General features: G+C 44.6%; 1 long non-coding RNA gene and 1 pseudogene across 1 annotated transcript; both read left to right on the top strand.

Annotated features, from left to right (window-relative positions):
• Nucleotides 1-34,888: 34,888 nt before the first annotated feature.
• LOC136523736 (ABC transporter G family member 1-like) lies at nucleotides 34,889-57,419 on the top strand (annotated as a pseudogene).
• Nucleotides 39,058-41,316, top strand: LOC136523001 (uncharacterized). Its single transcript, XR_010776052.1, has 3 exons — nucleotides 39,058-39,199; nucleotides 39,279-39,504; nucleotides 41,002-41,316. It is a non-coding gene; the product is annotated as an uncharacterized lncRNA (long non-coding RNA).
• Nucleotides 57,420-72,089: the final 14,670 nt, after the last annotated feature.

Here is a 72,089-nt window from a genome sequence, read left to right as displayed (position 1 = left end):
AAAAAACATCACCGACAAAGGGCTCTGAATCAGTTTGGAGGTTTCCTCCTAAAATAATCGTATCCCACATCAGATTAATAGAACTGCACATAAAAATGACAAGCTGACAAGCATTTTATCTAGGATTAATAGAACTGCACATAAAAGTTTGTGGAACAGCATGATACATATTTTTCTCAGATAGAACTCATCAAGAGAAAGCTAATAAAATTGAGTTCATAGCTTTTGGATACTTCTAACACCAGTTATGCATTTTGGAAAATAAACAAGCACTTAACTTAGATAAAAGATAATAAAATTGAGTTCACATCTTGGCAGCAGTACAGGGTGTGAATTTTAGTTGGCAAGCTTATGAAGTTGGCCCAAAAGCATCTGTACAGGGTGTGAATTTTCCAACAAAAACACTGCTTTAAGCATCCATGTTCTCAAACAACCATCTTTTGCAACTTAGTTTACAAACAAAAGGCTAACCAAACACCACAATTTTCAAAAATAGTATACAGCTAATCATAATCCCTCCTCAATAACAATTGGATCCATACAATTTTCTTTCTGTTTTTTTTGGCCTATAATGGAGTTATATAGTTTTGAAAGCTAGAACACATATAGTCAAATCTGCTGGGGTGGTAGCTTCTCCTAAGGTAGGATTTGGATAATGCATTTGAGAAGGTTGGAAGAGATGGAAAATGAGGTAGTTAAAATACTGGAATATAAGATTTTGGTACCCTTGCCAAATTTAGAAAAGTTGGCCTTGGGACAGTGGTTAAGTTGCCATGACCAAAATTGCAGGTAAGCACCCATCCTATTTTTAGATAAAGACCCCACAGAACGAATAAACAGCAAGGCCAATAGCAATTAAGCCAATCACTTGCAAAGGTGCAGCAAATGTCTCAATGGGACAGCAGGACAGCCATGGCCGCTGGCTTGAGAGAAGCCATGGGATCAGGCTCAAGGACAATTTCCGAAGGGGCTCCGATCTGGATGAGGACAAAAGGGGTACCAGTGGTAAAGGATGGCAAGGGCACTGGCTCACTAGTAGAGAGAACCAGTCCCATCAATAATAATTAGTTAGGGGGCTCACAAAACTTCAATGACCATGAAACAATGGTAAGAAGGGAAAATGTCCTCATCCTAACACATGGGAATCGACCATGCCCATTTATCAAATTTTGGATTATCTTGTCCCATTTTATATTCAAAAAACTTAGTCTATCAGAGAGCTTTTATCTCTGTATTGGCTTTGTCAGAAACAACACATCAGAATTCAGAATAGCTAGATGCTGCTAGCATCTTGAATAATCACATTTTCACATGCAACATAAGTTATTGAACCATAGGTACATCTACAGTCCACTTTGAAAAATTATTTTTATATGTTATAAACACTACATGTGAGCTAGCTCTGTTCCATAAAAATCTGAGCTAGGTCTGTTCCATGATTTTTATCTGTGAAGGATATAAAAAAGACTATAAAGGCGTCATATAAAACAAGACTCCATCAAGGCATGTGACACCATATAGCAAGTGTCCAACTAGCTAAGAAAGTACTCTAATAATGTATGTCAGCTAATGAAGCCTAGGATTACAAATACCTCCAGAAAGAGAGGATGCAGAATTTCAAGAATTTAGTAGCAAGGCAGTTGCATCTCGATGACCATCACAAGTTAAATTAACAAGCAGTAGCAGTACATAGATTAATTTAACAGCACTCTAGCAGTACAGTAAAGATATGTCTCTAATCAGCCACCCATCGCCCCATGCATGATGAACACATGTAATTAGATCAGATCCGGATGCAAATGACCAAATAGCCTAGGTTAGGCCATTTGGGTACGGGTGCTCGCCGCAACAGCAAGGGAAGAGAAGGGGCGCACATACCTGGTGGGTGCTCATTGTTGATAAAGGACACGACCAGGAACTAGGGACCTGGCGTAGGGGGAGGGCGGGGACACGGGGGCCCGTGCCTCGTCTCCTCGGGCGCTGACGACGACGAAGGGGGAGAGGACGCCAGGGACCACACCTCGTTTCTTCGATGCTGATGTCGATGGCGAGATAGGGGACGCGGAGGACGCCGTACTCGAAGCGGTGGAGCACGCCGCCGCGAAGGAAGTAGTCGAAGTAGGTCCCAGCGGTTAGGGTTCCATGGAGGAACGGCGTCGCCCACGGCTCGGGTTTCGCAACGGGTCCTAGTGACGAACGGAGCGGAGGTGAGAGGAAGCGCGTGGCCGGGCACGCACGGGGTGGCGGAGGTGAGAGGAAGCGCGCACGGTGGCGGCAGCGGCGGGTTCGGTAGCCTGACGGCGTCTGAAAAGAAGAATCGTGCCCTGACTTAGAATTTCTGCGGCCTCCCGCGGGCTCTGGCTTATATACTGGAGGGCATTTGTAGGGGTGGCTCTTGAGTTAGCCGCCCCTACAAATCGATTTTTAGGGGCGGTTACTGAGTTAGCCGCCCCTACACATATTTTTTTAATTTATTTTAATTACTAATTCTATAATTCATTCATATATAAAGAACACAATGTAAATTTATATATTAGTTTTTTTATTATTCTATATATATAAATATATGTATATATAAACAATTTTATTATATATATAGATATAATTTTATATTTTCTTCTTTACAAAAATAATATTTTAAAATTTTAAAATTTGAATTTCAAAACAACTAAAAGAATTTTAGGACACTAAATGACCTCAAATGAAAATTTTATAAACATCAAAGTTGTAGAACTCATCAAGATGTACAACTTATATTTTGATCATCTTTTCATTTGACAAAATTTAAAAAGTTCAAATTTTGAATGTCAATAAATGACAACTTCAAACAAGATTTTGAAACCTTAAATAATTTCAAATAAGAAAGTCATGAACATAAACGCTGTTGAACACATTACTATCTACAACTTTTATTTTGATCATCTTTTCATTTGACTAAATTTGAACAGTTCAAATTTTGAATTTTAATAAATAACAACTTCAAATAAGATTTTGAAACCTTAAATGATTTCAACTAGAAAAGTCATGAACATAAAAGTTGTTGGACTCATCACAATCTACAACTTTTATTTTTATCATTTTTTCATTTAACAAAGGGTTAGTAAACATTGTTCACAAATCCACATATCACTCATAGTTTTATAAACTATACGAGAGATGTTGATTTGTGAACAATATTTACTATCACTTTATCGGATGAAGAAATGGCCAAAATAAAAGTTTTAGATCTTGATAAGTTATATAACTTTGGTATTCATCACTTTTTTCAACTGAAATCATTTGGTGTTTCAAAATCTTGTTAGAACTTCTTATTTTTTTTAAATTTGAAAATTTAAATTGCTCAAACTTTGTCAAATGAAAAGAATGACCAAATCAACATAGTAAGTTGATAGGGCATGATTTTAGAAACTTTTAGGAAAAAAATCATCACATTTGAAGTTAGTATGAGGGAGAAAGACTAGTTATAAATTTTACCCAGAGATTAAAAAAAAATCACAACTGTTTATGATGATCAATGATGAACAAGTGTGATTTCTATTTTTAATCTATGGCTGAAACTTGTAACTAGTTTTTCTCCCTCATACTAACTCCAAATGTGATGGGTGTTTCCTAAAATTTTCTAAAATCATGCTCTATCATTTTTGTCTGGTCATCTATCTTTGTCACTAATTTTGGATAATTCAAATTTTGAATTTCAGAAAATGACAACTTCAAACCTTATTTTCAACCACTAAATGATTTCAGCTATAAAGGTGATGAATATAAAAGTTGTATAACTCGTCAAGATCTCCAACTTTTATTTTGGTTATTTCTTTATTTCATAAAGTGTTAAGTGATTTCATAAAGTTTTAGTAGTAATAGGGTGGATGTCGAAATAGATTCATCTGGATGTTGCAAAGGGTAGTCTCACACACATACATAAATATAGTCTCACACACATACATAAATATATAGTCTCACACACATACATAAATATATAGTCTCACACACATGCATAAATGAAGTCTTACAAACACACATACTTACATAAATACTCCACGTTCAACAACTAGCTAGCCCGCTGTAATGACTTTTCCCTTGACACCTTTTCGTTCCCATGGTAATATGTCTTTAGGCAAGTTCTTTTGTACAACACTGATCTTCTTAGGAAAGTCTGAGAATAACGGCATCTCATCGTAGTTATTGTAAGCTTCAACATTGTCCACGCCATCAACTCCGATAATGTGCTGTTTCCCAGAGGCAACCACGTGCATTGTCTTCTTCTTCGGGGGGAGGTTACTTTGTGGGTCAGGCATATAGAAAACTTGTGTGACACATGAAGCAAGCACCCAAGGGTCATCTTGGTAGCCTAGATTCTCGAGGTCTAGGACTCTCAATCCGATCTCGTTCAGTTGGTGTTGTTTGATCCAGCGGCATCGAAATAGGGCCACCGTTATATCCCTTCCATAGTCAAGTTTCCATATCTCTTCAATGATGCCAAAGTATTGGATCTTTCGCCCCACTCCATCGAGAGCTTCTATTCGAACGCTGTTGTTTTGGTTCACATATTTACTATCCTTCGCGTGGGTATAGTACGTATACCCATTGATGTCATAAGCTTGCCAAGATCTCACTTGTCTTGATGGCCCCTCCGCCAACCTACTGATGGTAATAGAGTCTATGGTTTCTCTAGGCGGTATGTTTTGGTCCTTCAACCATATAGTTAGTCATTGCTTGTGCTGTTTCATGACCCAATCATCTGAACGACCATTTCTCTCTACCATAATGATAGCCAAGTGTTCATCAATGTACGGTTGCATTAGTTGTGTACTCTGCAAGACACTGTAATGTGCCCGACTCACCTCTTTGTAATCATGGTCGATGAACACTTTCCTACCACTAGTGCCCTTCCTAGCCAGCCTACCCTTGTGACGATAATCGGGTTTACCAATCCCTTTCTATACTTTTAGGTACTCTTGACAGCACTCGACGACTTCTTCAGTACTGTAACCCTCTATCATGGAGCCCTCTGGGTATGCTCCATTATGCACGTATCGACTTAGAACCGACATGAACCGCTCGTAGGACCACATTTCATGCAAGTAGCAAGGGCCCAGCGCCTGTATCAGATGAACCATATGAATCATGAGATGTGGCATTATATCAAAAAAGCAGGAGGTAAACACATCTCTAGTTGGTTTTGTGTCTCCACCACAAATTCATGTAGGTCACTCAGCTCTTGCTTGTCAATCATCTTCTGTGAGATCTTCGAAAAGAAGTAGCACATGCGGGTGATGCCCATTTTCAAGAACTTTGGCTTTATAGCCCTGATTGCAATAGGTAGAAACACTGTCAACATCACATGACAATCGTGAGCCTTGCAGTGTGTTATTAACAAGTCCTTCATCGACACTAGCTTCTTCACATTCGCTGAAAACCCAGTTGGGACTTTGACCTCCCTCAGGAAAGTGCATATAGCTCTCTTCTCTTCTAGTGTTAGGTTGAAGCATGCCACGGGCAGAGTGTATTTTCCATTAGCCTCAAGTACCGGGTGAAGCTGTGGCATCACGTTTAGCTGCACCATGTCTTTTCATGATTTCAGACCATCCTTTGACTTGCCTATGTCCATCAATGTAGCAATGAGACTCTCAAAGATATTCTTCTGCACGTGCATAGCATCAATGGCATGGGGGACCTCCAAGTCTGACCAATAAGATAGATACTAAAAGAAGATCGATTGTTCCTTGAAAGGTACGCCTTCGACAGGAGGTGTGCTTCTATCTCTGTTCGTCCCATCCGGATTCTTCTTTCCATAGATGACGCGTATGTCTTTCACCATTCTGTACACGTGTTCTCCGTTATGACGTCTCTCCGGAGGGGGTTCAATCTCTGGGGTGTTGTCATAAAATCTTAAGAACAATTTGCTATGGTACTTGTGACTTGTCTTTAAGAAGCACCGGTTCCTTAGGTAAACTATCTTCTTGGATGCATCTAGGAACACCCATGTAGTACCATCCAAGCAAACCAAGCATCCCGTCTTCCCTTTGATCTGTCTAGACAAAGCAAATAGCGTGGGGTAATCATTGGTAGTAACAAATATTATTACTCTACATATGAAGTCCTCCTTTTGGAACGCATCGTACATCGGCTCCCCATACCTCCATAGCCTCTCCATTTCTTGTATTAAGGGCTCGAGGAACACGTCTATATCAATGCCTAGTTGTTTAGGGCAAAAAATAAGAATAGTGAGGAGAATGTACTTTCTCTTCTGACACAACCACGTTGGGATATTGTACATGGTCAAGATCACTGGCCAAGTGCTATGGTCGCTCATCCTATCATTGAAGGGATTCATTCCATCGGTGCACAAGCCAAACCGTATATTCCTTGGGTCATCGCTGAATTCTTTGTGCTTCTCATCTATCCTTTGCCACTGACTACAATTAGTCGGGTGTGCAATCTTATCATCATCCACCTTGCGCTCATCATCCCACCATGTCATGAGTGCGGCTTCTTTAGGGTTTAGGAAGATACGTCTCAAGCGGTCGATCACTGGCAGGTACCACATTACCAAGGCAGGAATTCTTCTCTGCTTTGCATCGTTGTCTAATGGAGTGTCCTCTAGGGACTGAGATTCTTGTACCACCATTTTTGTACCCTTCTTATTCCTCTTTTTCTCTGTGGAGGCTTCGTCCCCACCGTAAAGGTCATTGTTCTTGTACCGGCTGGCCCCACACCGAGGACATTTATCCATTGACTTGAACGTTTCACCACGAAAAATGATACAGTGGTTGGGCATGCATGGATTTTTTCAACCCCCATTGTCAATGGACTTATGACCTTCTTCGCTTGGTATGTGTTGGCGGGAACTGAGTTTGGTTGTGGCAGCACCCATGACAGGAGACACAATAGATCATTGAAACTACAGTCTGACCAGCCGTACTTAGCCTTCTGGATGAGTAGCTCAAGCACAAAACGTAGCAATGTCCAATATGTCAGACAACCCTTTTCAACACCATACACAATCTCTTTTGATGCTTTTGTCACCCTTTTCAAATTTTCTAGACCTTTCGGGCTCTTTAGTAAAATCTCTGGTCCAAGGGCTCGAATCATGTCCTCCAAAGTATCTTCGTCCCCGACACGTGCTCCACCATCATTATTAACACCACCTTCGTCGTTACCATCCCAACCACCAGCATCACCACCTTGTTCATTGCCAAACTTGGGATCCATTCGTGCATCAAGCTCTGCTGAATATTGGGACAGGGATTCTAGGGTTTTGTCGTCGTATTCCTCCTCATCCTCGTCGTTAACAATAACCGTTTCACCATGATGAATCCACACTGTGTTGTCCTCAACAAATCCTCGCATAATCAAATGTGATCTAATAATAGTCACATCTGTACATGCCATACGGTTCTTGCAATCTTTACAGGGACAAGTAATTCTATCCTTATTCTCTGTCAACGTCGTTGCATGCTTTTTTACGGCTTCAATAAATTTATCCACCTCTTCACGAAAACCTGCCTTGAACCTTAACGAATCATACATCCAAGAGTTCATGTACTCCATCTTTTACAACAACAACAAAACAGTAGGACTAGAATTCAGATGCAAAATGCCAGGGACAAGAAAAAGGTCACTTAATAGCTACCAAGAGAGGCAAGGAATCATTTCACTTAATAGCTGGGGATTTGCATTCTGAAGACAACTTGAAGTCAGAAGCTATGTCCACTGGACAGAATACTAGAAAGGGGAAACGGGTTGGTAAGGCTGGTAGACAAGGTCAACTTTCCATGGGAATTGAGCATGAGCAACCACATATACTGCAAGGCAGTACTGCTCAGGTGCCACTGATACATGGTGGTCCAGTTCCACAACAGGCAAAATCTGAGATATACAACATTTCCACAACAGGCAAAATCCTAATTGCATTCTGCTGCAACTAAATTACAGCAAATTCTACCCTTAACAGATAGCTTTGCCTAGTTCAAACAGTTCTTAGTCAGAATCAAGGCAACCAAGGGCCTAACCGAACCATGCACAGTGATGCCACCAGTGTCACTACTTATCAGACTTACACCAGGTTAAATGGGACAACAGGAACTAAAATAGAGCGCTTTGGGACAAAACAAAGTAGCTACTGCTAGGCATCCCTAAGGTTCATGAAACCCTTAGTCTTTCATGAAAATAAGGTATTCATGCATCATCCAGGTCCATGCATAATAATAATTTAAAAATCATAAATTGGGGTCTGTCTGACAAAGTTAAGCTCGTGCATAAAGACAACATGATCATCTTAATGGAATCTATATCATATTATTGGCATGTTGAAAACAGTACTGAATTTCACACTGCAAATAATTCCAAAAACTTTCAAACCAAAGACCTAAACCAAATCTTCACAAAACCAATCAAATCCGAAATGGAGACCAAAGACATCATTGCACGAAAGCCCTTTGCCTCAGTTTTGAAGTCACATTATTCATCTCATGAACAGATAGGAGAAATAAAGAAAGACAGATATGAGCGAGAGGGAGGAAGGTTTTAGAAAAAAATTCTTAGTTGGCCCCAGGACTACTAGGTCCTGCCTCCAAACTAAAACAAATTAAAAGACAACTCATTTGCCGAACTAGAAGTAGTAGTAGAAGCAATTTTTGGGAGGTGCTCTCAAATTAGTAAAAAAAACATCACCGACAAAGGGCTTGTGCTCAGTATAAGTAGTAGTAGTATAAAAAACATCACCGACAAAGGGCTCTGAATCAGTTTGGAGGTTTCCTCCTAAAATAATCGTATCCCACATCAGATTAATAGAACTGCACATAAAAAATGACAAGCTGACAAGCATTTTATCTAGGATTAATAGAACTGCACATAAAAGTTTGTGGAACAGCATGATACATATTTTTCTCAGATAGAACTCATCAAGAGAAAGCTAATAAAATTGAGTTCATAGCTTTTGGATACTTCTAACACCAGTTATGCATTTTGGAAAATAAACAAGCACTTAACTTAGATAAAAGATAATAAAATTGAGTTCACATCTTGGCAGCAGTACAGGGTGTGAATTTTAGTTGGCAAGCTTATGAAGTTGGCCCAAAAGCATCTGTACAGGGTGTGAATTTTCCAACAAAAACACTGCTTTAAGCATCCATGTTCTCAAACAACCATCTTTTGCAACTTAGTTTACAAACAAAAGGCTAACCAAACACCACAATTTTCAAAAATAGTATACAGCTAATCATAATCCCTCCTCAATAACAATTGGATCCATACAATTTTCTTTCTGTTTTTTTTGGCCTATAATGGAGTTATATAGTTTTGAAAGCTAGAACACATATAGTCAAATCTGCTGGGGTGGTAGCTTCTCCTAAGGTAGGATTTGGATAATGCATTTGAGAAGGTTGGAAGAGATGGAAAATGAGGTAGTTAAAATACTGGAATATAAGATTTTGGTACCCTTGCCAAATTTAGAAAAGTTGGCCTTGGGACAGTGGTTAAGTTGCCATGACCAAAATTGCAGGTAAGCACCCATCCTATTTTTAGATAAAGACCCCACAGAACGAATAAACAGCAAGGCCAATAGCAATTAAGCCAATCACTTGCAAAGGTGCAGCAAATGTCTCAATGGGACAGCAGGACAGCCATGGCCGCTGGCTTGAGAGAAGCCATGGGATCAGGCTCAAGGACAATTTCCGAAGGGGCTCCGATCTGGATGAGGACAAAAGGGGTACCAGTGGTAAAGGATGGCAAGGGCACTGGCTCACTAGTAGAGAGAACCAGTCCCATCAATAATAATTAGTTAGGGGGCTCACAAAACTTCAATGACCATGAAACAATGGTAAGAAGGGAAAATGTCCTCATCCTAACACATGGGAATCGACCATGCCCATTTATCAAATTTTGGATTATCTTGTCCCATTTTATATTCAAAAAACTTAGTCTGTCAGAGAGCTTTTATCTCTGTATTGGCTTTGTCAGAAACAACACATCAGAATTCAGAATAGCTAGATGCTGCTAGCATCTTGAATAATCACATTTTCACATGCAACATAAGTTATTGAACCATAGGTACATCTACAGTCCACTTTGAAAAATTATTTTTATATGTTATAAACACTACATGTGAGCTAGCTCTGTTCCATAAAAATCTGAGCTAGGTCTGTTCCATGATTTTTATCTGTGAAGGATATAAAAAAGACTATAAAGGCGTCATATAAAACAAGACTCCATCAAGGCATGTGACACCATATAGCAAGTGTCCAACTAGCTAAGAAAGTACTCTAATAATGTATGTCAGCTAATGAAGCCTAGGATTACAAATACCTCCAGAAAGAGAGGATGCAGAATTTCAAGAATTTAGTAGCAAGGCAGTTGCATCTCGATGACCATCACAAGTTAAATTAACAAGCAGTAGCAGTACATAGATTAATTTAACAGCACTCTAGCAGTACAGTAAAGATATGTCTCTAATCAGCCACCCATCGCCCCATGCATGATGAACACATGTAATTAGATCAGATCCGGATGCAAATGACCAAATAGCCTAGGTTAGGCCATTTGGGTACGGGTGCTCGCCGCAACAGCAAGGGAAGAGAAGGGGCGCACATACCTGGTGGGTGCTCATTGTTGATAAAGGACACGACCAGGAACTAGGGACCTGGCGTAGGGGGAGGGCGGGGACACGGGGGCCCGTGCCTCGTCTCCTCGGGCGCTGACGACGACGAAGGGGGAGAGGACGCCAGGGACCACACCTCGTTTCTTCGATGCTGATGTCGATGGCGAGATAGGGGACGCGGAGGACGCCGTACTCGAAGCGGTGGAGCACGCCGCCGCGAAGGAAGTAGTCGAAGTAGGTCCCAGCGGTTAGGGTTCCATGGAGGAACGGCGTCGCCCATGGCTCGGGTTTCGCAACGGGTCCTAGTGACGAACGGAGCGGAGGTGAGAGGAAGCGCGTGGCCGGGCACGCACGGGGTGGCGGAGGTGAGAGGAAGCGCGCACGGTGGCGGCAGCGGCGGGTTCGGTAGCCTGACGGCGTCTGAAAAGAAGAATCGTGCCCTGACTTAGAATTTTTGCGGCCTCCCGCGGGCTCTGGCTTATATACTGGAGGGCATTTGTAGGGGTGGCTCTTGAGTTAGCCGCCCCTACAAATCGATTTTTAGGGGCGGTTACTGAGTTAGCCGCCCCTACACATATTTTTTTAATTTATTTTAATTACTAATTCTATAATTCATTCATATATAAAGAACACAATGTAAATTTATATATTAGTTTTTTTATTATTCTATATATATAAATATATGTATATATAAACAATTTTATTATATATATAGATATAATTTTATATTTTCTTCTTTACAAAAATAATATTTTAAAATTTTAAAATTTGAATTTCAAAACAACTAAAAGAATTTTAGGACACTAAATGACCTCAAATGAAAATTTTATAAACATCAAAGTTGTAGAACTCATCAAGATGTACAACTTATATTTTGATCATCTTTTCATTTGACAAAATTTAAAAAGTTCAAATTTTGAATGTCAATAAATGACAACTTCAAACAAGATTTTGAAACCTTAAATAATTTCAAATAAGAAAGTCATGAACATAAACGCTGTTGAACACATTACTATCTACAACTTTTATTTTGATCATCTTTTCATTTGACTAAATTTGAACAGTTCAAATTTTGAATTTTAATAAATAACAACTTCAAATAAGATTTTGAAACCTTAAATGATTTCAACTAGAAAAGTCATGAACATAAAAGTTGTTGGACTCATCACAATCTACAACTTTTATTTTTATCATTTTTTCATTTAACAAAGGGTTAGTAAACATTGTTCACAAATCCACATATCACTCATAGTTTTATAAACTATACGAGAGATGTTGATTTGTGAACAATATTTACTATCACTTTATCGGATGAAGAAATGGCCAAAATAAAAGTTTTAGATCTTGATAAGTTATATAACTTTGGTATTCATCACTTTTTTCAACTGAAATCATTTGGTGTTTCAAAATCTTGTTAGAACTTCTTATTTTTTTTAAATTTGAAAATTTAAATTGCTCAAACTTTGTCAAATGAAAAGAATGACCAAATCAACATAGTAAGTTGATAGGGCATGATTTTAGAAACTTTTAGGAAAAAAATCATCACATTTGAAGTTAGTATGAGGGAGAAAGACTAGTTATAAATTTTACCCAGAGATTAAAAAAAATCACAACTGTTTATGATGATCAATGATGAACAAGTGTGATTTCTATTTTTAATCTATGGCTGAAACTTGTAACTAGTTTTTCTCCCTCATACTAACTCCAAATGTGATGGGTGTTTCCTAAAATTTTCTAAAATCATGCTCTATCATTTTTGTCTGGTCATCTATCTTTGTCACTAATTTTGGATAATTCAAATTTTGAATTTCAGAAAATGACAACTTCAAACCTTATTTTCAACCACTAAATGATTTCAACTATAAAGGTGATGAATATAAAAGTTGTATAACTCGTCAAGATCTCCAACTTTTATTTTGGTTATTTCTTTATTTCATAAAGTGTTAAGTGATTTCATAAAGTTTTAGTAGTAATAGGGTGGATGTCGAAATAGATTCATCTGGATGTTGCAAAGGGTAGTCTCACACACATACATAAATATAGTCTCACACACATACATAAATATATAGTCTCACACACATACAAAAATATATAGTCTCACACACATGCATAAATGAAGTCTTACAAACACACATACTTACATAAATACTCCACGTTCAACAACTAGCTAGCCCGCTGTAATGACTTTTCCCTTGACACCTTTTCGTTCCCATGGTAATATGTCTTTAGGCAAGTTCTTTTCTACAACACTGATCTTCTTAGGAAAGTCTGAGAATAACGGCATCTCATCGTAGTTATTGTAAGCTTCAACATTGTCCACGCCATCAACTCCGATAATGTGCTGTTTCCCAGAGGCAACCACGTGCATTGTCTTCTTCTTCGGGGGGAGGTTACTTTGTGGGTCAGGCATATAGAAAACTTGTGTGACACGTGAAGCAAGCACCCAAGGGTCATCTTGGTAGCCTAGATTCTCGAGGTCTAGGACTCTCAATCCGATCTCGTTCAGTTGGTGTTGTTTGATCCAGCGGCATCGAAATAGGGCCACCGTTATATCCCTTCCATAGTCAAGTTTCCATATCTCTTCAATGATGCCAAAGTATTGGATCTTTCGCCCCACTCCATCGAGAGCTTCTATTCGAACGCTGTTGTTTTGGTTCACATATTTACTATCCTTCGCGTGGGTATAGTACGTATACCCATTGATGTCATAAGCTTGCCAAGATCTCACTTGTCTTGATGGCCCCTCCGCCAACCTACTGATGGTAATAGAGTCTATGGTTTCTCTAGGTGGTATGTTTTGGTCCTTCAACCATATAGTTAGTCATTGCTTGTGCTGTTTCATGACCCAATCATCTGAACGACCATTTCTCTCTACCATAATGATAGCCAAGTGTTCATCAATGTACGGTTGCATTAGTTGTGTACTCTGCAAGACACTGTAATGTGCCCGACTCACCTCTTTGTAATCATGGTCGATGAACACTTTCCTACCACTAGTGCCCTTCCTAGCCAGCCTACCCTTGTGACGATAATCGGGTTTACCAATCCCTTTCTATACTTTTAGGTACTCTTGACAGCACTCGACGACTTCTTCAGTACTGTAACCCTCTATCATGGAGCCCTCTGGGTATGCTCAATTATGCACGTATCGACTTAGAACCGACATGAACCGCTCGTAGGACCACATTTCATGCAAGTAGCAAGGGCCCAGCGCCTGTATCAGATGAACCATATGAATCATGAGATGTGGCATTATATCAAAAAAGCAGGAGGTAAACACATCTCTAGTTGGTTTTGTGTCTCCACCACAAATTCATGTAGGTCACTCAGCTCTTGCTTGTCAATCATCTTCTGTGAGATCTTCGAAAAGAAGTAGCACATGCGGGTGATGCCCATTTTCAAGAACTTTGGCTTTATAGCCCTGATTGCAATAGGTAGAAACACTGTCAACATCACATGACAATCGTGAGCCTTGCAGTGTGTTATTGACAAGTCCTTCATCGACACTAGCTTCTTCACATTCGCTGAAAACCCAGTTGGGACTTTGACCTCCCTCAGGAAAGTGCATATAGCTCTCTTCTCTTCTAGTGTTAGGTTGAAGCATGCCACGGGCAGAGTGTATTTTCCATTAGCCTCAAGTACCGGGTGAAGCTGTGGCATCACGTTTAGCTGCACCATGTCTTTTCATGATTTCAGACCATCCTTTGACTTGCCTATGTCCATCAATGTAGCAATGAGACTCTCAAAGATATTCTTCTGCACGTGCATAGCATCAATGGCATGGGGGACCTCTAAGTCTGACCAATAAGATAGATACTAAAAGAAGATCGATTGTTCCTTGAAAGGTACGCCTTCGACAGGAGGTGTGCTTCTATCTCTGTTCGTCCCATCCGGATTCTTCTTTCCATAGATGACGCGTATGTCTTTCACCATTCTGTACACGTGTTCTCCATTATGACGTCTCTCCGGAGGGGGTTCAATCTCTGGGGTGTTGTCATAAAATCTTAAGAACAATTTGCTACGGTACTTGTGACTTGTCTTTAAGAAGCACCGGTTCCTTAGGTAAACTATCTTCTTGGATGCATCCAGGAACACCCATGTAGTACCATCCAAGCAAACCAAGCATCCCGTCTTCCCTTTGATCTGTCTAGACAAAGCAAATAGCGTGGGGTAATCATTGGTAGTAACAAATATTATTACTCTACATATGAAGTCCTCCTTTTGGAACGCATCGTACATCGGCTCCCCATACCTCCATAGCCTCTCCATTTCTTGTATTAAGGGCTCGAGGAACACGTCTATATCAATGCCTAGTTGTTTAGGGCAAAAAATAAGAATAGTGAGGAGAATGTACTTTCTCTTCTGACACAACCACGTTGGGATATTGTACATGGTCAAGATCACTGGCCAAGTGCTATGGTCGCTCATCCTATCATTGAAGGGATTCATTCCATCGGTGCACAAGCCAAACCGTATATTCCTTGGGTCATCGCTGAATTCTTTGTGCTTCTCATCTATCCTTTGCCACTGACTACAATTAGTCGGGTGTGCAATCTTATCATCATCCACCTTGCGCTCATCATCCCACCATGTCATGAGTGCGGCTTCTTTAGGGTTTAGGAAGATACGTCTCAAGCGGTCGATCACTGGCAGGTACCACATTACCAAGGCAGGAATTCTTCTCTGCTTTGCATCGTTGTCTAATGGAGTGTCCTCTAGGGACTGAGATTCTTGTACCACCATTTTTGTACCCTTCTTATTCCTCTTTTTCTCCGTGGAGGCTTCGTCCCCACCGTAAAGGTCATTGTTCTTGTACCGGCTGGCCCCACACCGAGGACATTTATCCATTGACTTGAACGTTTCACCACGAAAAATGATACAGTGGTTGGGCATGCATGGATTTTTTCAACCCCCATTGTCAATGGACTTATGACCTTCTTCGCTTGGTATGTGTTGGCGGGAACTGAGTTTGGTTGTGGCAGCACCCATGACAGGAGACACAATAGATCATTGAAACTACAGTCTGACCAGCCGTACTTAGCCTTTAGGATGAGTAGCTCAAGCACAAAACGTAGCAATGTCCAATATGTCAGACAACCCTTTTCAACACCATACACAATCTCTTTTGATGCTTTTGTCACCCTTTTCAAATTTTCTAGACCTTTCGGGCTCTTTAGTAAAATCTCTGGTCCAAGGGCTCGAATCATGTCCTCCAAAGTATCTTCATCCCCGACACGTGCTCCACCATCATTATTAACACCACCTTCGTCGTTACCATCCCAACCACCAGCATCACCACCTTGTTCATTGCCAAACTTGGGATCCATTCGTGCATCAAGCTCTGCTGAATATTGGGACAGGGATTCTAGGGTTTTGTCGTCGTATTCCTCCTCATCCTCGTCGTTAACAATAACCGTTTCACCATGATGAATCCACACTGTGTTGTCCTCAACAAATCCTCGCATAATCAAATGTGATCTAATAATAGTCACATCTGTACATGCCATACGGTTCTTGCAATCTTTACAGGGACAAGTAATTCTATCCTTATTCTCTGTCAACGTCGTTGCATGCTTTTTTACGGCTTCAATAAATTTATCCACCTCTTCACGAAAACCTGCCTTGAACCTTAACGAATCATACATCCAAGAGTTCATGTACTCCATCTTTTACAACAACAACAAAACAAACATTAAAGGACTACTTATTCAGATATATATATAAAAATGAATCAAATTAATAATTACTTGAGAATAATTGTATATACTTAAGATATATATGAATATAAATCAAATATAATAACATGAAGCATACAAACACACCATGGTAGAGGAAAATTAATTAATGGCCCATTTATCTATAAATAATTAAAATACATATTTGTTGATTACAATAAATAATTTCAAAGATAACAATTAGCAACAATTATATTTTACCCAATATCTTTGATGCAAACCCTAGTTCAATTTCATCAAACATAAATTTACAAAAACATAATAAAAAAACCTTAAATCTAGATCTACATGCACATGAAACATCCATAAAACTAACTAATTGTTCACTAAAATCAAGAAACATGGACCAAATAAGGGTATGATCTTGTTCCCCTACCTAATTTTCCCTAGTACATTCAAAACTTGGGTCTAATTTGCTTCATAAGTAGCTCAAGCACCATATAAGAGAGAAAAAGCAAAACTCTAATTACTCACTAACCAACCATTAAAACTTCAAAAAAAAGTGTGGAATAACATTTTCTTACCTTATACGACCTCTCCACCAAAGGATTTGAGAACAAAACCTTCCCCCCTTAGTAGAGCAATTTTTGGGAGGTGCCCAAGGTCTCCCCCACTTTTTTCACGGGTTGAAGTGAGTGACCCGAGGAGGAAGAAGGGGCTGTAGTTTTTTATACGTGGGTCATTTATAGGTGCTGGTGATTGAGCCGCCCCCTAGAAATCACGGGTATTTATACGTGGGGCATTGGTAGGGGCAGCTCAATCACCAGCCGCCCCTAGAAATAGCAACACCGGGGGCGGCTGGTGAGTGAGCCGCCCCTACAAATCCGACCCATTTGTAGGGGCGGCTCGTATCACCAGCCGCCCCTACTGTTCCATTTGTAGGGGCGGCTGGTCTCATAGTTTCCGAGCACACCACTGTAGGGGCGGCTCCATCACCAGCCGCCCCTATAAAAAAAATTATCCCGTTGCTACAAACGTTTTTTTTAGCAGTGAGGGACTCAACTGCTGCCATACCTCCTGAAGCTGATTTGATTGCTAGCTAATCAGCCTGCATTTCACACAATAGTGACAGCAAGAGATAAACATCTTGCACAGGGCATTTCTAGCAAATATACATTATGCAATGCCCTCAGATAACTACTAATCCTAATCTCTTGTTAATATTCACGTGGCAACTGGCAAGCAAATGGCCAGCATCACAGCCTTTCTCTTGAGCATGGGCTGCATCACCAATGGCTCCTATCTGCATATCTCTACCTCCGTCGGACTACTACTTGAAGGTGATGAATGGCTGGTACTTGCCTCTGTTTACCAGCTTGTCAACAGGGTTTGCTCGCCACCTGAGCTCTTCCCTTAAATCTCTGAAAATCCGATACAGAACCTTTCACTGACAATCTGAATTTGCTGCCACCATATGCATCTTGGAGCTACTAATAAGCTAATCAGCCGGCACTGTAGTTTTACTCAACAAACACGAACTGCAACAGAATATTCTAATATTACCCACAACTGTATTTGCAACATGCTGATCAACACCACCACACCTGTTAACAACCTTTGTGTTTCACTTGCAGGTGCCTTCTATTTCGTGGCTGCCATCACGACTGGGCGTGCTTGCTTGTTTTGTACACATCACAATGATAACATCTACGCTGGACAGGGCTTTTGAGAAGCTTGCTTTGCATATAAACATCGGCTAATGAAGTAATATAATCAACCAGCATATTGACATATATTCAAGTGAACTAGTGTGGATGGCAGCTACCATTTGCTCATCTTTGCTTCTATAAAACTGCACATGCTGAACGAGTTGGGTTGCTAGTTTACACAGGGATTAACTCACTACTACCTATACATCTCAAATAATTATGACAAAGTGCTCGTGATCAAGAAAGCCCCTGCTCCTGCCTTGTAGTGGCCTCCTCTTTCTTTGTGTATCTGTGGTGGATGGGATCGGCTGGTGGTGGAAGCATGGCGGCGGACTCTGGAGATCGGATCACCAGGAGAGAACATGTCCTCTTTATAAGTCAGAACGGTGGCCAAGGAATCCATGGCGAGCGCTGCTGCTCCACCTCGCGTAGTGGCCAGGACGACCAAGCAACTCTAGACGTGAACGAGTTCAACGGACCTTCGAACGTGGCTTCGATCCGAAGGTCAATATATATTGCGATGTTTATATGGCCGCGTATCCTTATATGTACCATGTATATTGGGCTACAATTATAAATGGGCCGCTGGAAATCTTTGGGCTGCTATGCACAAGTGAATAGTTAATGTGATCGTGAACACCTTTGACTAACGAGTGGACCGACTTTATTAACATCAATCATCGTACCACCCAATATCGATCATTGCCAAGTCAACTCGACCTAGGAACAAATTCAAGTGCAAGTTATACTGGCGGGCATTAATATTATAGCCGTGCGCAAAATGTTACAAAATCTCGTACTACAAATGCCCCCCACCAAGTGGAGTTTGTGCGAGGAATGAGCACAGACTCGACTGGGTGAAACTTTTCGCTGATCAACCATTACTAGCTAAGACAAGTGCCATCAGAGTAGTGTTGTAGTAAACTGCTATAAATTGGAGCTGAATCTCTTTGGTCTAGGCTTGAAATGGGCATTTGATTGCGAGAAGTAATAGGTAACTCCTCCCTCTCCTCCCATCGTCAGCTTTTATAGTTTGGGGGCGGCGGACGCCCCACACCCCACAAACTCACGCATGCTTGTGCGGCGTGGATGCAAGCCATAAGGCGGGGCCGTCCCATGCGACCCCCGGCGTGTGGGATCCCCAAACGAACCCACTTCTAGGTAGGCGGACCGGCAGACGACTAGCATGGGCGAGCATTTTGACTCCGCCCCATCCCATCCAAGTGATGAGCCAAGACGTGCCAATGACTCCATGCACGTGCACGCCCCGGCATGGGATTGGAGGAGCCATACTCCCCTTGAACCCTCCGTGTGGGGCAGACGGCCCAGATCCAAGCATCCGAAATGCTACGGCCTCTTGGCCCTTGGATTATCGCCGTGTGGCGCAGCGGTTCGCCCCTCACGGAGCACGCCGTGCACGTGTTAACTCCACCTACCATCGCTGCGATCGAAATTTTTACTATTTGGCCATTTTTCGAAAGTTTCTCACAAATAGACCCCTGGCGGAAAGAATTCCGAAAATGGACCCTTGGCTCGGCGCCAGAGTGAATGGCGCCGAGCCACCTGCATTTAACCCAGCCCACCCTTCTTCCCCGAGCGTTCTTCCTCTTCTTTCTCCTCCCTCTCGGGTTTTTCTCTCCCCACTTCACCCTACCTCACGAATCGACATATTGGACCTTGAAAACCTTGATTTGATCCGTAGATCTTCGAGAGCAAGGTATACTCGCTCACCTCCTTGTTTTTTTCGAATCGATTCGGTACATATTAGTCGGATTTTTGAACCTAAGAATCGTCATCACTTAGGGTTTCATTGTATCCCTCAATATATGTATTATTCAACCGTAGGTTGATTTCAAGGCGTGGAAAAAGCTAGCAAACCAAGCCGCATGTAGTTATGTTATGGGTTCATTGTTGTGGATGAAATGAGAACCTCTCCTAAAGAGCTTCCTCAAAGAAATCGGGACCAAGAGGACCCTCCCACCCCCAGATAGTTTTCTTCCCATTTCCTCTCCCTCTGGACGACCCTCCAGACATTGGTACTACAACGAAAGCAAATGCTGAGGAGTGTTCTTCTTCCTTGTTATTTGTGTGAATGAGAGGGAGTGAGTGGTTATTTATAGGTTGAGAGGAGGAATGGAGGCCTGTCAATGTGCCATGTCAGTGATCCGTGTACTTCTTCACCTCAGCCCTTAGATCAAACAGTTATAAGATGGATGGTGGAGATAGAGTTGAGTTGTGCTTCCTTGCATGTTGTCCGTGTATCTGAAAAGTCTATATCAGTGATGTGATAATTCGATGTTGTCCGTGTATCTAAAAAGTCTATGTTTGTCTGAAAAGCATAGATTCGTTCACTGTTGCTTGGTAATCCTAAATTCTTCTACACAGCGTATGTACAAATATTCCTGGATTATACACGTAATAAATTTATAGTTAATCTGTCTACTACATTTGTGCCTTTGTACAAGTGTAGTATGATTAAAGGTTCACGCAAAAAATTCGCAAGATACGGTCTTGTATTAGGAGCATCCACAGTTACAAACAGAGACATCAATATATATTCCAAACATTTAATCATCCAACGAGCACAATGCAACCACAACGAATATCACAACCAACATAATATGTCATGCAAAGTCTAAATAGTCCACAATGTCCATACAGTCCTGAATAGTTATAGAAAAGTAAATACAAATTCACAATAGTTCATAGTAACACCTACCACGTCCCTCACTATCTCCTACTCTTGACCCTACCCTTGTGACCTAGAGCGCTGGTGCTTAGAGTGTAAGGGTCACGCGGACGACGTCGCCTAGTGCCTAGAGGCGGTGTAGGATGAGTTGATGGAGCGTCATGGAGCTGAGAGGGCCCAAGCTCATCATGCCTCTTGTCCATGTCATCGTCGTCGTCATCCTCCTCATCCTCGTCCATGTCCCCTACAGCTGCTTGACTAGAGGAACCCAAGGCTCCTCTTCCTGCGGAAGGATCGTACACGTCATGCGTTGTGTTTGTCCTGCAACCACAATGACCAGCCGCATGGCGTAGACGACGTGACAGCCTCTATTGTACAAAACTATGTTAACTGAAAGAATATAACGTATTAATGATTTGTTTGAAAGAATATTTTAAATCTTACGTCTAGGAAGCCAAGTATGTAGTCGTCATTGACTCTCGGTCGAACACGCTCGATCTCTTCAACTAAGCTTCTCAGTGTATTGCCCTGCAATAAAGTTTTCAATAATAAGACTTCTGAACAGATAGCATTTAGTTTTGTTTTCTTTTGTACAAGAATGTAACTTATTATAAGGGTTATACGGCTCGAAGGTTGCAATAACTACAATAGATAACTCCTAATATCGGTCCAAGAACGCCTAATGTATTGTTATGTAACTCAACGTAATAAAATAAGGCGATTGGCTTACCACTCTGTCCAAGATCGGTCCTGCCTCCACCTGCCTTCCTGCATGAGTGGACTGGTCATACGTCATGTCTTCATCGTCGGAGGACTCGATGTCGGCGTAGTCAGTTTCGGTCCACTGTAGCCTGCAGCGCAAAAAAATCCGGCAGCCTAATGGCGTCCAAACAGAGAATAGCGCCCAGGACTTAGCCAATTTTCTAGCTCGTGCACCCATTTCCTTATATAAGAGGACCGATTTGTAGGGTTGTTGAAGTTATAAGCCGCCTCTACAAATCCATTTGTAGGGGCGGTTCCTGATCCAGCCGCCCCTAAAATTATTCTATAATTTTTCAATTGTTAATTCTATATATTATATATATTATAAAAATACAAAGTAAATTAATATAATATTTTTATTATTCTATATATGTATAAATATATATATTAACAATTTGTTGATATACATATAATTCCATATTTTCTTGTTTACAAAGTTAAAAACATATTTTAAAAATTGAAAATTTGAAATTTGAAACTTCGAATAGAATTTTAGGACACTAAATGACCTCAAATAAAAATATTGTAAGCATCAAAGTTCTATAACTCATCAAGATGTACAACTTTTATTTTGGTCATCTTTTCATGTGACAAATTTTGAACAATTCAAATTTTGAATTTCAAATAACTATAACTTCAAACTAGATTTTGAAACACTAAATGATCTCAGCTGAAAAAGTCATGAATATAAAAGTTGTTCAACTCATCAAGATCTACAACTTTTATTTTGGTTATTTCTTCATTTGACAAAGTGTTAGCAAATATTGTTCATAAATTGATATATCTCTCATTTAGTTTCATAAACTATGTGTGAGATTCATGAATTTGTGACCAATGTTTGCTAACACTTTATCAAATGAATTGACCAAAATAAAAGTTGTAGATCTTGATGAGTTCTTCAACTTTTATATTGACAACTTTTTTAGATAAGATCATTTAGTATTTCAAAACCTGGTTTCAAGTTGTAGTTTTTTGAAATTCAAAATTTGAATTGTTCAAACAGAGTGAAACAAAAAGATGAGCAAACTAATAGCAGTAAGAACACAACAAATGGTTAGAGCATAATTTTAGAAAAGTTTAGGAAAAAAAACCATCCCACTTGGAGTTAGTATGAGGGAGAAAGAACAAGTGTGATTTCTCTTTTTAATCCCTGGCTAAAACTTGTGACCAGTCTTTCTCCCTAATACTAACTCCAAATACGATAGTTTTTTTTCTAAAACCAATGCTCTTTCATTTTAGTTTGGTCATCTTTATCATGTGATAAAGTTTGGAGAATTTAAATTTTCAATTTCAAAAATTGATAACTTTAAACTATATTTTGATACCCTAAATGATTTCAGCTGAAAAAGTCATGAATATAAAAGTTGTAGAACTTATCAAGATATACAACTTTTATTTTGGTCATTTCTTCATTTGACAAAGTGGTAGTTACACACATACATAAATGTAGTCTCACACATACATAAATATAGTCTCACACACATACATAAATATAGTCTCACACACATACATAAATCACTACTACACTCGCACCTTTCATAGCCGCATCGTAACCCACATCATAGTCCAATTTTGGTCTCGACAGTAAGTGTCGACAGTGAAGGTCATAGCCTTCACCGTCGCCATGTGGGACCGACTGCGGTGTACACTAACACCGCCGATTGACTTATAATCCGTCCGTGATTAGGTCCTTACTCCAGTCGCATTGGAGTACGACTCGGCTGTGAATGTACACCAACACCGCCGCATTGGCAAATGATCTGACTGTGTCGAGGCTATCAAAACCATCGTGTGGGCACATGAACCGCTTGTGTACTGATCACCAGCACCGTCGCCTTGTACTTCGACCCAACTGTCAGCGGTGTGTGTTCACTGTCGGTTCGATGGCCGAGACGCCTGTGTAGAGGTGAACACCACCATCGCTTCAGCATATGATCCGCCAATGCAAAGTCATGGTCACCGTTGCCTTGCACCACGATCCGCCTTTGATGATCGTTTAGTCGGTGTTGGGTTACTAAATGATTCGGCGGTGATACACTTTGATCCCTGCCGCATAATACGTATAGCGACGGTGTTGGACATTTGCGCCACCAACGGCGGTGGTGATAACAAAACAATAAATGACCCTTAATAGCTTATTGAACACAAAGCATATAGATATAATCATTGCATCCATAAACCATGTTCTTACAATAGCAATGGACGCTTACCATAATATCTTTCTCAACTGATGTCCTGACACAAGCGGTACATAGATTGCAAACTAAAGGTACTAATCTCTATAGGCTTACATAACGAAACGACATAGCTGTGCTCCTCCTATGTGGCACTCCTGCTTGGTAAGCAAAAATGAATATAATTAGTGCATCTTTTGAATTCGTAGGCAATGCACCATGGAACACCTCTTCTTCCACCTAGCCAATGCAGGAAAATTATTCAAAAGCACTCAGACTCCACCTGCACAACGTAGCACAATTAGTAATATTCAACACACTATTCCTTTAGTTATGAAGCCCAAATTGGCCTATATATAGAATCAAAACAACTATCTACCTGAACAAAGGCATGACGTAATTACAACAAAATACAGCATATGCATCTTTACTACTCTGCTAATGACTACATGAACAAGGGAACATAAGGAAGATAGTGAGGTTCGCCGCTCATACATAATAGTTTCTAGGTACTTCTAGGATAGCCGATGGCCCGGGCAGGGAGGACATGAACTTTACTGTGGTTCATGTCTTATGCAAGCAGTGATTTGTCCTCCCCAACAAGGAAAATTAAATTCCATTCTGGATGAACTGTAATCACTCTGTAGGCTGCATCACAAACCTCAGTACCAATTTCAATATTCTTCTTTCCAAATTGCTCCAGCGTGGTCACCTTATGCTTCAATGTCCATTTACTAGTACCATAGTCTTCAAGGATCCAGATTAAAAGCTCATACCTATTCAAAGTATCAGCAGTACATAAACACAACTAACCCTAAGCTTCATGGATGGAGATTGCATCACCAGTTGGCCTATGAATTTTCCTCCATGTCTTTCCCTCCATATCAACAGCAACTATTTGGGTGAACTCTAGCATGTGCATAAAACCATTAACAAACACACCTTTCCCATATGTGGATACTACAATACCCTCGCCCCATTCAGATTCTTTAAAGATCCATACTCTAGTTTTAGATGAGTAGATGTTGACACCTAAGGAGTCATCATCGTTGATCCCATATTCAAACACATGAAAGTGCGAGGAGACTGTCGAATCGAACCCCAAGTGAGCTGAAACACAAGAATGGTTGCTACCCGGCAGTAGTAACCATTTCTTTGTCACCGGATTGCAGAAAATATAGTAAAACCCAGAGTACCAGAAGAGGATGAGGCCCCAAGAGCAATCTGAGATCATGACATCCTAAATGCGGAAGGGCAAGAAGGATAAGGAGGGGAATTCACCGTTGACGCTGGTGAAGTTGTGTTTGCATTTTCAGCTGTGGTCGAAGAATCTGACGAGAATCTAGGGCAGCTCCTTATGATACTTGGATCCCGAGATGAGGCTATTCCAGGAGCGACAGACACACTTGCAGCTACACAAGGAGTGGGCGGTGAGGTGGCTGAGGATGAGGACCAAGATATGGTCTAAGAGGATGGCCACTTCATTCCTCTAGTTTGGGGCCTCCTCCATCTTGATGAGGATCTGGTGGAGCGGGGGCGGCGATGGAAGCAGCGGCGCTGTCGCCTGAATCAGAGAAGGAGCAACTACGGAGATGTGTTCGTGAGCTCGTTAATAATTAGACAGAAGCTTCATTCGTACTCAGATGAGTGAAGAAGGGAATAAAAATCTATGAACAATGCATAAGGGAAGTGTGAAAACATTACCATTGTCTTTGGATCTTGTGGCATTAAGCTTGAGCAGTGATGGCGGTGGTGAGTACCACCCTAGTCACTAGTGGATTTGTGTTGTCTACCTACCGGTGAGGTGTACTGACATGGAGCACTGGCTTGTCGGCGTTGACTGGCGGCTTACACGCCGCTGAGTAGGGGCGGTCGTGCAGTTTGGCACTAGGGAGCAGGGGCGGTGATGAGGAACAATAGCACTGAGGAGGAGAAAGATATGGCAAGGAGCGTCCTTTGTTAGCAACTATATCAGATGTGGGAATGCAAATTTCTGAAAACATTGTAAATACGCGCGGCAGTGACGAGTAGACTCACGCGCGAGCTTGAAAATTGATGAATGCGGTGGTGAAGGCTACCGGCAGTGATGATTGGGAGATGTTAGCACCTACTAACAACGGACGTGTCATATGGTTTGCAAACTCTAAGGTGCACAAATGGAACGTTCAAGTCACAACAAACAAAGATGAACTCAAAGTAATAACTACTAATATTATGAACATTTTTATTTAGAATGCAGAGGCATGTTACAATCGAACTACTCATGGAGAGCGTTATGAATGATGTCCTCTACATCCATCGTGGCTAGGACACCATCGCCCACGGTAGAGAACTCGCCGATCAGGTTCTAGAGCTGTCGATAGCTCTTCTCTCTCGGGAACCCCGACTCCACCACGGTCAGGTCCTCACCTAGTCGAAGCTGGGCAACAGCCATGGCCGATGTGGCCCCTAAGTGAATGTAGTACGTGGCCACCTCCATGACCCATGGTGGCACGGTGCGGAGGCAGTCCGCCAGGGTCGTCCCCACAGGCGCAAGAAGCAAAAGCATGTGGATGGTGTTGCCTGCTGCCGCGTGGAGGTCTTGGTAGCGCCTATTGCTCTCAACCACCAGTCGGGAGGAGACACGGGTGTTGTCCTCAGCTACCTAGTGAAGACGGGTCGCCTCTGCCACCTCACCGTGCACGGTGATCAGCTGCTCCTGGATGGCTAAAAAGGAGACAAGAAAATGCTACAACTGAAGACTCATAGTGAAAGAGCAAGATCATATCGTGTCGAATGACTTACCAGCGAGGCGCGCCTGGGCCTCGACGGCAGCAAGCTCCACCACAGCAGTTTCCTGCTTCGCAGTGGCAATAGAGAGGCGTAGCCGGTCCACCTCCTGGCTCTCCTCATGGAGGGTGGAGGTGGCCACGTCTAGCTGCTCCACCAACATGAGGACATCATCTACCTCCTCATCATCATCGTCGGAGATAGCCAGAAGCGGGGATCGACTCTCCGGTGGCGGCGCCGCCGAGCTGCCTCCTTGTCCCGTCGTAGCATCGCATGAAAGTGGGGACGAGCAGGGACAACCTCTGGCGATTCTTCCATTGGGCGCTTCGTTACCCGATCCTCCATTGGCTAAGATGTGAAAGATGGGGTGTCAAGGCAGAGCGCTAGATAAAGAAGATAGAAGTTTGAGAGAAAAGGAATCGTGTACTTGCTTCCCCGCCTTAGCCTCTGCTTTTATAGAAGGATGGGCGAGATAGGCGCCTATTGGAGTTCCCTTTGATTGCACTGAGCGAGAGCACGAGTTAAGGCGAGGCCACATCCCGCACGATCTTAGTGGAGCACGCTTCTCCCGGTGGAAGTAATGGTGATGGAACGGTATTTGGAAGTTGGACGGAGAAAATTGACTCATCCACATGACTCGGCCCCTCTAGCGCTAACCACGATCTTAGGGGAGACGAAGTGACGAACCGCTAGCCTATTTTATTCTTATCGACTGCTTTGAATTATCTTTTGTAATGGCAGAGGTGGGTAATTTACATGCAAAATTAGGGGGTTCACACGTTTACATACACGGTTTATGCGGTTCACATTGTTTACACCATTGGGTTGGGCCTCTAATTAATAATCGTAAGATAGTAAGATAAAAGATATTTTCATTCTGAATTTTTTTTGCATTTTCATACACAGTTTACGTGATTCACACGGAGGATGACGATTGACTTCCCCGAGACGTTCGACATCCCCACGCTGTGGAACCTTCAAGAATGGAGCGATCATAAAATCCCAAGAGGGTTTTTTGGAACTCACCTTGCTCCGCTCCTATCCCCCTCCCTAGTGCTCCGCTCTGCCATGACGTCGCTCCCCGACCCGAGGATCCATCTTTTGTAGCCGCCGCGTGTGTCCTTGTTCCATGGAGAAGCTCCCAAAGGATATGGCTGTTGAGATTGCTAGCCGCGTCGCTGCGGCTGTAGCAGATCCCATGGAAGATCTTGCTAGTCTGTGGGCAACCTATTCGTAGATGCGTAGGGTGTGCGGCAACGCCATAGTGGGTCAGAGCATACCACTATGGCGGATGCTGTTGCATGGGATCCAACATGGGACCTGGAACCGATTCTATGACCATGAGTACCGCGCCAACCTCATCGCTAGGCTTGCTAGCGTCGGCAACCCGGAGGCCTGCTTTTACACTAGGATGCGTGCCATCTTTGTGGAAGACCGTACTGCGCTCATGCCATGGCTCGACATGCTTGAGCGCTCCGCCATGGCAGGCCATGATGTTGTTGCATTTGTTCTCTACCTTATGCTCCATAGGTCCAATAGTGCTGCTGGCAACGACAACATTGCCCGGTGGTGGTTGAGGAAGGTCGAAGGTGATGAAGTGGGTCCAGCAGTGAATGTGATGTGGAAGAACAAGATATGTACACGGCGCCTCCTACAGGCCATGTTCGTGTTGGAGGACTTTGCTGGGTGGCCGGCGTTGGGTCAGTCTAGTCCTCTGCCTCCTTTGGCCATGCCGGTGCGTCGCCAGGATGGACATCAGTGTGGAGGCAGAGGCTGCATCATCCACGCAGGATGGGAAGGTTGGGAGGAGTGGGCTATGTTCTACAGCGAGGAGTGTAGGATCCGCTATGATTGTGATAGGTTCTTCAGATCAATGTGGTAGATTCTGTGCAGATCAATGTTGATATGTATATATCTGGATGACGGGGATTTGTATGATAAACTCTTTTTTTTGTATGACAAACTCTTCATTCTCCTTAACACAATGATACGCCAAGTACGATTATTCCTTTCTAAACTCGTTACAGTTACCTTCCTTCTCATATGATGCGGTTCAGATTCCCTTGCACATGTTTCCAATTTCTTAATACAAGTTAAGTCATCTCCACTAATAAACACAATTAATATCAATATAAGAAATATAGAAGTATGGTCGCCAACATGGCGGATACGGTGGAGCGCCAACCGGAGGGCATCCAAGTACCACTGATCTAATTGCGCACATGTACATGTTTCTAATTTATTAATACAAGTTCAGTCATCTCCACTAATAAACACAATTAAATTAATGAGGACAAGAAAACGCTACAACTGAAAAGGCGAACATTACACAATAATAAAGTGATGCAAGGAACTCTTTAGGCCTTTGCCTCTCTGTCTCCTGAACCGAGGAAGTTCCTTCAGGACCAATGACTTCCATATGAATAGCCCGACGACGACTAGAGCGTCGTATGCCATCGGTTTGAGTCACTACGGGCTGCTGCTCATTCTCTACCATTGCCAGCAAATCAAAAAAACTCAATGCCTCTATCTCCCTCGCGCTCCCGATGTTTGGCCGCTTGTGCTACTCTTAGTGTCGTTCTTGTTGTCCTTAACTATTGGGACTTCTTGCACTTTTTAACCACTATGGCCTTTCCTTTGAGTTTCTTGTCCATTCGAGGGGGTCCTCCTTTTCATTTTGATTGATCGCAGCTGCAAACATTTACAAAGAGAGACATAGTTATAAATAAGCTAGTGGTGAAACCTGGGCAGCAAAAATGATGTCTATCGTAGTGACCATAAATAACAACTAAAGTATATGAAATTATGAAACATACCAAAAATAAAAACACAATCTAAAATATATAATGAATTACAAACAACAGTTTCATATTTACCTCAACTTGCGCTTTGGAAGCATGTAACTTCTTTGGAGGGCATTCTGCTTCTGTTTGTATAGAACTTGAATTTCTGGAACTAGAATCAGCTTCTGCACCATCAACAACCCTGGAGCGCTTATTTTTCTTACATGAGTATTGAAGAAGAGGTGATGATCGAGTCACTTTAAACCCATTTAGAGCATCAGTTGCAGACTTCAATTGCTAATCCTTGGTAGTCGTCACTAAACAGTGAAGAGCTAACTACTATATGGGTGGGTTGAGAGAAGGCTACAAAGATCCTTACAGCCGGTCTCTAAGTGAACCCCCTTAATCGCAAAACTTCCACTAGCACCTAGATCGAGCAGCCCCCGCTGCGCCTTGATACTGGTAGTACCCAATCTTGAAGGCCTTCTCCCAATGCTGCCGCTGCCACAGGAGGAGATGGAGAAGGAGTGCCACAGCAATGAAGAAAATATAGATGGTTGGCTCAAGAGCTTTGTCTGTATTTATATGTATCTAAGGAGGAAGGAGTGTGTAGATTACCAAGAAGCGCATCTAGACCTAGCTTAAATAGCCAACCTTGAAGATGGAGAAGCCGAGAGGAGTAGTTAATACAAGCATTAAGGAAGACGAGGCATACTTCATAGGACAGTAGTAATAGTGATGCAAATGTGTTGTGGGTAGTTGGGAAATGGGGAAATAACTCACGCTGAATTTACTACCGCCGGTACACCAAATGGTCGTGTAGGGCCGGTGACCATAACGCCTATCCCAGTTGGCTCGGCATTCCAAACGATGGTGGAATTCAACCCCTCTACCACTGCCGCATTAATGGATTTCAACTGCCGGTTTCATTCCTCAGGAGGCCTCCCTATCGGTCCAACCGACGGTGGAAGTATCACACCGACGCTTTTATTGCTATGGTAGTGAAAGTGGCGATAGTGATAAGTCAATCTATAGTAGTGAATATAGTCTCACACACATACATAAATGAAGTCTCATCGATACACACACACTTACACAAATACTCCATGTTGAACAACTAGCTAGCCCGTAACAACTTTCCCCTTGACACCTTTTTGTTCCCATGGCAATGTCTTTGGGCAGGTTCTTTTCCACAGCACTGATCTTCTTAGGAAAGTCTATGAATAGCTACATTTTAGCGTAGTTATTGTACTCATCAACATCGTCCATGCCATCAACTCTGATAATGTGCTGTTTCCCGAAGGCAACCACGTGCTTTGTCTTCTTCTTTGGGAGGAGGTTACTTTGTGGGTCGGGTAAATAGAAAACTTGTGCGACACGTGAAGCCTAGATTCTCGAGGTCCACGACTATCAACCTGATCTCGTTCACTTAGTGTTATTTGATCCAGCGGCATCGAAACAGGGCCACCGTTATATTCATTCCATAGTCAAGTTCCCATATATCTTCAATGATGCCAAAGAATTGGATCTTTCACCCCACTCTGTCGAGAGCTTCTATTCGAACGTAGTTGTTTTGGTTCACACATGTACTATTCTTTGTGTGGGTATAGTATGTGTACCCATTGACCTCGTAAGCTTTTCAAGACGTCACTTGTCTCAATGGCCCCATCGCCAACCTACTGATGGTAATATCATCTGTGGTTTCTCCAATCGGTATGTTTTGGTCCTTCAACCATATAGTTAATCGTTGCTTGTGCTGTTTCATAACCCACTCATCTATACGACCATTTCTCTCCTCATTAATGATAGCTAAGCATTCATCAATGTATGGTTACATCAGTTCTGTACTCTACAAGACACTATGATGCGCCTGACTCACTTCTTTGTAATCATTGTCGATGGACACTTTTCTCCCATTGGTGCCCTTCCCAGCCAGCCTACCCTTGTGACGAGAATTAGGTTTACCAATTCCTCTCTATACTTTTAGGTACTCTTGACAGCACTTGATGACTTCTTTAGTACTATAACCCTCTATCATGGAGCCCTCTAGGTATGCTCCATTATGCACGTATCAGCTTAGAACCGACATGAACCGCTCGTAGGACCACATTTCATGCAAGTAGCAAGGACCCAGGGCCTCTATCTGATGAACCATGTGAATCATGAGATGTGGCATTATATCAAAAAAAGCAGGAGGTAAACACATCTCTAGTTGGTTTTGGGTCTCCACCATGAAATCATGTAGGTCACTCAGCTCTTTCTTGCCAATCGTCTTTTATGAGATCTTCGTAAAGAAGTAGCACATGCGGGTGATGGCCATTTTTAAGAACTCTGGCTTTATAGCCCTGATTGCAATGGGTAGGAACACTGTCGGCATCACATGACAATCATGAGCCTTGAAGTTTTTTATTGACAGGTCCTTCATCGACACTAGCCTCTTCATGTTCGATGAAAACCTAGTCGGAACTTTGATCCCCCTAAGGAAAGTGCATATCGCCCTCCTCTCTTCTAGGGTTAGGTTGAAGCTAGCCGCGGACAGAGTGTATTTTTCATTACCCTGGTGAAGCTCTGCCTTCACATTTAGCTGCACCATGTCTTTTTGTGATTTCAGACCATTTTTTGTCTTGCCTGTGTCCACCAAGATAGCAATGAGACTCTCAAAAACATTCTTCTTCACGTGCATAGCATCAATGGCATGAGGGACCTCCAAGTTCGGCCAATAAGGTAGATACAAAAAGAAAATCGACTGTTTCTTGACAGGTACGACGGTGACAGGAGGTGTGCTTCTATCTTTCTTTGTCCCATCTAGATTCTTCTTTTCGAGGACGACACGTATGTTTTTCACAATTTCAAACACATGTTGCCCATTTTTACGTGTCTCTAGAGGGGGTTCATTCTTCGGCTTGTTGTCATAATATCTGAAGTATATCTTGTTGCAGTACTTGTGATTTTTCTTTAAGAAGCGTTGGTACCTTAGGTAAATTATCTTCTTGGATGCATCCAGATACACCCATGTAGTACCATCCTAGTAGACTAAGCATCCCATCTTCCCTTTGATCTGTCCAGACAAAGCAAATAGTGCGAGATAATCATTGGTAGTAACAAAGATCATAACTCCACAGATGAAGTCCTCCTTTTGGAACACATCATACATCGGCTCCCCATGCCTCCATAGCCTCTCCATTTTTTGCATAAAAGGCTCGAGGAACACATCTATATCAATGCCTGCTTATTTTGGACCCGAAATGAGAATAGTGAGGAGAAGGTACTTTCTCTTCTGACATAGCCACGTTGGGATGTTGTACATGGTCAAGATCACTGGCCATGTGCTGTGGTCGTTGGTCCTCTCATTGAAGGGATTTATTCCATCGGTGCTCAAGCAAAACCATACATTCCTTGGGTCAACACTGAAATCTTTGTGCTTATCATCGAAGCGTTGCCACTGAGTACCATCGGCCGGGTGTGCAATCACATCATCAACCACCTTGCGCTCATCATCCCACCATGTCATGAGTTTGGCTTCCTTAGGGTTTAGGAACATATGCCTCAAGTAGTCGACCACTGGCAGGTACCACATTACCAAGGCAGGAATTATTCTCTGCTTTGCATCGTTGTCTAATGGAGTATCCTCTGGGGGTTGAGAATCTTGTACCACCTTTTTCCCACCCTTCTTCCTCTTGTTCCCCGTGGAGGCTTCATCCCTGTCGTAAAGGTCGTTGTTCTTGTACTGACTAGCCCCACACCTGGGACATTTATCCAGTGACTTGAACATGTCGCCACGAATTGAAAAGGATACAATGGTTGGGGCATGCATAGATTTTTTTAACCCCCATTGTCAATGGACTTATAACCTTCTTCGCTTGGTATGTGTTGGTGAGAGCTGAGTTTGGCTTGGGCAGCAACCATGACAGGAGACGTAATAGATCATTGAAACTACAGTCTGACCAGACGTACTTAGCCTTCAGGATGAGTAGCTCAAGCACAAAATGTAGCACTGTCCAGTGTGTCAGACAACCCTTGCCAACACCATACACAATTTTCTTCGATGCTTTTTTCACCCTTTCCAAATTTTCTAGACCTTTTGGGCTCTTTAGTAAAATCTCTTGTCCAAGGGCCCGAATCATGTTCTCCAAATCATCAAAATTATCTTCATCCCCGACACGTGCTCCGCCATCATTATTGGCACCACCTTCGTCGTTACCATCCCAACCACCAGCATCACCACCTTGTTCATTGCCAAACTCGGGATCCATTCGTGCATCAAGCTCTACTGAATATTGAGACAGGGATTCTAGGGTTTTATCGTCGTATTCCTCATCATCGTCGTTAACAACAACCGTTTCGCCATTATGAATCCACACTGTGTAGTCTTAAATAAATCCTCGCATAATCAAATGTGATCTAATGATAGTCACACATGTCCATGCCATACGGTTCTTGCAATCTTTATATGGACAAATAATTATATCCTTATTCTCTATCAATGTCGTTGCATACTTCTCTGCGGCTTTAATAAATTTACCTACCTCTTCATGAAAACTTGCATTAAATCTTAACGAACCATACATCCAAGAGTTCATGTACTCCATCTTTTACAACAACAACCAAAGAAAATACATTAAAGGACTACTTATTCAGATATATATAAAAATGAATCAAATTAATAATTACTTGAGAATAATTGTATATACTTCAGATATATATAAATATAAATCAAATATAATTACATGAAGCATATCAAACACACCATGGTAGAGATAATTAATTAATGGCCTATTTATCTATAAATAATTAAAAATACATATTTGTTGATTACAATAAATAATTTCAAAGACAACAATTAGCAACAATTAATATTTTACCCAATATCTTTCATGCAAACCCTAGTATAATTTCATCAAACATAAATTTATAAAAATAAAATTAATAAAAAAACCAAACCCTAAATCTAGATCTAAATGCACATGAAACATTCATCAAACTAACTAATTGTTCACTAAAATTAAGAAACATCGACCAAATAAGGGTATGATCTTATTCTCCTACCTAATTTACCCTAGTACATTCAAAACTTGGGTCTAATTTGTTTCATAAGTAGCTCAAGCACCATAGAAGAGAGAGAAAAACAAAACTCTAATTACTCACTAACCAACCATTAAAACTTAAAAAAAAGTTTGGAATAGCATTTCCTTACCTTCAACAATCTCTCAATCAAAAGATTTGATACCAAAACCTCCCCTTAGTAGAGTAATTTTTGGGAGGTGTCCAAGGCCTCACAAGCCTTTTTTCTCGAGTAAGAGTGAGTGACCTGAGGAGGAAGAAGAGGGTTGCAGCCTTTTATACGTTGAGCATTTATAGGGGCGGCTGGTGATTGAGCCGCCCCTAAAAATCACAACAGTGGGAGCGGCTGTTGAGTAAGTTGCCCCTACAAATCGACCTATTTGTAGGGGCGGCTCGTATTAAAAACCACCCTTACTGTACCATTTGTAAGGGCGGCTGGTCTTATGGGTCCCGAGCACGTTCACTGTAGGAGCGGCTTCATCACTAGCCGCCTCTAAAAAAAAAAGATGTCCCATTGCTACAAACATTTTCTGTAGTAGTGCTTTTTTGTTTCATGTCATGTCATGAGTTTAAGTTTGTAGTCTTTTACTCTTGTTTCAGTAAAATTACCAGTAGGAGCTTTAACCCAACCTGTTTCGTAAAAAAAAAAAATAGGTCGAGTAATACCAAATGAATGATTCAATTCAGGCGTACGTGACGCAAGAGAATGTGCTGATGGCCACGCTCAGGGTGCGTGAGGCTATCTACTACTCATCTCAAATCCAACTGCCGGACACCCATGCCACTTGCCAAGAAGCTCGCCCTCGCCGACGAGACTATCCAGGAGATGGGGCTCACCAGCGCACTGGACACACGCATAGGCGGACGCGAAACCAAGGGCATCAGCGGCGGGCAGCGGAAGCGGCTGAGCATCTGCCTGGAGATCCTCACGCGGCCGCGGCTGCTATTCCTCGACGAGCCCAGTAGCGGGCTCGACAGCGCCGCCTCGTTCCACGTGATGAACCGCATCGCCAACCTCGCCGTCAGGGAGGGCATGACCATCATTGCCGTCGTGCACCAGCCATGTAGCGAGGTGTTCGAGCTCTTCCATGGCCTCTGCTTACTCGCCTCCGGACAGACCATCTACTTTGGCCCGGCAACCAATGCCGCTGAGGTAATTGTTGTCATCTTTCTTTACTTTCTTTTAACTATGAGAGACAAAAATGTTTATTTATAGCTTTCTAACAACTTTCATTTACAAATTACAATACATTATATTTGCAGTTCTTCACATCAAACGGCTACCCTTGCCCACCAATGAGAAATCCCTCGATCATTTCTTGAGGACAATCAACAGAGATTTTGAATCGGTATATAAGATTTATCTGATCATGCCCTTATTCTCCAATAATTAATCAAAGCAAACATGGAAAGACATATTTGGATTAGATTCAAATACTTGTCAATGTAGGTTCTTACTATAGCTATTGTCGTAGATTACAGAGAGATTATTTCATTTCATGGAAGTATCCTTTAACACAGTAATAACATACAGGAAAATGAAGAAGAGCAGTATTCAAGCCATCTGCAGCAGACGAAGCAATAACAATTTTGATGAATGCCTATAAATCCTCCAATATATTAGAAAATGCCAAAAAGGAAATGCATGACATAAATGAAATGGTTAGTATATATACTCACGTTTTCTGACTATTGTGTAATCTTCCATGGAGATGACATATAAGATATTATTTTGGTTTGCTAACCTATAGGGTGGATTGATGATCAGAAGAAACCAAGCCATTTTCCTGACCAAGGTGTTTGTACTCACCAAAAGATCATTTGTAAACATGTACAGAGATGTTGGATACTACTGGTTGAGACTTGGCATATATATTTCCATAAGTCTATGCCTTGGTTCCATATATTACAATTTTGGCTATGGATATGATTCTATTCGTGTAAGTTGATTAAATCTTGTGTTTGTAGTCAAAGATATGAAGTAGGCTAGTTGTTAATGTTATTGATTCTATTGTTTCAGTCTAGATCATCAATGCTAATGTTCACCGGTGGCCTTCTAACCTTGATGGCAATTGGCGGATTCCCTTCCTTTGTGGAGGAAATGAAGGTATCACCCTTTTATTTTTAATTATATACATATATGGTACTAATTTGGGAAAAACTTAATGAGAAGATACTTATGATCATGAGGCCAAGATGTATTACTAGGAGATCTAGTAAAATATAACCTCATTAGCTTATCTTGATCATGAGGTGACATGTAAAAGAACGTGAACCGCATGGTGACTCTGTAGTCTCGAAGTTATTGAATGTCAATCAGGAATAGCAAACTGTTGGTTAATCATCTATTTTGTTGCTATCTATCTAGATTTTTCCTAGAGCTCAATGTTTTGTTAGTTATGAAATAGACCTGACAAATAAAATATTGACTCAAATGAACTCGAGGTTGCAAAGCATAAACATTTAACAATACAGTCGCAGTGAAATTAACCCACTCAAAATATCTAAAATATAATTATAAAAAATAACAATAATTGCTAATTTATATGCACTACTTGTTTTACGTAACATTATATGTGTGTGTGTTCAACTGTATACTTCTTTTCACAACGTTGGAAAACCATACTGTAACTAGCTACACTAGAATTCAATAACATGTTATCCATATCTCCATTGTTGTTACTATATGTTCAATTCTCATTTTCTAGCTGATATTTGTAGCCTTTTTTTTGTGAACTGAAACCGTGGGGCAAAGAGCCCCCTGGCGGCAATATATATTAAAAGAGAGAAAGATCCGAAGGATCCAAAAGAAGGTTACAAGGCTAACCAAAAGTTAACCAGCCAACAAAAGGGGGGAAAAAAGAGGAAAAAAGTCTGAAAGAAAGAAAATTACAAACTGTCCAACCACAACCGGATAGCAGAGTGAAGATTGGGCTTAATCCTGTACAGATGGAGTTCGATCTCTTGTTTGAAACTGCTTTTCCAAGAAAGTACACTAGGCACCTTTCCATTGAAAATAGCTGCATTCTTTTCATTCCATATGCACCAAGAAGCCACCATGAATACCTCCATGAAAAAAGGGAAAGGAAAAGCATTCTTGGCCAGTATGATCTTGTGATGTACCTGAACTTCATCATTCCATACTATGCCAAGAATGAACCACCGAGCAGCAGCACATGGACAATCAAAGAAGAGATGTTCCAGTGTTTCTTCCATATACAATCTGTCATTCAGGAGGAGCCATGCAAAAAAATTTATTCTTGGGACACACTTGGATTTCCAGATCCAAAGCATGGTAATTGGAGGTTGAATGGACTTAAAATGATGCTGATAGAATTTACTGGCAGAATAGTTTTTATGACCCCAGATGAAAGTCCAAACATCCTTCTCTCCATTATCATCATTGCTTAGTTCAAGCAAATTTCCTTCTAGTTGCATCATCTCATTGTATGCCTGCCTTGTCATAGGGATCCTGAAGAGATCCACTAAATTGCCCCTTTCTCTAACACTTTTCAGAGAGATTATTGGCTCCTTAGCAAAAGAGTGAAGATTAGGATATTTCCTTGAAAAGACTGTGTCAAGAATGATATCATCCCAGAAACTGATTGTGTCCCCGACATATGGCTCACACTTGGCAATGCCTCTGAATTGCTGGCTAAGTCTGAGGATATCCTTCCACCAAAAGGATCCTTTTTCCCTTCTTAGGTGTGGTACACCTTCAGGATAGTATCTGTTCCAGATAAGCTTGACCCACTCAATCTCTCTTTTCTGATAGAATTTATCCAATTGTTTTAGTAACAAAGCATCATTCTGCAGCTGCAAATTGACTACTCCCAGTCCATCTTTCTCCTTGGGTTTCATAACTAATTTCCATGCAGCCAAGTTATATCCTTTCCTCCTGAAATCACTGCCTCTCCAAAGGCAGTCTTTTCTATACTTATCAATGGCTTCCACCACTGCCACAGGGATCTTCAGTGAGCACATCTCTTATTATCAAACCGGGGGACTTTGGCCGCCGCCCACGCCATCCACGTCACCCGAAATAGTTCCAGCCCTCCGATTCTGCGATGGACGCTCAAAAACGACTCCACCGACCGCTACAGCGCCTCCCACCTCTGTTTCCCGATCGTTCTTCTCGCCCCCTCCGCTCTCTCTTTCTTCGCTCGCTCGCGCTCTTCCTCCCGACGCGGACAGCGCCGACGGCGCCAGGCGCGTGCCGCCCGCCGCGGCGGCGCTCGCCCTCCTCCTCCTCCTCCTCCCTCCCTCCCTCGCCTGCCTCTCCCTCCGTTTCTCCCTCCCCTTCCTCTCTCTCCTCTTCCCTCCCGATAAGGCAGCGGGCGGCCTCCCGACGCTTCTCCTCACCCGCACCGTCCCCAACCCGCCGACCGACACATCCGCCCCCGCCCCCGCCCTCGCCCAGGCTGCCCCTCCGGCGAGGTTGCCACTGGCGGATGCCGTGTCCGCCTCTCCGCCCCCGGATCGCCATGTTGGCCTAGGCGGCCAGCCAGCGCCGCGACGGTGACGCCAACCTAGGGTTTCGCCAGTGGCTCAGCTCCTCGCCCATACCTCCTGGTACCTCACCCTCTCTTCCTCCTCCTAGTTCGTCTCATCGCTCCTCCCCAAGTCCTCTGTCCATCCATCTCCCCTTTGCACAGGTGATTGGACGGCGCTGCAGCTTGCGCTGCCTCCCTGGCGCGGCGGCCCTCGGCCGCGGCAGTCCCGGCGCAGGCGCCTCATGTAAAATAGACATACCTTTTTGTTCCAAGGGAGTGCCTTATTTTGTTACATTGTTTCAGATGGGAAAGCTGAGGTGACATTAAATTTTTTTTTCAGCTTTAGGGAAATGAAATTGGGGGTGCATCCTGGAGCTCGGGTTCCCTGTGTTTTTAGCTGTATGCTGATTCTGAGAAATCTACTGCATGCAGCCCTTGTTTTTACCGATCCCCTTTATAGGCTTAAGCAGCAGTAGTCCAACTCAATGTAAGCAAGCCTCTTCCTGATCGGGTCTCTGCATTCTGATGTTTTTCCAATCTCATTTCATCTTACTGATTTTTTACAGCTATGTTGCTTGGGCTTCATCAATTGAGCAGGATTAATCGCTCCACTATTTTTTCCTTTTGATAACCCAGTCAATACCTGCTACTTTTAGGTACTTCTTTGGATTAATCTCCTCACCCTCTTCTTAAAGGTACATTAGGTTGCTCCTCTCATTTAAGTTGATTTTTTCCCATGTAAGTTGTTTTTGCCATAGATGCAATTGACATCTGGCTAGCCACAGGACCAAGGTATGTTCATCCATTTTTTCCTTGTTTCTTACTATCTATTTATGGGGTATAAATATGACCTGTTTCTTTTCCTTCACCTTCCATTGATCAGTGATGTTTCAGAGGTTACATATCTTTCTATTGCAACAATTATTTCTTAGCTTACAAAATAATGACCTTCATATCATGTGTGTTTGATTCTGAGAATAGAACAAAGCCCGATGAAACTTAATAGTTTGGTTTGTTCATACACGGTTGGCCCCCAGCAGTGCTTGCTAGAATAGTGTCAATGCCAAAATAGGACTACATATTTTCGGTAATACAGATATCAGGATATTGCATTACCAAGGATAGAACATTTGAGTGCATACTAATTACACAAGCGTATTTGCAGAAGTAATAATAATCAAAGCAGCTCTATGAATAAAAACAGTTGCCTTTGTTTTCTCTGCTACCTTATATTTATATTTCAAATGAAGAAGTATGCCAGTGCTTAGGACCAAGCCTTCCATCAGGAGGCTTCGGCTTGACTGCCTAAGCAGGTAAGCCTACTAAATCAGGAAGTAACTACCTCATGGTTTAAAAAAAACGTTCATAAAACAGACTTTCCCTGTCATGATTCAGCTGCTCCAGGTTAGTAATAGGGTACTTAAATTTGTTCTACGAAAAGCAACTACGCCGCTGCTATTATTTTCCACCGCAAACATCTAAATTCACTGGCAAGTTAGCATTTGTAATTGTAACTTTTGCTTCTGCGAAATTGTACTGCCAAACCCATAGCAAAAATGTATTTGTCCACAGAGCAAAATTCTAGGTTTTTCTGGTTATGCTTCAGTACCAAATTGTAGAATGTATTAGGCTCCTATATTCTTCATAGCCACAGAATATATCAGGCTCCAATATTTTAGACTTATGATTTGTTCTTCTTCACTGATGATTTGTTCCCGGTTACTTTCCGCAAAGTAGCCTACCTACAAACTAAATTCAATTCATTATTTCTGCTAATGCAGTCATGTCACTGGTGCGTCACTGTAAAGTAATTCAGCTTTGAATACCAAAATGTCTGAAACCATTTAGAGCTCCACTTATATACACTGGCCTTTTATTTTGCCTTCCATGCTGCCCACACATCTATAATGCAATTCTCAGATTTCCTTGTTCACTGCAGCATTTTCAACGAGAGCCCATACTATATCAATCAGAAATTATTTGCCAATTATTTACCGTTTACATGTACTTGCCAACCATAGCTCTGGAGTTGGTAATTCATGTCCCATGCTATATTACATTAACTGAATGTGGGGCTACACAGCTTATTACCTTTGAAGCCCCATTGTTATATTGCTAATTCAACAGCTCTCTTCATTCACGCACCATCTGACGGCTGTTTCTCAATATCTCATTCCATCATTTGTTTTAATACAAGGTTATCCCACACTTTCTTATATTGATTTAAACTACTATTTCTGATGGGAAAATAGTTTCAGTGTGGCCTCACTGTTCTGCATTTTGCCGCAGGTTCATGGGAAATGCTCTTTTAATTCCAGTGACTGAGCTATGCATGAGTTTGAGCTCTAGCTCTGATAACCTGTCTATGGCAATTAATAGCTCCACCTTCCTCCTATTTCTCTTCTGGTAAACAAGATGCGGGTTGTTACACACCTTCATCACCCTTTTAAGCGGTTGGTGTTCATGCTGGATACTTGATGATCAAACGATTTGAAATTCAACCTTTTAGCCATAAATCTTCAGCTTCTACTATCTACTTTGCGTCTGAAGTCACACAGCGCAGTTCATACCTGCCACCATTTCTTGTGAACTATAGTGTGTGTTGATAAGCCATTAAAATTCTTTGTTGCACATAACCGATTTTATTGTTCAGAACAGTAGTCCTTTCAACATTATATCACAATACTCATACGTAGGGATATTGTCATAAATGGTATGATATAAAATATGTTTCCTCTTCTTTTGCTTTACATAGTCTTTGACACTAAGATGCCAATAAGCTTAAATTCTTGGCTCCAATTGCTGCATTTTTTTTACATTTTTTAAGATTATTATTGATATGTCAGATAGTCCTAGGAAAGAAGAGATTAGGAAAGTTTTAAACTTATTTATATGGAACGCTAAAAGATGCAGCAACCTCATGAATAGGTAAGGCATCATATAGTAAGAAAAGATTGTTGATATGTGTCTACAGGATTCGGTCACAGAACTACGTATTCTTTTACTCTATTTCCCTATAGAACCCATAATTATTCGTTATTGTTGTCTTACCGTATTAAATATAAAAAGACCTCCAATCGTTCAGCTTTTGTACAACAGATATCTACATTAAACTCATAATATTGTTTCCATACAGATATTAAACATATTTTTTACCTGCTCCTTAACCAGGTATTGGCCAGCGCGCGGCGTGCGCGAGGGCGCGCGTGATGGACTAGTATAGTATGTTGGCAAAGAGGAAAGAACTGAGTTTACTAGCTGCAGCCTACCAGCATAAGACAGGAATTGTGCACTTGCAGAGAGCCTCCTCTCCACTCTACAAATCAGAGGTGCATAGTCCTTGACCTGTGGCTTGGTGAGTCCCAAAGGAAGCCCAAGGTAGGTAAATGGAAAGCTGCCAACTGTACATCCAAATATACAGGCCAAGTCAGTGGCTTTTCCACTTTCCATATTGATTGGTACTAAACATGATTTGTGATAATTTACTCTCAGGCCAGTTGATAGAGTGAAATTCTGTAATAATCCTTTGAGAGTTGCTAGCTGCTGTTCATCCCCAGGCATTACAATAATTGTGTCATCTGCGTACTGGATTACTGGGAAAGCCATGTCACTGTTTTGAGGGAAAGGAGCAGAAAGAGCTCCTTGTGCATATGCATCATTAATCACACTTTGCAAAAGATCAGCTGCCACTGCAAATAAAAGAGGAGAGAGAGGGTCACCTTGCCTAACCCCTCTCTTACATTTGAAGTCCTTCCCTGCAACTCCATTGAGCAAAACCGAGGAAGTGGCTGTGGAGAGAATGTCAGCAACCCATGAGATCCATTTCTGTGTAAAGCCCTTTGCAGCTAGCATTGTAAGGATGACCGAGTGTTCAACCATATCGAAAGGCTTTTTCAAAATCTAACTTCAGTATGATGATCTCCCTTCTAGAGTGATGACATTGATGTAGATATTCAAAAGTCCACCCTAATGGAATCTGGAAAGGGGAAGAGAGATGGAACCGTTACGCTCCCCCGCTCCTGCTCCGCCCCCACCTCCGCCCCCAGCCCAGATCCACCGCCGCCGGCCGCGGCCCCCTGTTGTCGTGTGCTACAGCGCACTCCCCACCCCACGGTAGTCCTCCTCATCCCACTCGCAGAGCTTGCGGTGGCCCACAGCCACAGATCGAGTCTGTCTCCCGCCGCTTCACACCCCGTGCGTCGCCTCCTCGCCGCCCAGTCCCCGAATCGGTCGTCGTGGGGGCGAGTTTCCGGCTCGGCGCGCCCGCTGCTGCGCCCGCTGCTGCTCACGGCGCATCCCCAGTCCCCATCTCCGTGGGACCGGAGCTCCGCCTCGGCGCATCCGCTGCTACTCCCGCTGCTGCTGCCGGTGGGTCGGACAAGACAAGAAGCACGTCGGGCAAGCGCGTCAAGTTCGCCTCCCCCCTCTGCAACCACCCTGTGAGATGTTACTACTCCAACGCCGCTACGCCAACAAAATCTTGCCTCAGATCCGCTGCAGTGAGACACGCCGTTGGCGCTCAGTCCGCCGAGCATTCAACTCCCCCCTCCAGGCTGCAACGCCCTGCTTTGATGGGGATTTCCCTTCCCGAGGGGGGTGGCTCAGGGCTGTCACCGGGGCGTGGCAGCAGGCCGATGAAGGCGGATGGTCAATGGTGCGCCCGAGACGCTGGTGGCGTCTCCCTGAGTTCAAAAGCATGGCGTATTCAACTCCCTCAACCACCCAGGTCAAATCGGCGCGCTCCCACCATAGCGATGAACTGCAGCGGCGCATGAGAGGTAAATGTTTCTGATGTCTCTCCCCTGGCCACGCTGCAGCGGACTGCAGGGACCCGGTGCGGTGCTTCTCTTGTGGCCGCTGGGGGCATAAAAGCAGTGTGTGCAAAGGCAGACCTTCATCCTCCCGGCAGCAAGCTCCCCCGCCCAAGACTACTCCTCCACCACTCGACGATAGCAACTTCCAACCTCTGGGAACGCGTGCGATGGCCAGGCCCAGGGACCCCTCTGTCCGTCCTCTGGACAACTGTGCCATGGCCTTCTCCGTCAACAACATGGACCAAGAGCTCGGTCGCCTCTCCATGCATGGCATGGTGGCCTGGCTGGGGGGGGACCGGCCGGTGGTGGAGCCAGAGGTCATCAAGAGGGCCATCTGCCGCCATTTTCCGGTTCGTCCAGAGGATGTCACCGTCGTCAGGCACGCCCCTGAAGACTTCTTCATCGACTTCAAGCACCGGCACCACCACGACGAGGTTGTGGCACAGGGGACCTTCCCCTATCGCAACCTCGACATCCACACAAGGCCATGGCAGCTGGTCACGCACGGCGACATCTGCAACCTCAAGTACCGCGTTCGCCTGTGCCTGGAGGGCATCCCCCTTCACGCGTGGAACGAGAGCATCGCCAAGAGGGCAATCGCCAGAGCTTGCGATCTTGACTACATCGAGAAGTCTTTACTGGACCGTGCCGACACCAGGGCACTGTGTCTGGGCCTAGACACACAACCCATCCGACATTCCAAAGGTAACCTGGTTGACCTTGTCGTGCAAGAAGGCAGAGTTTCACAGTTCGCAACCTGCTCGCGGCCGCCAGGGACTCACCTTTAGGGTGCTGGTGCACCTTGACCTGGTGGAGGACCCGCCGGGCAGAGATGGACGTGCTGCTGCTCCCCGTGTATACATGTGGGACTACGGGGTCGTTGATGGAGAAAGCACGCCGCGTGAACGCCACGACCCTCCGCCTGCTGACATCCACGGCAGCCATCGTGACGACGACGATGACCGTCGTGGACACCGTGAATGCCAGGGCGACAACTGGTACTCGTGTCTCACCCGCAGCCTTTCGCAGGTGCCCAAGGACCACGAACGGGAGCGTTCGGAGTCGAGGCACGGTGGCCATCGACACCGGAGCCCCGAACACGGAGGCCGTCGATGCCCACTGGACGACGTCGCTGCTGGCCATGGCGCCCGCCTATCTACCCCAAGCAACGCTGCAGGTGGAAACACGAGGGCTTGGTAGCAGCTCGCCAAGCCCGCTGACCCCGACCGCCCGGTGGATGTCCATCGCCAAACCAGGGGTCGGAGCAGGGAACGGACGCCACACCGGAGGCCGCACAGACATGAGTGTTCGGAGCTGAGGACCACAACGGCGCGCTCAAAGTCCCCGTCACCACACCTGCGCTGCAAGTCGCCTGACTTCAGCGGTGGCAACGGCGACAACCATCACCCATCACCAAGTCCTCCCAAGGTGCGTGCTAACCAGAGTCAATTCAATGATCAGGCTTTCATTCCTTTGCTCTCAGCTTCTCCAACCTAGAAGCCGAACGTCCCACCTAATGCTGCAGCGCTAAGCAAGGCCGCACCATCGAGCAACTCTTCTTTGGAGCCGCTGATGGCCACTGTATCTCTATCTTGCCTGAATGAACTGCAGGTTCCCCCTATCAGCGACCACGACATCGCGGCACAGCAGCGCTCACACCTCGCTGCAGAATGTCGCTTCTGCACGAGACGAGTCTACTCCAAGCGGCCATGTGTCCCCCCCACACACCGGAAGCAGGCACAACTGGCAGGAGGTGCCCAGGTGGTGTGGTTCCACCCTAGGATCGTCTACTCTAGACACAGCGCCCGTGGATCGGCTAGCAACTGATCGCGCCATCAACGCATGGCAAATGGCCTCCATCAGCAACAACCGGAGCAGACCAGTGACACTCTAGAGGTACAAGACGCTGGCTAAAGCACGCCTGTCACTGCAGCGGCGGTGTCAGAATTTCTAGAGGGAATCTCACAACCTCTGCCTCAACCCATCTTGTAGGTTCCATTGCGCTAGCCCAGCCCGCCACAGCGACGCAAGAGGCCCCTAGTCCCAGCACGCAGGAGCATGCGCATTGTAGCCATGAACTAGCCCAGGGGTGATACTCAGGCGAAGGCCAGGCAGGTGCTTATGAAAAGGCTTGGCATCCTCGATGTGGAAGGACTCAGCCACGACGAGGCGTTGCTGCGCTACTTCAGCCTATTCAAGGGACCACTCACCAACGATGTCGTGAAGGCTCTGACAGCATTGTGTGGCCTCGACGCTGTGGCAGCGCTGCCCACTACGCATGCTTAGATAGCTGCTAATGCACATGGGTAGATCAATGTACAAATGTTAGTAATCGATCGCCACTCTAGGAGCTCTAGGAGTTCCACATCTTTTGTGACCGTCCAGTCATGGTGCTTGGGTGGGGCGACAGCCAGAGGCCTACAGTTGCCTCCCCACCACACTGCAAGGACCCTTCATCTGGTAGTTCATGGTAGCATCATCTCTGTGAGCAAGAAACTCTTGCTTTGTATCACTGCGCCGACAGCCACTGGCTTTCAGATGTATCGGCGACTCCAATTTGCTGCTTTCATGACCATGTGTCTCTGTGTGATTATCTTTGTTCTTATTGCCAGTACCATAGCCCTAGATGGCTTCCTGCTTGCCTCCCTCCACATATTAATCTTAAATAGGGGCCCTTTCGTTTCTTTATGGCACAGCTGAATTGTCAATTACTTAACTGGAACGTTTGGGGCTTGAATGATGGCGCCCGCCAAGACTCGGTGAGCGAGTTAGTGAGAACCACTGGTGCACCATCGTATGTCTACAAGAAACAAAGATGCAAGTTATGGATCATAATGTGGTGCGCCGAACAGTCGGAGCGAAATCTATAAACTCCTATATTGTGCTACCAGTGGAACAGGCTCGAGGAGGCGTCTTCCTTGCTGTGAATGAAGACTTCTTCGACATCTTCGACATTGTACTTACCTCGAACGCTATAACCGCGTAGATCAACATGAGGGCAGATGGAATAAGGTGGCAAATTACAGTGGTATACGGCCCGCAAGGAGAGGCAGTCAAACTTCAATTCCTCCAAGAATTGAAGAACATTCCGCCGCCGGAGCACAATAGATGGCTCATCCTGGGAGATTTCAATCTCATCTACCAGGCAGAAGACAAGAACAACTCCAATCTAAACCGGCGCCTCATGGGGGCATTTAGAGCGACGATCGATCATTTGAGGCTCAAAGAAATCAAGCTAAATGGACGCCGCTTCACTTGGAGCAATCAACAGGAGAACCCGACGCTCACTAGAATTGATAGACTACTATGTACCCCCGAGTGGGAGATGTCCTTCCCCGCGTGTTTCTTACACTCCCTTCCATCGCTCATGTCGGACCATACCCCGCTGCTACTCTAGGGAGAGCTTGACCACCATCAGAGCATGTCCTTCCGCTTCGAAAATTACTAGACTAAGATGGAAGGCTTCCAAGATCTTGTCCAAAACATTTGGAATAGGTCGGTCGCCTCTGCTCTTCCTATGAAACGCTTGCATATCAAAATGGCGCGTGGGGCAAAAGGAATCAAGCGTTGGAAGAAAAACAAGATAGGGGATACGAGGCTATAGCTCGCCATAGTGAAAGAAGTACTGTTACAATTAGAAGCAGCCCAAGAGCATAGGCTGTTCACTGGCATGGAGCTTCACCTAAGTCGCTGCCTCAAAGCCCGTAGCACTGGGCTCGTAGCCATTGAAAAATCAAGAATCAGACAGAGATCGAGGCTCACATACATCCGGTGTGGAGATGCTAACACTAAATTCTTCCACAGTAGAGCCAATGCACGCAGAAGAAAGAATTACATACATTGTCTATATACGGATGGGGGGATCATGGTGGCTCATCAAGACAAAGAAAAGGTGATACGAGATTATTTTAAAAATCACATTGGCGCCGTGGTTCCGAGAGCTTCGACGGTCAATTGACAATCTCTTGGCTACAACCAACATGATCTCTCTGATCTGGAGGTGCCTTTCTCCCAGGAAGAGTTAAAAACACTATATATTCCATGCCTTCCGACAAAGCGCCAGGCCCGGATGGCTTCACGGGTGCCTTATTCAAAGCTTGTTGGGAAATCATTAAAGTTCAAGATGATGTTATGGCAGCCATGAACAGCCTATTCACATTGAACACCGAGGGTTTTGAATGGCTAAACTTGGCTTGCATCATCCTTCTACCCAAAAAAACGGATGCAACAAGAGTTACTGATTTTAGACCCATCAGCCTCGTCCATAGCATTGCAAAGATCTTCTCCAAAGTGTTAGCTAACAGACTTGCCCCTCGATTGAACTCCCTCGTCTCCAACTGCCAGAGGGCATTTATAAAAAAGAGAAGTATCCATGATAATTTTCTTTACATCTAGGGCGCAGTACAAATGCTACACAAGCAGAAGATACAGGCTTTGTTCATGAAACTAGACATCCACAAAGCTTTTGATACGGTACATTAGGGGTACTTGCTTGAGATTTTGCAAGCTCTAGGCTTCGGACAGCGATGGCATGAATGGATCTCTATCCTCCTACGTACATCCACCTCGACACCCTTGCTTAATGGGCGGCAGGGGGCCACTTTTAGCCATGCTAGAGGTGTTTGGTAGGGAGATCCGCTTTCACCCATGCTATTCATCCTAGCTATGGACCCGCTTTAACGTTTGCTTGACCAAGCAACCCAACATGGGATACTCACCCCCTTACCAATCACGGTGGCAAAATGGAGAACCTCTATGTATGCAGATGATGCGGCCATTTTCATCAGCTCGACAAAAGACGATGTAGAAGCCGTCAAAATCATCCTACAGGCTTTTGGCAACTTCTCGGGACTCTATATTAATCTACAAAAGAGCTCAGTGCATCCAATTAGTTGTGCAAACGTCGACCTAGACCAAGTCCTATCACCTTTCACCGGTACTAGAGGGGGCTTCCCATGCAAATATTTGGGGCTGCAACTCCATATCAAATCACTGCAAAAGGTCCATGTGCAACCCCTCATAGACCATATTGGACAAAGGTTACCCAAATGGAAAGGAAGATGGCTAAATAGAGCGGGACGCCTCACTCTAGTAACCTCTGTCCTCTCCTCCATGCCAACCTACCACCTGACAGTGTTTCCTCTGGCTGCATGGGCTAAGAAAAAGATCAACAAAATCAGAAGATCTTTCTTGTAGAAGGGGGAGGAGAATGCCAATGGAGGACACTGCCTAGTTAACTGGCAAACAGTTACCAGACCAAAAGACCTTGGTGGTTTAGGCGTTCCTGACCTCGATAGATTTGGGAGAGCCCTCCCATTGCGATGGCTTTGGCAAGAATGGGTGGATGACTCCAAGTCTTGGAGCGGCTCAGAACTTCCATGTTCTGATGATGATCGTCTCCTCTTCAACTCCTCAATCATTATAACTTTGGGGGATGGTGCAAAGACAAAGTTTTGGCACCATAATTGACTTGATGGACAAGCTCCTAGGTACCTAGCCCTGAACTTGTTTCACCTAGTTTCAAGGAGAAACCAAATGGTGCAACAAGAGCTCCGGAACAATAGTTGGATGCACAAGCTAGGAAGAAAAATCACCTCGGCTATCCACATAGAGGAGTTTGTGTCCCTTTGGATACGAATACAGGATGTGCACCTACAACAGGGCGTCCAGGACACCATCATCTGGCGATGGACCAAGGATGGGAATTACTCCACCCGCTCGGCTTATAGAATTCAATTCAAAGGCTCGCTCGTCCCCTTCCGTACGGAATTGATTTGGAAAGCGCATGTGGAGAACAGATGCAAGATCTTCGCCTGGATCTTAGTGCAAGATAAAATTTGAATAGCGCAAAACCTACAAAAGAGAGGGTGGCCACACCAACAACAATACGTGTTGTACAACGGTCCCTTAGAGACTGGCCTCCACCTATGCCTATGTTGCCCTTTTGCTAAGGTGGTTTGGGATCAAATCCTCTCGTGGGAAAACTTCACTCAACTTCAACAGCAACCCTAGGTAGACCCCACCCATATCAGGTCATGGTGGGAAGAGGTGGCAAGAAAAGTGCCAAGATCTGAGCGTAGACGGCTTAACGGGGTAGTAATCTACACCTTTTGGAATATTTGGAAAGAGAGAAATAGGAGAATTTTCAACAACAAGATAGAAACGGTGCCGCAAGTAGCCGCAAGGATAAAGGAAGACATAGAGTAAAGGAAGAGAGCACTCGCTTATGTTTAGCTGTTGCCCCCCCCCCTTTGGGCCATGCGTTTCCCTCCTTTACATGCTTGTGGGGGTTTAAAACCCTAATCTCGAGTGTCCTTGCTTTTACATAAACTTTCTTTCCCTATCTTAATTGAAAGGCAGAGCTCCTGCCATTTCGTTCAAAAAAAAGTCCACCCTAAACAGTCCTGTATTGACTTGGCATTTCTCTCTGTAATCTGTTGGCCAAAATTTTTGTGATGATCTTCATGGAGGTGTTGAGCAAGGATATGGGTCTAAAATCATTCATAGTTTCTGGGTTATCCTTCTTGGGCACTAGAGTGATATAGGAATGGTTGATACTTTTGAGGTCAGCTATATGGTCATAAAAATCAGTACATAGCTTATATAAGTCATCTCTAATAATGTGCCAGGTTTTCTTTACAAAAAAACCATTGAATCCATCAGGTCCAGGGGCTTTGTCATTTGAGAAATCCACCACAATAGAGTCAATCTCAATAATATGAGGTCAAACACACACTACTGGAAAACCATCCTTTGCCGAGGGCTTCTGGGTTTCCCAAGGGCTAGATCTCGGGCACTCGGCAAAGGCTCTATTTGCCGAGGGTCAGCCCCAAGAGCCCTCGACAAAGATAGGCCCTCGGCAAAGAAATGGCCCTCGGCAAAATAAATCTTTGCCGAGGGCCTAGCCCTCGGCAAATATGGCCGGATGGGTCACGGCGGCCACTGGCGTCAGTCTTTGCCGAGTGCCCGCCGTCAGGCACTCGGTAAAGATTTTTTATTTTTTTTAAATTTTCTTTGCCGAGGGCCATTGGCCAAGCCCTCGGCAAACATCCCCTTTGCCAAGGGCCAGGATAGGCCCTCGACAAAGATTTTTTAATTTTTTTTTAAAAATTTTCTTTGCCGAGGGCCATTGGCCAGGCCCTCGGCAAAGATTTTTTTTTGGTTTTTTGAACCCAGTTTTTTTGTGGTGCTGTAATACATTATTTAAAACTCAATTTTAAAATTTGGGCCAATTTTGACTTTTTTTGTTATATTTCCCTAATTTATTTCTTTTCATTGATTTTTTCGAATATTTCAAATTTGAACTGCAGGTGGATGGAATAATGCAATTTAGTGATTCGAAAAATGTTATTCATGGTATTTGGTGTATGTTGAGTCCCTATCCACGAACTCGCATCAAATTTCGGGCATCTTCTTCACGTAACATGATGAGGAACTTGTCGGAAAAGTGTTTTTAAATTATATAAAATCCATACGAAGTCCGAAAATCATGAAACTTGTCGAGGTGTCATGTTATCGCATGTGTAGGCTCTGGTAAAAAATTGAGAAGGTTTCGAGCAAGTTGTGATGTCGGATGCCCAACCCTAAATCGGCCAGTGGCCTGGCCCAAAATCCCCGCCCACATTTCATACGCCGCTGCTGCGCGCCGCTGCTCGCCCCGCCGCTGCCCCGCGCCCCGCCACCCTACCACTGCGCCGCCCGACCTCAGCGCCGCTCCTGCGCACCGTCGACGCCACCCCACCGCCCTAGAGCCGTCCCGGGGGCGCGCCCTGCCTCCCCTCCCTGTCTCGGTTTAGCAAGGGGAGCTCGGCCGCCCCGGTCGGCCCTCCGGCGGCCCCCCGCACCGGCCTTCCCGCCCCCCCCCCTGCGCCGACCTTCCTGCCGCCCCAGCCGGCCCTCCGGTGGCCCCCTGCGCCGACCTTCCCCCCCCCCCCCCCCCCGCGTCGGCCTCCCCGCCCCGACACCAGCCCCTAGGCCGCCCCCGTCGCCGGCTGTTGTTGGAGGGGAGGAGGCAGAGGGTGAAGTAGGAGGAAGAAGAGAAGGAGAAGAGGAGAAGGAGGAAGGGGAAGATAAGGAGAAGAAGAGGAGAAGGAGGAAGGGGAAGAGAAGGAGAAGAAGAGGAAAAGGAGAGAAGAAGGAGAAGAAGGGGAAGAAGGAGAGGAGGAGGAGAAAGAGAAGAAGAGAAGAGGAGAAGCGGAGAAGAGAGAAGGGAAGAGGGGGAGAGGAGTACTCCGACGCCACTCGACCTCGCCGGAGAAGAAAGTGACCCCTGCACCGCGACGCTCGACTCCACCGCAACCCTAGGTAAAACTCTCGTTGTCGGCCTTCGTGCCGTATGTGGTTGTGTGGGCCTTCGTGCCGTAAATTGATATGAGGGCCTTCGTGCCGTTGTGGTTGTCGGCCTTCATGCCGTTGTGAATGTCGGCCATCCTGTCGTTTTTTTGCAGGTTTTGGAAACCTCCCCATGCAGGGGAGGTGCTGCCGAAATTTTGAACAAACAATAACCTATTGCCTTTTTATGCAGGAGAAGAGCACGTCGGAGGGGACCCGGAGGACCCCGATCGTCTTCGTCGGCGTCGCAGTTCTGCCAGCATTGCGTCGCCTCACCACTGCGTCGACTCGCCACTGCCCCGCTAGCCTGACTTCACCGACACCCTAGGTATAAATAACCTCTTTTTCTGCATGTCTGTCGTAGCCCGCGCGTAACCCAGTTAGGCGTCTCCTGTCCGAAAGAGATACGGTCGTAGGTATGTGGATCTTTGCATATCTATGACCGTATCTCTTTCAGATTGTCCATGTTTTTTGGACAGCCCACGGATGCGTAGATGGGTTAGTTTCCGAAGAAGGACTTGAGGCCCAGGCGGATCGGGCGGTTGCCGCAGCTTGTAGGAAGTACGTCACCGAGATGCACCACCATGGGCGCGTCCAAGCCCACATAGACTACTACAGGTCGGTACTTAAGCAGTCCCTCCCTAAGCCTCAAGCAAGACTGATTATGCTGACCCAGGACCAGTACCTTGAGGTAGGCGAATAACATTCATAATGATTCATTTTGATATTAAGTAGGTTCAATTTCATCTTCTTATATGTCAAATACTCGATGACTTGTAGATGATTCCCTAGTGGTGCCGATCGTATCCCGAGTGCTGGGCCATGTTCGTGGACAAGTGGTTATCACATGACTTTGTTGACACGCATGAGAGGCAGCGGGAACAGCGTCTGATGAGGCAAGGTCCAACTCACCATCAAGGCGGCCGCAGCCTCCCCGGATACAAACAAGCATACGTAAGTGATTTCTTTCATTTATTTTGATGCTCAATTCTGCTTGATTTCTCACCATCTTCTCGTCTTTCTCGCAGGAGGCTGCGCACCCGGGCGAGGAGGTCTCGGAGTTCTCTGCGTGGGCTATGTCCCACATGGGCAGGGCGTCGTCCTCTGTCTCCTTCGACCCGGCTGCCCCGCCCTAGGTGTACTCCGACCCGAACGTGTACACTAAAGTCCAAGAGTACACATCCTCGGTAAGGGAGATCTATGGGGAAGATTACAATGTGCGCACTGAACCCATTGATGCAGAGACAATCATGAGGCTCGAAGGAGGCAAGAAGCACGGGCGGCTATGGATTGCAGACGGCGCCGTCGACTCCACCATTGTTCCCTCCCTCGACGCTATCCGAGCACGGAGCACGAGCTCCAGCCAGCCCATACGCACACGGCCTTCTCCAGCACTGCAGTAGGTCCATGCACTCCAGGTAATTCCTGTTTTACTCGTCGTACGTTGATATTTACACACCTAAATTAGATTGCATTACTGATACATTGGGGTGAAATATTGTAGGCCGAGCTGCAAGAAATAAAAAGGCAAAGTCAAGAGCAGAACGCGGAACTGACCGCACAGCTGTAGGCCCAGCAGGTCGCGTTCGAGGCCACGCAGAAGCAGATAGCGGAGATGATGGTGATCATGCAAAGTCTTGGGCAAGCATCGGGTGTACCTGTGCAGTTTTTAGCTCCTCCACCTCCTACTCCTGTAGCTACTCCTGTAGGTATGAAAGTTTACTTTTCGCTTGTGCTTTGCATGTATGTCGGCCTTCGTGCCGTTGTGGACGTCGGCGTTCGTGCCGTTGTGGATGTTGGCATTCGTGCCGTTGTGGATGCCGGCGTTCGTGCCGTTGTTTCTTGCAGGTTTTGGAAACCTCCCCGTGCAGGGGAGGTGCTGCCGAAATTTTCAATTGAGTCTAAACTTTTTGTATTCCTAGATTACTAGATGCAATCTCTAAGTTCCAAAACTGTTTTTCTGGATTACTCACACATGTAATCTCTGCTCCTTTGTGCAGCCTCCGTCCGCGGGTTCCAATCATCTCGGTAGTGCGTCACCGGGTGATCCCGCCTTTCCTTCACCACCGTCTCATAGGCTACCTTGATGAGGACTAGTGCTAGGTGATGTGGTTGGACTTTATTGTAATATTTGTGGTTTATGGTTCTGACTTGTGCTTGGATTTCATGAACTTGTCGTAATAAACATGTGAATGATGATGAACATGTGACTTGTCGTTGTAATATATTGTGATTTGTGGTTCACAATTATGGTTGTGATATATTGTGAGAAAATGGGTTCTGTGTGATATATATATGTGATGGTTGATATATATATGTATATATATGAAATGCTTGTGTCGATGGAATGCAAAAAATAAAAAAAATTAAATTTCTGCCTCTTTGCCGAGGGCAATGACCAAGGCCCTCGGCAAAGAAGGGTCCTTTGCCGAGGGCCGTCCCATTGCCCTCGGCAAAGATTCATTGGAAAAATTCGGGAACATTTCTTTGCCGAGGGCCATGGTTGGAGGCCCTCGGCAAAGACTTTTTAAAAAAAAAATTAAAATTTCTTTGCCGAGGGCCTGCGGGGAAGCCCTCGGCAAAGATTTTTCAAAAAAAAGAATAATTCTTTGCCGAGGGCCGTCCCATTGCCCTCGGCAAAAAAAATTTGGAAAAATTCTGCAACATTTCTTTGCCGAGGGCTATGGTTGGAGGCCCTCGGCAAAGATTTTTCAAAAAAAAAAGAATAATTCTTTGCCGAGGGCCCCTGGAGACGGCCCTCGGCAAAGACTCCGTCCCAGGCGCCGGCGCCGTGACGGCTGCTTTTCTTTGCCGAGTGCCGGTCCAGCCCTCGGCAAAGACCCTCTTCGCCGACTCAAAATTCCCCGAGAGCTCTTTGTCGAGGGCCGCCCTCGGCAAAGCCTTCGCCGAGGGTTAATGGGCCTTTGCCGAGGGCCTCAGGCCCTCGGCAAAGAGGCTGTCTCCAGTAGTGACATGTCTATGTCCAACAAAAAAATGCAATGGCACAATCAGTTTATATCACCATGAGTTGGTATACCATTTACAATAGAATAAATATAGTTTTCAAGTAGTCTGTTTTAGAAATTTCTTATGTCTCATGCATTAGGTGAAGAATTCATGAATTTAGAGATGTACACAATAAAACTAAATTGTGCTCCTCTAACTTGTGGCTTTGTTTCTGGTCCCTAGATATTCAGGAGAGAGAGGCTAAACGGGCATTATGGTGTGTCAGCATTTGTGATCTCCAATTGGCTATCAGCCACACCATATCTTGTCCTTATTGCTATACTACCTGGTGCAACTGCCTACTATCTGTCTGGTCTAAAGAGAGGAGTAGAACATTTCGTGTATTTTACGCTAGTCCTTTGTTCATCCACGATGCTAGTTGAAGGCCTTATGATGACCGCAGCTGCTATTGTGCCAGATTTTCTAATGGGCATCATCACAGGTGCTCGAATACAAGGTATCATGATGCTTACCTGCGGATTTTTCCAAATACCTAGTAAACTGCCAAAGATAATTTGGAAGTACCCAATGTTCTACATCTCTTTCCACAAGTATGCACTACAGGGATTTTACAAGAATGAGTTCTTGGGTTTGGTTCTCCAAAATAACCCAGGAGTAGGAGACAGAACAATAACTGGTGAGCAAGTGATCAGTACCTTATTTGAAACAGAAATGGGCCACTCAAAATGGGTGGACTTTGCAGTGCTATGTGGAATGATTGTAGCATATAGGCTACTATTTATATTGATTATTAAGGTTGTGGATAAGCTAAATCCCATAGTTTAGGGTGAAATGTTCAGATGTCCTACTCAATGTATTTGTGGCATGCAAAACCCATGTACCCGCCTTTATTATCTTTATGCAGGAAATGTTGTAAGTTGATAAAGGGTGCTATTGAAGACAAAACATTTACAAGATTAACTCTAATATTTTAGATCTATGATTGTGTATTGAATCTAGACTAATGTATGTGAGACGAAAGCATGAGTGACAAATATATGTTAAAAAGATGTGAAGTGAAGACATTTTGTTAAAACAAAAGGTAGCTTTATAATTTGACATCTAAAGGAGCATATATTCTCCACAACACAAAATGTTTCCTATGCTCTAGAAGCTATGTGACTTCATGGATTATCTGATTCTCTTTCTTCAGAGGGGTCATTAATTAGCTATTTGGCACACATCATGTGCCATCTATTAGTCAATGTTTAGCTAGCTTATTATATAGATATTTCACAGATGATAATGCTGTACCACTTTAGGGACATAACAGCCATCAGCACTAGTGTGGGAGTTTGGTATGTGTTATTGTACTGATTTTGGGACATCTCGGCATTATGAACATTGAGAAGCCCGCATATATGACCGGATACGAGATTGGGCTGCAAATTGATGTTGTTCATATGTTGTGATGTCCTACTGCTGTTTTTGGTACAGCTCGTTTATTTTATTTGCAGCAGTAGGAATAATTGCTTCATTTGGGTGCTTAACTGTCTTATTGATTATTAGTAAGCTTACTGTTCATGTGTTGGGACAGGCTTGAGTTATCTTTATTTTTATTTTTTTTATTTTTGAATCTGTTTTACGCACTGTTTTGGCAGAGCGATTTTGATGGGCAAAGCCGTCAGCTTGCTATGTGTTATTGGAGCAACGCCTAATATCGCGGAGTGAACAACATCACAATGCACGCTCTTGGTTACCCGGCTATAGTCATGGCGAGGATGATCAAGCGTAGCATTTAGGCCCAAGGTTGCTAGCTGTTTATCTGTTTTCTTATCCGATGTGTTTAGTTCGATGTGTTTAATAATGCATTCATGGTGTTGTATAGGTTGGCAAGACCAACCCTGATTATATGAACAACTGGATCCTATCACGATCTACGATGAATAATCAGGCCGAGCATGCGCCAACTATGGCCTACTCGAGCCATTTGCTTATTTGACATACTTGGTTTAATTGGAGATAGGCATACAAGCACAATAATGCCCTTTTTATAAAATTATGGTTTTGTTCATGCTACCGAGTTCATGAAGGTCTGGTTGGGCATGGTCGACCTTGGTAGTTCTAGTCCATGAGATTCCCCAAGTCGACTGTCGATAATGAACCCTCTAGCCTCATTTAGAACCTTTCCGTGTCAATATTCTTTTGCATTTTTTTTCATCAAAGCATTCTCTTTTTCCACTTGTGATAGAATTCATTCTGCTGTATTCAAGCCCCATGGTTAGAAGTTTGTAGGGTAATCTCATTTGTGTGCTAATAAGTTGGTGCAACCAAATCACATCTATTTTCTTAAATAGGGAAATACTGCCAAAACCTTTGCCACAATAAGTAGTTGTGGTCATTAGAGAGCAGACGAGTACCAAATCTTATGAATGAGTGCTCTTGGTTCTTGATAACCTGTAGGTTATCGAGATACCGATTGCGTTTGAAACAGCACCGAAGGAGGACCCGCAAGAGGGGGCCGACACAGAGTACGACCTTGAGGAGTTCGGAGACGACCTGAACTATGAAATGTTTTTCATTTTCCCATCATTTATTCAAAAATATTTGAGGTGAGTTTGGTTTAAATTCAAAAATGGTTTTCAAGGAGGGAGTACCACCATATGTTCAACAAGCAAACAAACACTCCAAAACATGTAGCATGATTTCTACTATGTGGATCTATTCGCGACCAAAATAATCCTACTTGAGTCATATTTAATTAATTTATAGAAAGTTTTAAAAAGTTCCAAGTGTTTAGTGATTTTCAAAACTTGTCAAAAATTTAGTTTATTACAGGCAGACTCATCCAATGGAGCACCGACCTCGCACAGTGGCACATCAACATGAGCACAAGGGCATTCATGTCATTTCGCCAGCCACTCGACACCGTTACTGTCACAAATGGACGGCAGTGTCATTTAGAGAAGAAAACTTCAACTCGATGTAAAATAAGAAAGTTTAAATTTTCTAGTGCCAAATAAGGAAGACTGATTTGTTTTAGTGCCAAATACACAATTCTCTCCATTTTCATTGGCATTTGGCTGACCGTAGGAGGATGCAGTATTTGCATTCTGAAAATCGATTTTGGATTCAAAAAAAGAAAAGAATAATAAATTTTACTTTTCTTGACTAGGCCAGCCCACCGAGCAACTCTAGAACACATAAGTGGCTTAAGGCCCATCTCCGAAAATCATTTTTTTTATCTTTAAGTCCGTGTATAAATTATTTTTAGAGTGGATCATCTCAAGAAGTGTCTTTAAAAATGGTTATTTATATAGTCCGTTGGATCCATTATCACTAAAAATTAGCTAGCTAATAGTTAATAGGTACTAATTTTTAGCAAGAGGCCGTTTAGATCAACATAGATTGGATAGTGTGTAAAGAGTGTATTAGATTATTAGTACCTATTAGGCTATTAGCAACTCCAACCCAGCTAATAGAACTAATAGTTAGTAGCCATCGGTTAATAAATAGCAGGTTTATTAGTAGGTTTGTTTTGATCTATTAGGCCCGGTTTGGATCTCATGATCTAAATTTTAACCACTAAACTTTAGACCATTTTGGCCCTTAAAGCTCCAAATAGGAGGTAATTGCCTAAGCTAACCGCTCGTCAATCGGGGTCGCCGGTGGCAGAGCGTGACTACGGAAGTAACGAATCTTCCACACATTCTCGTGTCTTTGAAAAGTCAATATATATTTTTGTATTTTTTTAATGAATGCGGAATATGACTTTTGGTCTGTTTGAATCTCTTCCTTAGAGCACTTTAGTTTATATTTGAGGTCTAAAACTTTAACGTGAGACGAGTTAAAATTTAAAGCTAACTTTATACCCCTTAGATATTATAGCTCTAAAGTTTTGAGCTCTAAAGTTTAAAGAGAGTATCAAACAGGCCCTTTCACAGCCGATCGATCGACTGGGGAGGATATAATCCATGAAATAAAGCACGATTTCCACGTAGCAACAATTTTGTAGACTCTTACACGAAATCGGAGCATGACATTGATGTGGCTGACAGGGAAAGATAATCCATTCAGAGCTATTGCAAAAGAATTGCAAGCAACAGATTTTTAGAGTTTCCACGGAATATTCTTTTGGGGGCAAACTGTACGAGCTTTTCTTGAATAAGCATAAGATATTTTATGCAATAGAGCACCACTCAAGAGAACAACCAAGCATAGAGCTAGTTGCTTCTATTCCCTCCGTCCAAAACATATTTATTTTGGGAAATTCATATTTCTTCTATTTTGACAAACAATTTAAACTATGAATCTATATCTATCTATATCTATGCCTCTATATCTATATCTATATCTATACATAATATATATCTATCTATACCTACCTAATAATAAAGAGACAAAATTTCAGCCCATTTTTTCGTCCATCTATTTTTTTTCCGTCTCCCTCTAACTTCCAGACAATAGAGAATTTCTTTTGTCCGAACTTATATATGTAAATAACCCATGCTCATACAAGTTAAAATAGCTCATGTCTAGACCAATATAGAGTAGGAATCATAATCTAAATAGTTCCTAAGATCCCGAGTACTTAAATAGAACTCTTAATAATCAAATAGAAAAAAGGATAAGAGTTACATACGTTCTTTATTTTGCTCCGCTTTCTTTATTTAGTTCTCTGTCAAAAGATAGGCAAAAATATCACATCCGTGTGCTCCTTATTTTATATTCTCAGTCCGTTTACCAAATAATTTTTAATGTATTTTCTAAGATTAAACAAGATTTTAGAAATCCATATTTTTCTAGAAACATATTTGCCAATGAAAATCCGCCATCGTAGGCCACCGACCCTCCGAAGATCATGAGGCAGCCATCCAGCATCGGAAATCCACCGTCCTTCCCCTCCGCGTCATCTGCGGCCGGTTTGGGCTCCTTCCTATGCTCCCCCTTGTTGGAGCCTCTGGACAAGAACCGCTTCATGAGGACGTAGTCCTTGTATAGGTGCTTGACGGGAAAAGCATGGTTCGGCATGAACCTTTGAGCAGCTTCTCGAAGTGGTCCGGGGTACCCTTGGTGGGCTTTCGACCCCCTTGCGGTCGGCAGTGGCCACGAGCGAGCCCTCGCGCCGCTGCTTGTTCTTCTTCTTGTTGGGGCGGTTGGAGGCGCCTTCGCCGGCGTCCTCGTCCTGCTTTGCCTTGCCCTTGGGGTGGTCGAAAATTGCCCCGACCACCTCCTCGCCCGAGGCGTGGCTGGTAGCGATGTCGAGGAGCTCCTTGGTGGTTCACGGACCCTTAGTCCTAGCTTGTGAACCAGGGACTCACAGGTGGTCCCTGATAGGAAAGCTCCTATGACGTCGGTGTCGGTGACGTTGGGTAGCTCGTTGCACTGCCGGGAGAAGCGCCGGATGTACCCACGAAGAGTTTCTCCGGACCTCTGTCGATAGTTTTTGAGATCCCATGGGTTCCCAGGACGCGCGTATGTGCCCTAGAAGTTTCCCACGAAGATCCCTTTTAGGTCCGCCCAACTTTGGATTCGGTTGGGCAGAAGGTGTTCCAACCACGTTCGCGCCGAATCGGCCAGGAACAATGGAAGGTTGCGGATAATGAAATTATCACTATCCGCTCCACCGGCTTGGCAAGCAAGCCGATAATCCTCGAGCCATAGTCTGGGGTTTGTTTCCCTAGAGTATTTTGGGTTGGTCGGCGGTCGGTACCGCGGTGGGAAGACGGCATTGAGGATGTGTCGGCCAAAGGCCTAAGGTCCTGGCAAGTCGGGGCTTAGGCTTCGGTCCTCGCCGCTGTCGTAGCATCCGCCACAACGAGGGTGGTATCCGTGGCTAGCCTCCTCCCTCTCATCGCCGTGGGCACGCCTGTGGGCATCCAGGGTGTCGCGCGTGTCATGGTGGAGGCTAAGACGCTCATGCACCGAGGCCATGGCGCGCGGCCTGCCGCCTCGCTGTGCCTGGTGGACTGACACGTCCCTATCGGGTCGCTCTAAGGGCATGCGCTAGCTAGCGTCGAGCTCGCGTCATTGGGACAGCGAGCTCTTGTCCTGCTGCATCGCCGCACGCTCGAGTAGCGTGTGAATCTCGCGATGGGCCCGACAATCCCTGGGTGTTGTGGGCCCTAGAAGCCCCTGGAGCAACGCCGCCATGACAGCGACATTCTGGCTTGCCTGGGTGAAGTGTGGGAGGGCTTCATCGTCCTCGATGATCCTCCGGTTCACGTCGAGGGTCGCGGCACGCGCACGCCCACCATCTCCGTGGTGCTCGATCTCTCGCTCGAGCTCCGTGCATTCCTGCTCGAGTTGGAGTCATGTTTCTTCGAGCTCTTGGTACCGCGCCCTCAGCTGCTCTACCCGCAGGCGAGGTGGGGCCCCTGCATCCCCCTCCACCTCATCGTTGAGGTCGTCTGTTGGGGTAGCCCCTTCCTCATGGATGCTTTCGATGTATCCCTCGGGGGTACCTGCCATGAAACATCCCCGCGAGGGGTGATGGCTCCCCCTGCTGGAGTGATAGTCAGAGGGCGACTCCGATTCCCCCGTGAGAAGGTCGTGGAAAGATTCCGCGACGTATTCGGTCATCCCCATGAACTCATCGTTCATCGGGATGGGGGTGTGCGCTGCTCCATAAGGTGGCCAATGGTCTTTGTGGTGTGGCGCAGACCGAACAGGAGCGCTGTCGGGGCGCTCCGGATAAGGTATTCTAGGGAGAGCGGCTCTCCTTCGGCAAGCTGTGTCATGACATTAGCAGACGAGAAGGTGAGGCGGCATAGGTCCTCCTAGGATGGTCGGGGTCCTAGGAAGGCGCCGAGCTGGCGCTCTAGCCTCCCATAATCGAAGTCGAGGAGTTGGTCGCTCTCGGGGTCATGGGCCTTCGGTGCATGCAGCTGTAGCTCCTCAAGCGCCTCGACAATCGTGTCGAAGCCGGTGGAGTGGAGAGGTTCGACGACGGCAGGAACCTACGCCAACTCTCCCTCCATCGTAATGATGAGGACTAGGTTCCCGAAGCACACGTGCGCACCCGGGACCCAGCTGACGCCATGACTAGCCATCCAAGGCCTGATGTGGACGTCGAGATGCGTAAAAAGCTCCTACCTGGCGTGCCAACTGTCGGTGTTTTCGGACCATCGATGAGTAAATTTGTATTTACGCGTCTGGCTTGGATGGTGTGCTTGAAGGACACAATGGTTTATACTGGTTTGGGCGAAACATCCCTACGTCTAGTTCATCGTGGCTCGTGTTACCGGCACTTGGTTTGCATAGGGGTTACAACACAGGCAAGAGAGGGAAAGGATCCCAAGTCTCTGGTGGAAGAAGTGAATGGGTGCTGAGAGCTCGATTATCGCTCGGTCGTGTGCTCGTGTAGTGCTCTTGTGTTCCGATCTCATGTTTTTTCGCCCCCCCCCCTCCATGAGGCGCCCTGCTTCCCATTTTATAGACGAAGGAAAAGCGTGGGTTACACAGGAGGAAAAGTAGAAGAACCAGAGAGAGAGAGAGAGAGAGGAAGGCTTCTAGGGTCGCTAGGTCTTTCTTCTCCTTCATGCAGGTCCCGCTGACCCTGTAGACGTCAATAGGGACGGCTCCATGTCATGGCCCTGTTCGTCACTAGCGTCATGCGTAGGCGTCATATGCCGGTCATGGCACTCCACTCTGTCCTGGCGGATGTCATGGTGAACTGACGCGCCTGTCAGCGTTCGTACGAGGGTTAGGCAGAATAGCCCTAGCACGTCCGACACTGTTCTTGATGTGAATCCCCAAGTATGGCCCGTCATGGCCATGGGTCACATCGAGACGTGCTAGCCTCTTCCCTGGCGTTAGAGTTTTGACACAGGCCCATACGCTTGGACTTGGAGTGGTTGGTGGCGGTATGGGTCTCCGTTGGATGAGATGGAACCCGCGTCCTCGAGGCTGGGCGAGACGGAGCCCAAGGTTGGATGAGACGGAGCCCGCAGCCTTAGGGTTGGGTGAGATGGAGCCCGAGGTCGGGCGAGACGGAGCCCGCGGCCTTGGGGTCGGGAGAGACGGAGCCCACGGCCTTAGGGTCAGGGGAGACGAAGCCCGTGGCCTTAGGGTCAGGCGAGACGGAGCCCGCGGCCTTGAGGCCGGGCGAGACAGAGCCCGTGGCCTTGGGGTCCAGCGAGACGAAGCCCACGGCCTTGGGGTCGGGCGACACCTTTTAATACATCTCAAGCCATCCGGGAAAGTCAGCGTGGGTGCTAACTTCCTTGCTTTGGGTATCCCTACTATCGATACCCAACACCGATGGATTAAATGCAAAATATACATATTAGTAACCAAGTAGAGATACAAGTTTTGATTTCCTCCCGTTGCAACGCACCACCATGTTTGCTAGTGAGTAAAATGCACCCGCAGCCCTCTAACTTGGTTCTTTGTGTCACATAAGTCTCCAAACTCTCAAAATACCCATCTAGCTATTGAAACTTGCCCCTGACTGCCACATAAGTCCAAACAGGCTCTGCCGCGACCTGTGTGCCAATATGGCCATTCACACTGGCAAGGAGCAGGTTCTAGTGGGATTCTATATTGGGAAAAGCCCCAATTCGCGGCCTCGCATCTTCATCTTCCTCACCGTTCTTGCGGCTCTCGCCACCAGAGAAGAGCATGTTAGGGCCAAAAGAAGGACAGAGGTGAACGCTGCGGTTGGTGCTAGCCAAGTCACCCGCATTGACGGTGGTCGCTGATGGCTCCATGACTGCGGAGAAAGGGTGACCCTGCGCCAACATACACTGAGTTCTCGAAGCCCCAAATGTGTAAGCTTGTTTTCCTTTTGTCGGGGTTATGATACCCCGAGTATCTCAGGACACCGATTAGTTAGCCGCTCGGGCGGCCCGCGACAACCAAACTAGCACAAGCCCAACAACCATGGCCCATGTAAGCCGCGTAGATCTGGGCCAAACACTAAGGCAGGTGGTCGGCAACGACCTCTCCCTTTGACCACACGCCGCACAGCGTGGCACGATCTCTCCTCTGTCCCAACCCCTAGGAGGAACAGGGAGGAGTCGAGCTCCACCCAAGTATGCCTGCTCTGACAAATAATATAGGCACGCTTGCTCAGTCCGCTAGGACCGAGGCAACAGCAGTCTCAGAGTAGGCACCATCCCTGCGCCACGCCGCAGACAAGACAGGACCGCCAAGCCACGACGATAGGTATGGTGAACCGCCGTCGAAATATGGCCCGACGGACGGGCGTATGGTCCCACCAACTACGGGATGGGGCTCACAACGACGGCCTTGACTTTCAAGGCCAACCAAGCCAACGAAGGCCACGACCCCGGAGCTCGGGATCATGGTCACCGGCGCCACGAACAACAAGACAACCGGCGACTTGAGAGCAGCTACCTACTCCTGTACGACGCCCCCGGGAGATCAGGAGACGAGGACGAAGGCCACGGCGAGACCACGTCGCATAAGATGGCTGGCGAGCCACCACTGTGTCAACAGTGCCATCACGCCCGGCACTGTAGCACCATGCCGCCCCATGCCCCGACGTGGGTACAAGACCATGACGACAGCTACGCTCGGACGTACGCTGACACCAAGACAAGACGGCCTTCCTTGCAAGCCACTCTATAAGCTTGAAGAAAAAAAAGATAGAAGTTAGAGTTTGCTTCCTTTGTAAACGGACTGAGAATATAAAATAAGGAACATACGGATGTGATATTTTTATCTATCTTTTGACAGAGAACTAAATAAAGAAAGTGGAGCAAAATAACGAACGTATGTAACTCTTATCCTTTTCTGGCCATGTTCCTTTCTCTTATAATCCGTTTTTTTAGCTTGTTTTTCAGTCAGAATAGTGTTTTTTCTCTCACAACAAATTAGCCGGAACAGTATTTCGGCTTATTTTTTCAGCGAAGCGAACGAGCCTCTATTTGATTATTAAGAGTTCTATTTAGAGTACTCAGAATTTTAGGAATCTATTTAGATTAGGATTCCTACTCCATATTGGTATAGACACGAGCTATTTTAACTCATATGAGCACGTGTTATTCTATACCTAACGTTCGGATTCGAACTCCGGCGGAACGACAGAGATGTATGGTGTATATAGACCGAGACAACATACATGTATGATAATATAGATATATCATGCCATACAATTATTGTTATTTTGTCAGCTTGATTTGATTGATTGAAGTTCATCGGGCGCATTAATTTACACTCAGATTCAGATGCAATGAGCGGCGGCGTGGTGTATTGGTACGATCTCATGACGTTGAAGAGAAAAGGCGGCGGGAACGAGCACGACCATGGCCAACGTGGCGTCGTGGTGCGCATGCCAGACAAGAAGCTAGCGTACGCCGCGCCAATGGCACTGTGCTCGCAGCCGGCGGCGGCCTCCGCATCGTCTATATATAGGAGCACCTTTCGCCCAGGTGATCATCGTGTAGGTGAAGCCAGAAAATAAGTGGACCTAGATACAATAAAACAAGTATCACGCACAAAGACTGCAGTGTGCAAAGAAACATAGAAACGTGGCTATCTAGAGATCTGGGACCCGCAGTGCAATAAAATATCTCATATCTTCTCTCCACCGTCTGTTTCATTGGCCGATGACTTCAATGATCAACTGTTGCTACAGTACAACAATGTTATTTTAAGAAAGTGGGAGCGGAGAAGAACATTCACCGCTCCTAGTTTCTTTGGCATCACTCAGAGATAGCATCGCTTCTCATAGCGTTGCCAGTGGTTCTTATTTGCTCTCTCTCCAAACTTGGCATCACCGTACATTGTAGAAGGCCTTAGGCTTTATTTAGTTGGTGAAATTTTTGACGAAATGGTACTGTAGAACTTTCGTTGTTATTTGGTAATTAGTGTCCGATCATAGTCTAATTAGGCTTAAAAAATTCGTCTCGTGAATTTCGTCTAAACTGTGTAATGAGTTTTATTTTTTATTTATATTTAATGCTTCATGCATGCGTCCAAAGATTCGATGTGACGAGAAATCTTACAAAATTTTGCAAAATTTTGGGAACTAAACACTACCTTAGTCGCCAGGTCGAGGTCATTACAGGAGCGCGTGTTCGGCTGGCCTTAAATGGCTGGCTGACCCTCTACAGTTTTCAGCTGGAGCAGTGTTTTTCTCTCACAGAATTTCAGATGCTACAGTGTTTCCATCTGCTACAGTGCGCATTTAAGGCCAGCCAAACAAGCTCGGAGTCTCTAGGGCGCTCAACCTGGTTCACTTTGATGACGCCGGCAGCAGGGTGCACTACCGGAGACTGTGTAGTTACCGAGTGCCCCGACAATTACCGAGTGTCAAAAGTCGGGGCACTCGGAAAACAGTACTTACCGAGTGCCAACACTCGGAAAACATAAACACCCGGTAGTAGACCGCTTTACCGAGTCAGAACACTCGGTAACTTAAGACACTCGGTAAAACTACAAGTTTACCGAAGGGGTGCACTCGGTAAAAACAGCCACTCGGTATTGAGGTGCCACGTCACCTAGGATAGCAACCGTGCCCCAAACGGCGTCACGGCATGACATGTTTACCGAGTGTATTGGTGAAACACTCGGTAAACACTATCTTTTACCGAGTGTATTGGCGAAACACTCGGTAAAATTCAACCAAATTTCTTGTTTTTCCCTTCATTCTTTTTCCTCTATCCACATATGATATTTAGTACTCCATTCCAAAATATGGTGTTTATTTCGATTTATTTACTATATTTCACAAAATTTTCATTCTTTATGAAAATTAGGTACATATCGTGTAAATTTAATTGTAATAATTAAAATCGAACTTGATAAATCACAAGATTGGAAGAATTAACATTGAAGCATACATCTATGTTATAGAAAAAATTTCATAACGTTTTGGAAGTATTTTTACATTCGTCGCTGCCGAACCGGTACATCTCCCAAAGAGACGCTAAACATTCACAATGACGAGTATGATTTCTATTAAGAGTGAAATTCAACATTATGATTTGAACTTGGAATTTTTTAGATAGTAAATAGATGACATGAAATAGTTCATGTGAAAGTTTGGTGAATTTTAGGATTAAACTGGCATTTTTTCTTTTCTGTTTTGCATGAAATAATGGATCCTTTTACCGAGTGTGACCTCAAACACTCGGTAAAGGTTAGCCACGGCCCACCTGTCTGCCACAGTGGGCTGCCATGCTTCTGTTTACCGAGTGCCGTAGATCTGGGCACTCGGTAAACATGTACCAGGCCCACATGTCATTGGGCTGCGGTGCTTGAGTTTACCGAGTGCCGTACATCTAGGCACTCGGTAAACAGAAGCATTAACACTTAGCCGTTTCTCCCTCAAATCGTGCACAGACACACACACACACCGCACACGCCTCCCCACCGCCGCGGCCGCCTCCTCCCCTCCACCACCGCCGCCACCAGGCGGTCCCCCACAGCCGCCGCCACCAGAGAGACGGAGAGAGAGAGAGACGGAGAGAGAGACAGCGGCACCGGCGCACCGGACGACGATCCCCTCCGCCGACGCCGCCCCGTGCTCCCTCCTTCGCTCCCGTTCCCGCGAGGTGGGGTGGGGTGGGCCCCAGCAGCAGCGGCGACGGCGAGCACTCTCTCCCCTCCCCTGACCGCGGCCTCCCCTTCCGTACGTGCTCCCGCCTCACCGGTGGCGACAAGGGACCCCTGCCTGCTCCCGTCGACGCCAGGTACCTGCCCTGTTGCCCACCTCTCCCCTCCGTCTGGTGGCGCCGTGATGCGATGGAATGGAAATGGATGGATCCGTGCGGGACGGCCCCCGTTGCCTGCACTGGCCGCCGTTTCTGCTGACCGGACTGAGCGCTCGGCGTCCACAGACCTTTGGGGATTGCTTGCGTGCTCGTCGCGCCCGTGTGGAATTCATGTCAGATAGGGGATGTAGCGAGTCCGGCGGTTTCTCGTTTTTTCTTCTGAAAGTGAATAGGACACACGCTGAAAGCAGCAGGCTTCTCCTGATCTGAAGCTGAAATGCACACGCTGCACATATGTAAATGATACTAATTGATCAGCTAAAAGAGGAGACAATAGGCTTACCTTACTATTAGCCTCATGGAATATTTTGTTTTCGAAGTTGGTAGTAACCCTTCTGAGGTCCACGGTAGAGAGTCCAGGGAAAATGTGGTCCAATCTACATGCTCTGATTAAATTGAACATGTTCGATTGGGTTCAAAAAGGATTGGACGTGAGACATCAAAGAAACATGCTGAAGTTATGTGTCTGACTGATGAGAAATGCATTAGTGGATTCTCAGAGACAGAAATAAAGCTAGCTGATAACCAAACTGATCATCTTTATGCAGATAAAACATGAAGGAAATTTGAACCCGCGACACCAAAAAGATCCACATTTTAGAAATCATTGCAATATATTTCAAACCAAAAATGCCTTATCCACACATCAGTACACTAAAGAGAGTACGACTGATAAAGTCGTCGTAACAGTATGCATGAATGGTGGATCGAGACGAATCGAATTAAGACACTGATGACTGATCTATCTCCAGTAGTTAGGCTGTCCCTTGGCGGTGTTGGAGGCTCCTCGCCACCTTTACTGTCAGTGTTGTAAGGTTTAAAACTCTTGTCCTCTTAATGAAAAACGGGTGCAAACCCGCTCGCGATAAAAAATATGGTAGTAGCTTTTTAAGACAATTAGTTGAAGCAGCCAATGCCGGGCACTAATGAAGCATGGTAGTCTTAAGCTAGAAAGAAGTGTTACTAACGTTTTACATGAAAGCAAAAAATTGTGGTTCAAATGTACAGCAGTGATAAACGCACACTTCCCTTAACCCACATGAGGATCTGGTGTGAACTTTAAATGGACACAGGCACTGCCACACTAATTGTCTAGTATCTGGACATGCCAAGCAGTACAATGTAACTTTTTCTAAGTAGAGAAGTCGTAAGTAAGCTAATTTCGAATAAGCATGTTTTTTTTTATCATAACTTTCATATGAAATATTTTCTCTAAGTTACTGCTTCCTTCTTTAATTATAACTTGCAAAAAATTCTTTGAGTACAGATGAACACTTATTCTTGTTCGATAGTTTTGTTGCAATTGCAACCTCATTGGATCACATAGAACCTGCTCCACTAACTTGTTTGATTACATTCTATCCATTTATTATTTTCTTGTGATAAGTTTATTACAGTGTCATAATATTCATTTGTTTTCTTAAGGAAGGGGTCACCATCGCTCCCTAACTAACATGCATTTCTGAGCGTTTTTTCTTTCTTCTCCATTGTTTTCGATGATATGCACATCTAAAAGTTTCTTCCTATTTTCAAGGTTGGAGAATCCTAGCATCAAGCTTCTAGGAATTATAGTTGTTATTTCTACTGGAGTTCTGTTGACAGGTACAATATGCTTCTAAGATTTAACTGTTTGCCTGTCTTTGTTAGACTGTATTTTTCCTGCACTAATTGGAACATAAACCTTTAGGTGATGAACAAAAGCTTTACCTATAGAAAGGTGTTGTTAGGATACACATAGATATTCCACATATATATTACTAGTTTTTTAGAGTTCCAGGGACAAAGCCCCAGTCCATTGCATTGCATCAGGACCAGTAAATTCAGCGTTATTACAGCATAATCAAAGTGCATGCCCTCTGGCTGAACATCCAGTACAAAATTTTGAGCAATGCCATAGAGTTAAGCATCTGCGAGTTTCAGACTGGCTTTTGTTTTCCTCGCAAAGTTGACATCTGCACAATATTGCAGGAATCCACATCCTCTGTTGATGTTGTATTCTTATTTTTACTGGAGGAATTGATCTTATTTCCAGTTTTATTTGTAGCTACCGAATATGGCTTCCAGCCTTTCACTACATTCTCTTGGGAGTATTTCTTTTCTTTTTCTTTTATGCTTCTTTCTTTGGGCTGTGTGTGCTTTTGGGTGTGTTTCGCCCTGCTCTGGTAGTTTTCTTGTATTTGTTCTCTCCTTAATATAATGACGGGCTGCTCTCCTACTGGTTGGAGAAAAATCTCATCATCCAATCTAGCAAACATCTTCTATGTGAATCGACCAAGAACATGAATGTCTCTTTATCATCTCATATGGTTTTTCTCTAGCACTACTACTCTATTGCTCTAAACTGCAATATCGTCTATATGTTAGGATGGATGACCGTCAGTGGATGTACACGGGCTATCAGAAGAGGGGTCAATACACAAATGAATGGATTGAGAAGGCCAATGATTTCATGACGAAGGCATTTGCAAACGGACGGCGACATGCCTGGTGTCCCTGTAGGAAGTGTAAGAACAAGGCAATGAAAACATATGAGGAGATGAGTAAAGATCTTGTCAACAATGGATTTGTAGAGAACTATACCCGATGGACCATGCATGGTGAACGCCATCGTGCGAGAGAAGAGGTCGTGAGACAACGGATCGAGGAGTTTGATTCTGAAGCCGGGGTGGCAGAAATGTTAAATGACCATGACATGGCTTTCGATGAAGGAAGTGCAGAGCAGGAGCCAGAGCAAACTGCAAAGGCGTTTTACGCCATGTTGGATGCGGCACAACGACCCCTTCACGGGCGCACCAATGTTTCTAAACTGGATGCCATTGCACGTCTAATGGCTGTGAAGTCCCAGTTTAGCTGGAGTAGAGAATCCTTCGATCAACTGTTGACAGTAGTTGGCACCCTACTTCCGGATGATCACGTTCTGCCAAAGAACACGTATGAGTCAAATAAAATCCTTCGTGCACTCAAGATGTCGTACGAGCAGATACATGCTTGTCCGAACGGATGCATCTTATTCAGGGGAGAACATGCTAACGATAATTACTGTCCGAAGTGTAAGGCATCTAGGTACATTGAGTTAGAATCTGGTGATGGTCGGAAGACACAAACAAAAGTCGGCGCAAAGATCCTGAGGTACCTTCCTTTCATACCGAGGATCCAACGGCTTTTCATGAGCGAGGAATCCGCAAAACAGATGACGTGGCACAAAACTGGACGCCGATACACTGACAAGATGATACATCCGTCTGATGGTGAATCATGGAAAAGCTTCGATCGGAAGCATACCGACAAAGCTGACGAGGCTCGTAATGTACGCATTGCACTGGCAACTGATGGGTTCAATCCTTATGGAATGGGTTCTTCACCATACACATGTTGGCCCGTATTCGTCATCCCTCTCAACCTCCCACCTGGCGTCGCCTTTCAACGGCAAAATATTTTCTTGTCACTTATAATTCTAGGACACCCGGGGGCTAATATGAGTGTGTACATGGAGCCTTTGATAGACGATTTGGTCCGTGCATGGGACGAAGGGGTAGTGACATACGACCGATTCACAAAGACAAACTTCAGAATGCATATTTGGTACCATTATTCCATGCATGACTTCCTGGCTTATGGGTTATTTTGTGGCTGGTGTGTTCACACGAAGATGCCATGCCCGATATGCAAGTCAGCTGTGGAGTTCTTTCGGTTGGAGAAGGGGGGCAAGTTTTCTTCGTTTGACAAACATCGACAATTCCTCCCTCTTGACCATCCATTCAGGAGAGACAAGAAGAACTTTCGAAAAGGTGTCACAGTGGAAGACTCTGCACCGGAAATGATGACAGGTGCCCAGGTTCTTGAGATGTTAGATGGTCTTGTGGTCGACAATGAAAAGGGGGCTTCGTGGGATACGGAAAAGAGCATGCCTGGACACACAAGTCGTGCTTGTGGAAGCTTCCTTACTTTAAGGACCTCCTTCTTCCACATAACATTGATGTAATGCACACTGAAAAGAATTTCGCCGAGGCGGTCCTTCACACAATCATGGACTGGGAAAAGTCAAAGGACAATGTCAAGGCTAGATTGGATCAAGCAACGCTGTGCGATAGACCAAAGCTAAACATGTTGCCTCCCTTACGCGGGAAGTCATGGAAGAAGCCTAAGGCCGACTTCGTCCTAACGAGGGCCCAAAAGAAAGAAGTTCTTCAATGGTTCCAATCGTTGATGTTCCCTGAAGGGTATGCAGCGAATTGGAGGAGGGGTGTGAACTTAAGTACCATGCGAATCACAGGGCTCAAGAGTCATGATTACCACATATGGATTGAACGCCTTCTTCCGGTGATGGTTCGTGGCTATTTCCCTGATCACATCTGGCGAGTGATGGCAGAGTTGAGCATGTTCTTCCGCAAGCTATGTGCTAAGGAGATATCTCGGACCGAGATTGAAGAAATGGAAAGAATGGCCCCGGTGTTGCTCTGCAAGTTGGAGAAGATCTTTCCCCCTGGCTTCTTCAATCCGATGCAACATTTGCTCTTGCACCTACCATATGAGGCAAAAATGG

This window comes from Miscanthus floridulus, chromosome 18, assembly GCF_019320115.1.
Source record: "Miscanthus floridulus cultivar M001 chromosome 18, ASM1932011v1, whole genome shotgun sequence".
Classification (NCBI taxonomy): Eukaryota; Viridiplantae; Streptophyta; class Magnoliopsida; order Poales; family Poaceae; genus Miscanthus; species Miscanthus floridulus.
Note: the sequence above shows the minus strand (reverse complement) of the source record. Positions and strands in the feature narration are given on the sequence as shown.